General features: G+C 32.0%; 2 protein-coding genes across 3 annotated transcripts; one reads left to right on the forward strand and one right to left on the reverse strand.

Annotated features, from left to right (window-relative positions):
• The first annotated feature begins 349 nt into the window (after positions 1–349).
• On the forward strand, positions 350–25,218 carry LOC143064699 (uncharacterized). Its single transcript, XM_076237732.1, has 16 exons — positions 350–533; positions 940–1,116; positions 1,612–1,675; positions 6,031–6,104; positions 6,866–6,958; positions 8,504–8,705; positions 8,922–8,984; positions 10,644–10,781; positions 11,915–12,122; positions 13,370–13,503; positions 14,081–14,205; positions 15,845–15,950; positions 16,377–16,466; positions 18,352–18,504; positions 19,010–19,128; positions 19,571–25,218. The coding sequence occupies exons 1-16, from the start codon at positions 381–383 to the stop codon at positions 19,667–19,669; spliced, it is 1,998 nt and encodes a 665-aa protein (XP_076093847.1). The 5' UTR covers positions 350–380; the 3' UTR covers positions 19,670–25,218.
• A 26,734-nt stretch (positions 25,219–51,952) lies between these two features.
• Positions 51,953–66,602, reverse strand: LOC143064700 (protein CDV3 homolog). 2 transcript variants are annotated; one of them, XM_076237734.1, is made up of 5 exons: positions 66,302–66,602; positions 64,219–64,304; positions 57,751–57,872; positions 54,948–55,194; positions 51,953–52,319 (listed from the first exon to the last, which is right to left on the reverse strand). In XM_076237734.1, exons 1-5 carry the CDS (start codon positions 66,476–66,478, stop codon positions 52,205–52,207), a joined length of 747 nt encoding a protein of 248 aa, XP_076093849.1. In that variant the 5' UTR covers positions 66,479–66,602; the 3' UTR covers positions 51,953–52,204. The 2 variants fall into 2 exon arrangements, with proteins under 2 accessions (XP_076093849.1, XP_076093848.1); XM_076237733.1 differs by having other exon boundaries at positions 66,287–66,602.
• Positions 66,603–72,089: the final 5,487 nt, after the last annotated feature.

Below are 72,089 nucleotides of genomic sequence, written 5' to 3' on the forward strand. Positions count from 1 at the left end.
TACAAATTGTCAGCAAAATTTCAATATGGGATCAAAACTGTATCGTATGCCCTTAAGATTAAGATTTTAAGAAAAAAAAAATACCCCCACCTCCTTTCACGCCTCTTGAATCTAACTATACAAATCCTTGATAAACCCTATATTTAAATTATCACATACTTATATTTGTAAACTACAATTCAATCCATAGAATACAAATTTGAAATGGGCCAAATAAAAATAACTCTAAGAAGGAACATCGAAACTACTAGGCCTAAAGAAATTGAAACTGCAAATACCAGGATCTGGGGAAGAAAAGTGATACGAGTTTTGTCAATACCCTTTATCCATTCGGAATTTTGTCGCGTAATCATACGCATGCGTATTGTACCAAAACAAACATGGATCACTTTTCCAGCTTCACGATCTTCCTATTACTTTCACAATGTTTTGGAAGTATAGTAATGTTTTCAGGAATGTTAGATATAGAAGAAATAAACAACGTCAATTATGGAATCGATATTTTAAAAGAGCCAGTGTTGTTAAAGCCGGAGGTACAAATATGCAGGTTTTCTATACATCCCTCAACATTTTTTTTAGCAAATTCGGCCTGAGTATTGAGTAGGCTGAGAAGATCTGAAAACACAGTTACTTTGTAGTGCATTTCTTTAAACAATAAATCTTAATTAAGAAAAATCTCACCTGTGATTTCTCAATTATATTTTTAAACTTTGTTGTGCTACTTTTGGTATAAATTATTATTCTTCACACTAATTTGTATTCTGTATGTTGCCCCATTTTTGCCATATTAGGGATGTCATGCACAAACATCTTGTGATACCCATTGGATCCACAACTGGTTAGATATAAGCTAAATGCCAACATCTAATTAAAAATGAAATTCATTTAATTAAACACAAATGAATTGCTGTTTCTTTATGATGGAATGTATATTTCTAGGTAGAATTGCCGGTGAATCACATTCATTTAACATCCAAATATGGACAGAGATATCAATGTCATTTTCCAGACCAAGTGGAAACAGAAAGAAAAATTGAAGAAAAGGAAAAAGAAGCTTTAGAAACTGGAATTCCTGAATTACTTAAACCATTAGAATCTGTACCTTGTTTGCTGAAGGTATATAATTTTTGATGTACTGTTTTAAAGGGACAGATTTTTTTTTTTTTAATATATTCAATGCTTTCTGACATAAAATCATTTCAACATATTGATCAGAATGAGACAAAAAAGTTTTTACCAATTGTTTTCTAATTCCTAAACTTGTAAATGCTATTTAAATGGAGCAGAGAGAGAGAGGGGGGAATACACAAGATGCTCAATTATTTTAGGAGTTTGGAATTATATAAGCTTCATCAACTAAGTATTTATCAGAAAATATACCCTGTAAAAAGTGTATGGTCACTGTCAAAACAGAGACTAAATGTACATGTCAAAAGATTCTAGTTGAAACTAACACTGTAGATAAGGCTTAGAATATTTAATCAAAAATGAAAATTCATATCTGCCTAAGGCCACATATCTTCAAATGTTATAATATTCATTTAGTTCCTTTTTATGTTTGTTGTATCTTAAATTATTACCTTCATACATGTATATATATTTTTTTTTCAGGCAAAAGATTGGTGGAGTTATGAGTTCTGCTATGGAAAATATATCCGACAATTTCATGTTGAAGGTATAAAAGTAGAAATTAAACTCTAACTGATGTCTGACAGACCTTAAATTTGAAATACTCAAATATTGTGCTTTAATAGATGAAGTATTTTAGGTATCCTAGACTTTTAAAATTGGTTTTGCTGAGTTTTTTTTACTTCATGTCAAAAAGCAAGACATCCATAAAACTTGAAAAAAGTTTAAAAAAAATACATTATAGATATGCTGTTTTTGGTAGAAATTTGTTAAAGTTTGTGATTTGGTCAGTTTAACATTTTTAAGGGGAACCACAAGTTGAAAGTAAATGATATTTTGGTCAGCAGTTGAATCAGTATCAGCACATTTTCATTTCCAAGAACATGACGAAGATTATTTGGCCCTGCTCTTTCTGACCTGGTTAGGGGATACCCCACCCCTTTCATTTAATTAATTGCTTAATATCCTGATCAGAGGTATGCATAAGGAAGGTTAAATACTAAACTTCAAATGATTTCCAAAATGTCATTAACATACTATCCCTGCTATAATGTTATAAATATCAAAAACTTATTAAGACATCCATATCTTAAATATATCTTTGCTATAATTTTTCAAGTTTACCGAAAGAGTTTTTTTTTTCCTCAGAGGTCATGTAACTCCTCTCATATTGCAAGTTGCTAAAATGGGTCAATATCCAAAATGGGCCTCAAATTAAGGGACACAAAAGCTGTGAGGAGCTGCATCAGGAAAGGAGTTTCTGGATGTGCTAATTTATGAAAAAATGAATCATACTACATTTTTACCTTCACCCAAAATTGAACCAAATAAGTGAAACTGTAGCAGCTGCCAAACGAGCCATCATACATATCTAAGTATACGATATGGACTGATTTTTAAGAAGAAAATGTTATTACTAATACCTATGGGAAATCAATTATGCATACTGAGCCAAAAGACTCGTCATTACTTATTTCCCTTTACAGAACATAGGGCTAGAGTGTGTTTTTGAAGCCTTTCCTTTATTAAAGTGACTTTGTGAATAATTGTGAGATATTTGTTTTGAATCAGAAAAACAGTTCTTTAGTTATAGAAATTTGTTTATTTTTTCAAACAGTTTTTGTCAAGCCTGCGACTTTAGTTGCAGAAAGCTCGACATAGGGATAGTGATCCGGCATTGGCTACGGCGGCGGCGGTGTTAGCTAACTTCTTAAAAGCTTTATAATTTAGAAGGTAGAAGACCTGGATGCTTCATACTTTTATGGAGGCCTCATGTTACGAAGTTTCTGTCAGTCACATGTCCAATGTCCTTGACCTCATTTTCATGGTTCAGTGACTACTTGAAAAAAAAGTTAAAATTTTTTGTAATGTTAAGTTGTCTCTTATTATAAGTAGTAGGATAACTATATTCGGTATGTGTGTACCTAGCAAGGTCCTCATGCCCGTCAGACAGTTTTCACTTGACCTCGACCTCATTTCATGGATCAGTGAACGAGGTTAAGTTTTGGTGGTCAAGTCCATATCTCAGATACTATAAGCAATAGGTCTAGTATATTCGGTGTATGGAAGGACTGTAAGGTGTACATGTCCAACTGGCAGGTGTCATCTGACCTTGACCTCATTTTCATGGTTCAGTGGTTATAGTCAAGTTTTTATACGACCGCAAAATTTGAAAAATTTTTCGTCGTTTATTGCTATCACGTTGGCGTCGTCGTCTGCGTCGTCGTCGTCGTCCGAATACTTTTAGTTTTCGCACTCTAACTTTAGTAAAACTGAATAGAAATCTATGAAATTTTAACACAAGGTTTATGACCACAAAAGGAAGGTTGGGATTGATTTTGGGAGTTTTGGTCCCAACATTTTAGGAATTAGGGGCCAAAAAGGGCCCAAATAAGCATTTTCTTGGTTTTCGCACTATAACTTTAGTTTAAGTTAATAGAAATCTATGAAATTTTGACACAAAGTTTATGACCACAAAAGAAAGGTTGGGATTGATTTTGGGAGTTTTGGTTCCAACAGTTTAGGAATTAGGGGCCAAAAAAGGGCCCAAATAAGCATTATTCTTGGTTTTCGCACAATAACTTTAGTTTAAGTAAATAGAAATCAATGAAATTTAAACACAATGTTTATGACCACAAAAGGAAGGTTGGTATTGATTTTGGGAGTTGAGGTCCCAACAGTTTAGGAATTAGGGGCCAAAAAGGGACCCAAATAAGCATTTTTCTTGGTTTTCGCACCATAACTTTAGTATAAGTAAATAGAAATGTATGAAATTTAAACACAAGGTTTATGACCATAAAAGGAAGGTTGGTATTGATTTTGGGAGTTTTGGTCCCAACAGTTTAGGAAAAAAGGGCCCAAAGGGTCCAAAATTAAACTTTGTTTGATTTCATCAAAAATTGAATAATTGGGGTTCTTTGATATGCCGAATCTAACTGTGTATGTAGATTCTTAATTTTTGGTCCTGTTTTCAAATTGGTCTACATTAAGGTCCAAAGGGTCCAAAATTAAACTTAGTTTAATTTTAACAAAAATTGAATCCTTGGGGTTCTTTGATATGCTGAATCTAAAAATGTACTTAGATTTTTGATTATTGGGCCAGTTTTCAAGTTGGTCCAAATTGGGGTCCAAAATTAAACTTTGTTTGATTTCATCAAAAATTGAATAATTGGGGTTCTTTGATATGCCAAATCTAACTGTGTATGTAGATTCTTAATTGTTGGTCCCGTTTTAAAATTGGTCTACATTAAAGTCCAAAGGGTCCAAAATTAAACTAAGTTTGATTTTAACAAAAATTGAATTCTTGGGCCTCTTTGATATGCTGAATCTAAACATGTACTTAGAGTTTTGATTATGGGCCCAGTTTTCAAGTTGGTCCAAATCAGGATCCAAAATTATTATATTAAGTATTGTGCAATAGCAAGAAATTTTCAATTGCACAGTATTCAGCAATAGCAAGAAATCTTCAATTGCACAGTATTGTGCAATAGCAAGAAATCTTCAATTGCACAGTATTGTGCAATAGCAAATATTTTCAATTGCACAGTATTGCACAATAGCAAGAAATATCTAATTGCACAATATTGTGCAATAGCAAGAAATTCCAATTGGATTTCAATTGGAGTTATCTTTCTTTGTCCAGAATAGTAGTTGAATCAACTTAAATCATTGTTTTATACAATATACAATGTATATTCACTTTTACTACCAACTGATAGATTAAAACAATCTTTACCATTCAGTAATAACAAGCACTTTTTTTACATTTTAATATTTTATGATGTATTTAAATGAGTAGTTATTGTTGCAAACTTCATTAGAAATTTGAATTGAGATCAGTTTTGAAATAAGGGAAAGGGGGATGTGAAAAAAAAATTGGGGGGTCAATTTTTTTCATTTCAGATTTCATAAATAAAAAGAAAATTTCTTCAAACATTTTTTTGAGAGGATTAATATTCAACAGCATAGTGAATTGCTCAAAGGCAAAATTTTTTGTTTAAGTTCATTAGACCACATTCATTCTGTGTCAGAAACCTATGCTGTGTCAACTATTTAATCACAATCCAAATTTAGAGCTGAATCCAACTTGAATGTTGTGTCCATACTTGCCCCAACCGTTCAGGGTTCAACCTCTGCGGTCGTATAATGCTGTGCCCTGCGAAGCAACTGGTTGTGTTTTGGTCTGTTTTCTTCTTATACTGTATGCAATTGGTCTACTATATTTGGTGTATGGAATGATTGTAAGGTGTACATGTCTAGCTGGTAGGTTTCATCTGACCTTGACCTCATTTTCATGGTTCAGTGGTCAAAAAAAGTTAAGTTTTTGAGTTTTGGTCTATTTTTTTAATACAATAAGCAATAGGCCAACTATATTTGGTGTAAGTAGATATTTTATGATCTATATGTCAGTCGTGCAGATTTTATTTGACCTTGACCTCATTCTCACAGTTCATTGCTCAGTGTTAAGTTTTGTGTTTTGGTCGGTTTTTTTATAAGCTATAGGTCAACTTTATTTGTTGTATGGAAGAATTCTTAGCTGTACATGTCTGCCTGGCATGGTTTATCATGTTTATCTGACCTTGACATCATTTTCATGGTTCATTGATTAATGTTTGGTTTTCTTGGTTAATGTTTAGCTTATGTGACAGTTGTAATAAAGCTTTACATTTAAGACTATCAACAAAAAATCAATGATAAGTTAAGAAGGCGAGACATTTCAGTGTGTGCACTCTTGTTGCCCATTAAATTTTATGAAAATTCTACAACCTACAAATGTTATGCTATTATGTCGAAACCTAATCCAAATCTTTTCTAATTCTTTCATATTTCTATTCATATTTAGTTATGGTAAGAAGGTCAAGCTAATTATTTCCTCATGATTAATCAGATTTTCTTTTTCAGATGGAAAGATACTTGGAGATATTGTATATTTAGGTTACTATGATTCAGAGAAGGATTGGTCAGAAAGAGGAGAGGTAATTGACATACAGTGTAACACTGTTTCACAATCTGTCATCAATGGTAGTTAGATGTATTTTACAGCATCATTATGCATATCATGTGATATAATTTAGGCTAGTTTATAAAACAAAATGTCAGTAAATGTTAACAATTAGTCTCTATCACAATAGAGTACCTACATTTAATCAAGACTTAATGCAACCTAACCCAATAAAAAAAGAACTTGTAAGTGCTTGCACATAACAGATGAATGTTTTGTACACATGGAAAATTTACAACCAATTCATCAAAGTTAGAAATACCAGTAATTGAAACCTGGAATTCACTAATACATTCAATAACTTTTTCTTTTACTTTACTTTCAATTTTATCAGTAAATATATCCAGAACAATTATATTATTTGTAGAAATGACATCATACATTCCTAGGAGAAATTTTCATGTCAAACAGAATTTTGTGGGGTATATATATATATATATATATATATATATATATATATATATATATGTGCAAATTTTCTCTGGGTAAATTATGCAGATACCATTTTATTGTTCAATATTTCAGTACATTTATAGGTTCATCACATACCTAATATTGTACTGGTTTTTGAAATATCTAAGTTATAATTATTATGAATTGGGCTCTAAATTATATGCTTTTGTCTAATCTATTGTTGTGTTGTTGTCTCTTTGACACATTCCCCATTTCCATTCTCAATTTTAGACATTTTTATGATGACACACATTTAATAAGGTGTTTACTATTGAATTTCAGTCCTATAACAAGTTAAACAGATACCATTCTCAGTCATATGTCAATGGGTCAAAGTGTGATCTTACTGGTGATAAAAGGAAAACAGAAGTTAGGGTAAGTTATTGTGTTATCTGTGTAACAGAATCCTTTCAATATCTAGCCAATCCACACATCAGTGTCTAGTAGATTCTACACATCAGCATCTAGCAGAATCCACACATTAGTGTCTAGCAGTATCCACACATCAGTGTCTAGTAGAATCCACACATCAGTGTCTAGTAGAATCCACACATCAGTGTCTAGCAGTGTCCATACATCACCATTTAGCAGAATCCACACATCAGTGTCTAGCAGAATCTACACATCACCATCTAGCAAAATACACACATCACCATCTAGCAAAATAAACACTTCACCATCTAGCAAAATACACACATCAGCATCTAAAAAAATGCACACATCATTGTAGCAAAATACATTCATCACCATCTAGCAAAATACATACATCACCATCTAGCAAAATACACACATCAGTTTATAGCAAAATACACACATCAGCATCTAACAAAATACACACAACAGTGTCTTCCAAAATACACACATCAGCATCTAACAAAATCCACACATCACCATCTAGCAAAATCACATCAGTGTCTAGCAAAATCACATCAGTGTCTAGCAAAATACACACATCACCATCTAGCAAAATCCACACATCACCATCTAGCAGAATTCACACATCACCATGTAGCAAAATCCACACATCTCCATCTAGCAAAATGCACACATCACCATCTAGCAAAATCCACACATCAATGTCTAGCAGAATCCACACATCACCATCTAGCAAAATGCATCACCATCTAGCAAAATACACACATCAGTGTCTAGCAGAATCCACACATCACCATCTAGCAAAATACACACATCACCATCTAGCAAAATACACACATCAGTTTCTAGCAGAATCTAGACATCAGTTTTTAGATGATTCCACAAATCAGAATTTACACATCAGTATCTAGAATCAACAAATAGGTATCTAGCAGAATGGACATATAAAATTTTTTTCTCACATTTTGGATTTCATCTAAACATTGTTCATCTTTCAGTCTTTTGTAAATCTACAATAGTTCCTAAATCAATAAACTTCCATAATGAACTATATGAAGGTAAATATAAAAAAGAAAGTATTCAAATCCATTTTGGTGACCCTCCCACAAAAGATTATAGCTAGGGAGTGAGACATAGTGATCCTACATTATGTTGCTGAAATTGTATAACAATCAAAAACTTTGTCAAACTTTCAGTTTTTTAAAACAAGGACACACGTTTCCTAATGATAATGAGATGATAGTCATCATTATCTATTTACACTGAACTCAGCAATCACATGCTAAACTCATGGTTTTCATGAGCCGTTTATGAATTTTTCATTGGTATGAACAAATTTTTATTGCTAAATTATAATGCCTCTAAGGTATTTAGACTGCTGTATTATTAAGGCATCCTTGTCTGGTGTTATGGTAAACATTGGTATTTTTCAACTCTCTGTGGTTATATGTTTAGACTCTTAATATTGTAGGAATTGAGCTTTCTCATCAATGAAGTTTCTGATTTGAGTAGAACTGTATGCATAATTTGTATTTTTGATTGCAGTTTGTATGTGACGAGGGATCTGGAGATCACATAGGGAGAATAGATGAGCCAGAGACATGTAGTTATGTTATGACTATCCACACAAACAAGATATGTCACCATCCGTACCTTAAACCAATCAAACAAAGCCAGGCTGTGCCCATTACATGTAATCCTTTGTTGACCGAAGAACAGTATACTGAATATAATCAGATGGTTGAGGGTATTTATCATACAATTTAATGATTATATACAAAAAAATAGAAACTGTTCAATTTGTTTTTTTTAGTTCAGGATACATCTTGAACTGAAACTTTTTTCAAAGGCAATGGATTGTCCTTGGCTTGCCAATTTGTTTTTGTAAGATTTATTGTGTAAATTTGCAAGATCTCATCATTTGCTTTGTGTTGTTCTATAATTAATATTGGTGTGGTTGTAGAAGAAATAGAAAGGAAAAGGAAAGAGGAAGAGAAGAAAATGAAACAAGCAGAACAAAAATTACGTATGTATTTGTATTAGATGTGTAAATTTAGTACCGGTAGCAAGTATTTTTTTTTATTAAAAAAAGATTCCAAAGAAAACTTAACTATTGTTCTTTTTCTGACAGTGAAAAACAAAATAAACCAGTTGCTCTTTGTTTGTCCCCTACTGGCAAAGTTGACTTGATGTTTGCATTCTCGCTGACTGCCAGTTTGTCAATAAGTTTGAGTATCTATGATTGGAGTTATTTTTGTGAAGGTTGTGGTCCTTGGACACAGACAAAAGCTCCAAATATCAGTTTTCTGCTCTTTATTCTGTTACACCTAAATAAATTGATAAAAAAATGTAAAGGTAAATGTAAATCACTATAACTGCATTTAATTCCATGTATAAAGTATTTTATATTTCTAGAAGGTTGAAATATTTTATTGTCAATTATTATATTTTTAGCTCACTTTGAATTGACTTTTGGTAAAGATTTGATTGCAACTTAATTGTAAATCTGTTTTAATCTTAATTTGTTGTGACTATTTTTTTTTTTAATGAAAATTGACTTTACTTGTTGATTGCACAAATTTTATACTTTTGTGGTGTTGTCTAGTATATATTTTGCACTGAAATAGGTTGTTTTTAAGCAATCGTCTCTTCTCATCAATGACATAGTTTTCATTGTGGATCATCCAGCTTCAAAGACAAATATTATATGAAAAATCAAAATCAAAAGATGTACTTTTGGGTTTCCAGTGTTGAAATAAAACATAATGAAGAAATTAATCAATTGTTGTCCCATTGAAACAGTTTTTGAGAACATAAAATTAGACAAGTAGTTTCACCAAATAGAAAAGGGTATTTGTTTGAAAATTTGTTTCAGAATGGAAAATTTCCTTGAACTTAAAACCGTTTATAATTGCTGTTCTATTGAAATGATCAGTAAGAGCATTTAACTATGTTTTTTTTATCAAGACCAACTTTCTTTTTATTTCTTTTTATGCCTTTATGTTGCTCTTGGGCATCTGTTGACAACTGTTTTTCTTTGTGTTATTTTTATGGCCCCTGCAGACTTTTGTCGGGCAATATAGTTTTTTTTTTCTTAAGTGTGAGTTTAAGTGTATTTAGTTAATGTTAGTCTTGTTGTATATTCTTTAATGCTTTAAGCACCAGTAAATGTATATCTCTTTTTATGCCTATTATTTAGATAGTTATCATGATACAAAATGCTACAGTTAAACTAGTTTAGATTGGATGAATTTGATTGATACCTGTCAAGGATATGCTTAATTTGAAACTTTATTATGAATTATTACAAACGAAAGTGAACCAATGCCTGGTGAATCTGTATAATAAATTATTTTGGCTTGTACTGCTTTATTCATTGTATTTAAAACAAAAAATAGATTGTAAAGAAACAAAAGGAATTACACTGTATGGACAATCTCTGAAGAAAGATTCAGGCAAAATAAGTTTCAGAAACATTACACAGTTGATTTATTAGGTAACAGATTCATAGACTAAAATTGTTTTCTACCGTATACAGATAAAGGATAATTAAACTGAAACTGCTTATGATACAAAATTAGCCTCACTTAATATATTTGAGAATCAACATATTCTATAGCTCAAACAAAAATCTTGAGGGATAAGGTACGTTAAAGATGTAACATAATGTGTACACATATTGCAGATTATACAGAAACAGGTGGTGACGATGTAGACGAAGAATCATTTCAAGTTTTTGATGAGAATGGTGAATTAAAAAATATTAATGATGTTAACTGGAACACAGATACCAAAAGTGATTCACTTACTAATTCACTGAAAGGTAAATTTTATAATAGTATCAATGGAAATACAGACTACACGAAATACGTCGGACCGTCGGACAAATCCGGTGAATAATGGATCGGTCTGGTAAAATTTTGTTGAATTCCGGTCCGAATGTCCGGTGTTTTTTTTCATGGAACATTCTAGCAAAATTGCCAAACGATCTCAAATTCATTTTCATCTTTATTATTCATCACAGCGATGTTTTTTTTGTTCAACCGCTAGCTTTATGCCGAACATCGACAACCAGTAATGTGTAAATCCGGGTAAAAACATATCTGACTGTCAAAAACAACAATGGATGCCATCATTGGCACAACCGGAAATGTAATTAAAACCGGATCAGATTCTGGGAACGGATAAGGATAATTCCGGGTTTGCCGATTTAAATACAATAAATGAATAAAAATCCAAGCAGATCACAAAATTTAGCTATGAAATATAACCACAAGAATTGAAAACCAAAAGATATATGAAAAAGAAAGAAGAAACAGGAAATAATATTTTATACAGAAACTCTAAATTATGTTGAGTTCACAAACATTGTCAAACTCCAATAAAATGGGACATGACTCTTCACTGAAATGCATTCAAGCAATTGTGCACAACTTTCATAACAATATCCCCTCTTGTTACATCATTTTGTTTTAATTTGTGCATTTTGGGGAGGAGTAGGGCACAACAAAGTCATATGTTTGTTGTTTTTGTTGGATAATATACAATTAGATGTAAAAAAAAATTGGTCTGGTAAAATTTCATTCGGTCTGGTAAAGCTAGGATGCTTACCAGACCGAATGTCCTGTAAAAATAAAATTCATTCGCGTAGTCTGGAAATAGGTTGAACCACTTTTATAGTAATTCATTGGAAAGTGAAATGTTATGCAGTTGTTCCCAAACAGCTGTTTCATTTTCAGTCCTATAGTTTGTGTTTTACAAATAATAGAATAAAAAACATGCACAACTTGACATTGGCACATTGGCACATTTTATTATCAGACTTTTTTTAATAAAGTGATATAAACTAAAATACATGTACCAAATTGATTAACTAAAATATGCATTTGTTTGCTGTTTGACCTTTCTAGTTATAACTTCACTTGGCAAAACTTGACTAAATATTTGTATTTACAGATGCTGAATTAAAAGTAAAAGTACAGGTTATAAATAACTTGGATGACCTAGAAAAGGTGTTCAAAGATTTAAAGAAAACTGAAAATGCAGGTGGAAAATTGACATCAGATTCTATGGTGAATGTAAATGAAAAGAAATCAGAAACAGACGAAGACACAAATGAGAAAGATACAGAAAATACAGAGAAAACTACTCTTACTTTTGAAAAGTAGGTATTTGTTCTGTCATGAAACCCTCCATACTGATTTATACTTGATGCATGAAAATTAAAGCAACAATTAACAATGAAAGTCAGTGAATTGTTTTGGGGGGAATTTTTTACATGATTTGATGAATTATGCGTTATGGTATATTTAGGTGTCACTATTCACATGACATCAGTTATTAAATGTGAACCCATTAAGATAAAATGTTAAGAAACTAATAGGTTATTTTTAACCGGATTTTTGTGACAAAAATGTCGGTTATTGATTTGGGGATGTACGGCGGCCGGGCAGTCGGGCGGCCGGGCGGGCGGCAATCAAATGTTGTCCGTGCATTAATTCATGAACCGTTCAGCCAAAGCTTTTAAAATTTTAATATGTTGTTACTGACAACTAAATGAAGGTCAAGTTCAATAATGGCGATTTTGACTTTTACCGTTCAGGAGTTATGGTTCTTGAAAGATTGAAAAATGGAGTTTTCAGTCGTGTCTGTGCATTTACGCATGAGCTGTTCTACCAAAGCTTCCCAAATTTTAATATGTTGTTACTGATGACAAAATGGAGGTCAAGTTCAATAATGACGATTTTGATCTTTACCGTTCAGGAGTTATGGTTCTTGAAAGATTGAAAAATGGAGTTTCCAGCTGTGTCCGTGCATTTACGCATGAACTGTTCTACTAAAGCTTCCCAAATTTTAAAATGTTGTAACTGATGACAAAATAGAGGTCAAGTTAAATAATGACGATTTTGACATTTACCGTTCAGGAGTAATGGTTCTTGAAAGATTGAAAAATGGTGTTTCCAGTCGTGTCCGTACATTTTCTCATGAACCATTCAACCAAAGCTTTTGAAATTTTTATATGTTGTTACTGATGACAAAATAGAGGTTAAGTTCAATAATGACGATTTTGACTTTTACCGTTCAGGCGTTATGGTTCTTGAAAGATTGTTAAATGGCGTTTCCCTTCACGTTGTTGCATTTACTCATGAACCATTCAATTTAAGCATTTCAAATTTTAATATGTTGATACTGATGACAAAATGGAGGTCAAATTTGATATTGACGATTTTCACTTTCACCATTCATCAGTAATGGTTCTTGTGATATTGCCAGGACACAAATAAATATTAATAAATCCGGTTTGCTGTCGTTGTGATAGCCTCTTGTTTTCATTTTAAATTGGGAGTTTTTAAGAATTTTGTTGAATTGATAATTTATGTCTTCCTTTTTTCTTTAAAAATTGTAATTCAGAAGTAAACCAAAAGATAAGTCAAAATCCTTTGTGTCAGAAGTTGTTGAAGAGATGGACCAAACCGATAAAACAGAAGATATGGATGATATCCTTGATGAAGATGACACTTCCTTAATTGAAGAATTTGATAAAGGTATGTTCTGTGTGATTTTATTGCCTAAATATTCTATACATAAGTGTTTAAATTTTTGAGCCTGCCAAATGCTCCACAGAACCTATTTCCAAATTGATAACATCATAGGCTTTGGGGGTATTAGTTGTTTCCCTGACCATCAATCTCTGTCTGTCCATCTTTCCATATTTTTTAATCTGTCCTTGTTTATTTGCAATAAAAACTGGGCTGTTAAGTAATTGTGAAAGTACCTACTAAAGGGGTATTGTTAATCAGATTTGAATTATTTTAAATATATTATGGAAATTTAAGAATACATTTTTACATTTCCAGTTAAGAGCTAATTTACTCCCAATTTCTACCTTTAAACTATTCAAACTCGTTTTTAATAAGTCCCCATGGCAGGTCGGATCATCAAAACTATGTAGGAAATATCAAAACTAAAGCTTTTTTAAATCGGGCACTACAAATTTCAAGATAATTGAGAAGATAAGAGGGGTGCATAAATTTACCTTATATAAAAGTATATATAAAAGTTTGTTTATTTTCACAAAATAAATGATTGCGAAATATGTTTATGTTGAACATACATTTATAGGATTAAAGGACACAAAATTTACAGATTTGAAGACAAGACTTGAGAAAAACAAAGCATCTTTATCAGATTTACAAAGTCAAGTTAAAGACGCTATGGAGCAGGAATTGGATGGTATAATTGAGGAGGTATGGAATACAGCACTTTTTTGTCAACTCTGTCATTTATTTAAGAATATATTTAGCCATTGTAATGTTTATGGGACTGCAAAAAATTTTTAAAATTTTGGTCGTATATTGGTATCACGTTGTTGTCTACAGTGTCGTCCGAAGACAGATGGTTTCCCGATAATAACTTTAGTATAAGTAAGCAGAAATCAATAAAATTTTAACACAATGTTTATAACCACAAAAGGAAGCTTTGGATTGATTTTGTCCCAAATGTTAAGGAATTACTGTAGGGGCCCAAAGAGGCCCAAAACAAGCATGTGTATAGTTTCAGGACAATAAATTGTGTATATGTATTTCAATTGCTCTGAAATTGTACCGCAATGTTTAATACCATAAGTAGAAGGTTGGGATTTATTTTAAGGGTTATGGGGCAAACCGTCTAGGAATTAAAGGCCAAAATGGGACCAAAAACGCATTTTTCTAGTTTCAGGACAATAACTTGTGTGTAACTGTATGGATCTCTCTGACATTGTACCACAAGGTTCCATATAACAGAAAAGGCTAGGAATAAGCGTCCAAAAATAGGCCAAAAAGAAGTATTTTTCTAGTTTACAGACAATAACTTGTGTTTAAGTGTATATATCTCTCTGAAATTATACTACAAGGTTTCTTAAGACAAAGGAAAGGCTGGAATTGAGTTTTGGGGTTCTTGCTCCAAGGGGGGTTTCAATAAGTTAGGGCGAAAAAAGGGGCCCAAATAAGCATTTTTATAGTGTCCAGTCAATAACTTGTGTTAAAAGCAGTGTAAGGGAGGTAATCCAATAGCAATTCCATTTAAAGAATACTGTTATATATGTAAATGTTTGATTACCTCCCTTACACTTGCTTAACAATTATGTATTAAAAAGATGATTGTCTTGAGATGATTAGCTGTAAATTTATCTTTAGAAGTTGCTATTAATTAATATTAATTTTAACCATGACTGTATGTCATTTGATAATTTAATAGTTAAAAAGAAAATTTCTTCAAATATTTTTTTTGAGGGAATTAATATTCAAGAGCATAGTGTATTGCTCAAAAGCAAAAAAAATGTTAAGTTCATTAGACCACATTCATTCTGTGTCAGAAACCTATGCTGTGTCGAATATTTAATCACAATCCAAATTCAGAGCTGTATCAAGCTTGAATATTTGCCCCAACTGTTCAGGATTCGACCTCTACGGTCATATAAGACTTGCTGAATGTTAGAAAGAATACCTGTGCACTGCCTCTGAAAATAGGTTATAAGTGTTCTGCAGTTAATTGATTACTATTAGGACATGCATAACTTGTATATTTTACCTCTGTCACTGTGGAACTGCAAAAGCATGTTTAGTAACAGCTCTACTTGATTCATCAGTCGGTCTGGAATGACCGTTGGTAAAACCTTTCCTTGAAGTCTGTTTTGATTGTATGAATGGGAATGATTTTATATTTGGTCTGCAGCTTGATAATATTGAGTTGTTATTATTAAGCTATTTTTATTCCACCATACAGCCACTATCTGTTTGCCAATAGTTTGAAATTTTACATCACTAATAGTTCCAGAGAAATTTTCTGAAAACCTGGTTCTTTACTTTTATGGAAGGAAAGGATTTTATATTGTTTGTTTTTAAGGCTGAGGAAGAAGTGGGTGTAAATTTGGAAGAAAAGAAGAAGTCTTACAAGCATCTGACAGAATCACTGGAAAACCTTATAAAAAGATTAGATAATACACAGGAAGGTATATATAGTCAGATTAGGTTTCATAAAAAGTGAGATCATAAAAATTTTGCTTTATATCTACTCGAGTTATTTAATTTCAATATATAAACCTGGAAAAAAGTATTGCAAAACTTCCATTGAAAACAATGTAAAATGACATGATTGTAGAATGTGTATAATTTGGATTTTACTAAATACTTATAATCCGTTTATGGTTTAAAATTCTACCTTTCTTTGACTTATGCCCCTGTATAACATTACATGCAAAAGGGGAGGGTCATTATCTATGTTCCATGGACACCTTCTCCATTTCTTTGCTATACATTTCATATAAAACTATGTGTGGTTTTTTTTATTATTATTAAGTCATTCAGGGTTGTATTTTAATCAACATGGTTCCAATAGATCCTGAATTTGAAAATCTTTATACTGACATTTTTTTCAGAAATAGACAAGGTTGATAAACATATAGAAGAAGCCACGGATGATTTGACTGCCTTAAAAGAAGAAACAGATATAAAAGACAAAATTCAAGGTAATGCTTGACCAATCAGGGTAAAGCTTGACCAATCAAGGTGACATGGTCATTCATATTTCTACCTTTTTTATGATATTATGATGTTAGTAAAATTATGGCTTTTCTAATCAAATAAAAAGAATTATTGTTAATTTTTACAGGATACAAGTTTTAAAGAAAATTATTGGCACATCATGAAATTTTTAACTATCACCCTTCTATTTAGGCCTTTAAGAGTGAGCAAAGGAAGAAACAATGCCAAGAGATTTGGATGAAGCTCTCCTTATCCTAAAAGAACTTCATCTCTCTGCAAGAGATAGATCATTTAAAACAATTGAAGAAAAAAAAAATACATACCTGGAAGTTATTTTTTATATATATATATATTAAAATTATTTCTGGTGCCCTACCGGCCTAGACATTTTCGTTGCCCATCCCCCTATTTACCTGAGAAAGTATTCTTCAGAACTCTAGTTCAAACCTATAAACATTTATCTTTTACCTAAGATAACATCAGTTTGGCCAGGAACTGGAACTGATAGCCATCGAATGACATCTTCCACTGTCCACTTCGCAACGTTCATGCTGGAGAAAGTGAAAATTTACCAAGTTCAAGGGAGATAACTCTATAGGACAATTGCACTTCCGGTAAACAAAAAATCGCTGAAATGATGAGTCTGGAACGCAAATATCACGACAATAGTTTCTATTTTTGTCGAGCCTGCAACTTTTGTTGCAGAAAGCTCGACATAGGGATAGTGATCCGGCGGCGGCGGCGGCGGCGGCGGCGGCGGTGTTAGCTAACTTCTTAAAAGCTTTATATTTTAGAAGATGGAAGACCTGGATGCTTCATACTTTGTATATAGATGCCTCATGTTACGAAGTTTCCGTCAGTCACATGTCCAATGTCCTTGACCTCATTTTCATGGTTCAGTGACCACTTGAAAAAAAAGTTCAGATTTTTTGTAATGTTGAATTCTCTCTTATTATAAGTAATAGGATAACTATATTTGATATGTGCGTACCTTGCAAGGTCCTCATGTCTGTCAGACAGTTTTCACTTGACCTCGACCTCATTTCATGGATCAGTGAACAAGGTTAAGTTTTGGTGGTCAAGTCTGTATCTCAGATACTATAAGCAATAGGGCTTGTATATTCGGTGTATGGAAGGACTGTAAGGTGTACATGTCCAACTGGCAGGTGTCATCTGACCTTGACCTCATTTTCATGGTTCAGTGGTTATAGTTAAATTTTTGTGTTTTGGTCTGTTTTTTTCATACTATATGCAATAGGTCTACTGTATTTGTTGTATGGAATGATTGTAAGGTGTACATGTCTAGCGGGCAGATGTCATGTGACCTTGACCTCATTTTCATGGTTCAGTGGTTATAGTTAAATTTTTGTGTTTTGGTCTGTTTTTTTCATACTATATGCAATAGGTCTACTATATTTGTTGTAAGGAATGATTGTAAGGTGTACATGTCTAGCGGGCAGATGTCATGTGACCTTGACCTCATTTTCATGGTTCAGTGGTCAAAGTTAAGTTTTTGAGTTTTGGTCTATTTATCTAATACTATAAGTAATAGGTCAACTATATATGTTGTATAGAAGCATTGTTAGCTGTACATGTCTGCCTGGCATGGTTCATCTGACCTTGACCTCATTTTCAAGGTTCATTGATCTTTGTTTAGTTATCTTGGTTAATGTTAAGTTTATGAGACAGTTGTAATAAAGCTTTATACTTAGGACTATCAACATAATATCAATGATTAGTATAGAAGGCGAGACATTTCAGCGTGTGCACTCTTGTTTTTATTTATTTGTAACACCATCATAAATCATTATTTAAAAATGTAGACTATTATGAATTTTATGCATCTTTACTTAGCCTATTTTTTTTAAGGACCTGACAGTGATGAGAGAGTAAAAGTTCGAGTCACACGAGTTAACAAGAAAGAATTACAGAAAACAGATGATAAAAAACAAACGTCAGAAATAGAAAATGTAGAAATTCAGATAAAAGATGAACTGGAAAAAGCAGGTTTAGATTTAGCAGGTAGAAAAATTTGAAGGTTTTGTATAAGTGTTAGTTCATTGACCAACAAATTTGATGGGTAATATATTGGAGTGCCTTTGGTAACCACATCTATATATGCACTCCAGCCAGTAAAATAAACTGATTTGCTTGTACCCTCATGATGTGGAGATGCATCATTTAAAGTCTCCTTCTCTGTTTAAAGCTCATGTTTCAAATATGAGAATTTCACTGTTTAAGATTTTAGGTTTAATTTCAGTTCTCAGATGCGTAAAACATAGTCATATGACTTACTGACTATTACATATTTTTCCTAAAAGTAATTCACTTTATTCTTGAAATTAGGCTTCATTAATTTATATTAAGTTATGATCCAAGTTCAGCTATTAAAAACTTAAGAAAAACTGTAAAATCTCAGTAAATACTCCTTATTTAAAAAAAAATTAATACATAATTATCATTTCTCAAAACCATCACAATTTGTCATCCATTGATAGCTGTTTTCATTATTTCTTTTTTTTAACAGGTGGTAAAGTACAAGTTAAAATAATAACAGCTGGTTATTATGACAAAAAAGGAGAACCAATTAAAACATTATCAGCAGATGATTCAGATGCATTTAAAAATATGATTGTCTCTATACTGGTAAGTAGTAGTATAGACTATTTCAGTTGTACGTTGAATAAGGACATTAGATTTCAGACTTATAACAGCAGAGGGATTCCTAAATAGTTAGGCTTAAAAGGGAAAACCAAGAATCATATAAACGAAAGCAGACAATTGAAAATACAAAGAACTGGTTGAGAGATGCTATTCTATCTGTTAAATGAACAATACAATTATGTGTATCAGTAACATACAATTTGACACAAAACTTTTTGCAATGAAAAAGATACTCATTAGACTGCAGCACACGCTTTAAAAAACTTCAACTTTTCCAGCAAATATTTTCATAAAAGCAAAAAACTCTTGAGATCCCTTCAAAAATAACTGGATAAACCCTTGGGATAAGATGGTAAAAGTAATAATACTTACCTTGATTTACCCTGAGAGGGCTGGTAATATAATTGACAAATATTTATTTTAGGGAGGAGATCAGGAAGCAGCTCAGGAAGCAAATAAATACCAAGAGCAGGAAGACAATTACAGCTTTGTATGGCAAAATAAAGACAAGAAAACATCATAATCTTACAATCAAATTCTCGTGTTATTGATGGATATTATGTAAAGTTTTTAGTGCTCTTTTCTGTTAATTTTGTTACACAGTTTAAAGATGGGTTGTCTGTATTTGGCAGAAATATGCTTTAATTTGTCATTTATTGTTATTTTCAGTAAAAAAAATATTTTATTATGGGAATATTTTTTTTATTTTGAATGATTCACCTTCAATTCTCTGGTTTAACTTTTATTGTATATCCGGAATTAGTTTCAGAAATGTTGTGGTTTAATGATGGAAACACTTTTTAGTTTCTTACTGTCAAATATATCTGGACAATTGCAAAGAATCAATCTTTATGGAAATACTTTAATAGTACCTATTTCTAATTTAAAATAATGAATAAACTTTAAAAATCAATGATATTATGCTTTGCAAATCTACAGCATTTATGTATTTGATTAGTGTAGAAATATACATCTATTTAACGGGTACATTTGATGGTGCTGATAGTCTTTGTTTACATAAGTCTAACTAAATTTTGTCATAATCACAAACCAGTGATGTTTTAAAAAATTTGCCTTAAAGTTATTATTTGTTCAGAATATGAAGAATCTATTGATTTTAATATTGATATAGCTAATATGCTTGATAAGTGAGGTAGTGAATTTGTTAAATAGATTCAAGATCACATATATCAGGCCTCTACAATAACTTTTTTTCCAACTTGTCCTGTAGGACAAGCACATACCAAAATTTACTTGTCCGAATGAAATTGTTACTTGTCCAAAAATTTTCTATTAAAAATAACCTTTTTTTACATTTTTAGTTGATTAAAGGAACAAAACGAATTTAAACAATATAACAGAATTTGATGCATTTTTTTAAAATACTTTTCAAAAATATGAGTCAAGTACAACTGCGAAACTAGTCATATCACAGGAATTAGGTTCTAGTTTCCATCAATGCTAGTCTCATCAGACTCTAATCATGAGGCACCATCTGATAGGCCTGTACACTCATTGGATTTGTATTCTGTTTTCTTTTTTTTTTTAAGTTAAAAAAAAAAAGTTTATTCAAATGCAATCAATAAAAAGAAGATAAGCCATCATAAGGTCTGATTGCCAATGAGACAACTCTCTGCAAAAGACCAAATGACACAGAAATTAACAACTATAGGTCACCATATTGCAAGTAATGTTTTTTTCTACTGATGATCAAATATGATTTTGTGAATTATATGGTAAATAAAAAAAAAAATTTTGTGAAAATACTGGTATGGTATTTATTATAAGGAACAGAATAAGGTAGCAAAATGAGGTACTGATTTGTCTTGGTCCCGAAATGTCTCCTGCCTTGTGAAACTGTCTATCAATCATGTCTACTAAATATGTCTCCTACGGTGCCAAACTGTCTCTTAAACAAATGGAGCTGAATCTTTCGAGGTGACGTACTGTCCTGTAAAGTTACCTTATCTACAAAGCGCATCATTGATTCCGATCAGTAAGACTGTTTTCTGAGAATAGTATACCTTTTACCTGTTAAAAAGTACCTGACAAAGAACCAGTTAAAAATTATCGATTGCAAGTAAACATGTTGAAGAAAAAGGTTTTGCATTTGAATAAGCAGAATACAGAAACATGTCAAATTAATATTTGTTTTCTTGTTTTTGTTTATAATAAATTACTTTGTTCATCAAAGTTGGATTAAATTTATTTTCTGCAGAATAATTGTACTTGTCCCTACGGACAAGCTTGATCCAGCTTTTACTTGTCCGACCTTTTTTCCCTCTGGTACTGGACAATCGGACAAGCATTATTGTCGAGGCCTGTATATGTCTTTGATATGGGATTGGTTCTTTGATTGCTGTAAAAAGGAAACTGAAATTTAACTGCTAAAATTGTATATTGTACTGCTGTTTTATTTGCCTTTTTTTGCCATTATCTTGAAAAAAAACTATACTAGCTAGATAAAAAAGGATGATTGCAGTAATGATCTCACAGCAGAAGCCTGAAAAAAAATCAGAAAAAGATTTAAAATATAGCCCCTGAAATGTCATATATCATAGTAGGTCACTGTTTTGGGTTTTGTCTTGAAGTAGGTAGATTGAAATTTTGAATTGCAAAATGTTCAGCAAAAACCTATCTAAATTTCTTAAAAATCACATATCCCATTGACCATTTCAGTGAAATAACCTCTTATTTAAATAGATAGATAGTAGATAACCCTTAGTTAAATAGGACTTACTGTTATAAGCTCAATAATTAATCCACCTAATAATATTCTGTGATATTTTAGAATGATGGCTATAGATATTTATGCTTCAAATACAATCTAGTCATTTTAACTTTCGGATGTTTGTTATTTGTAGTAGTTGTGTCAGTGTATTTAGTAATAGAATAGATTGTTTATAAATGATTGTAGTAAATTTATCTGTATAATGTTAATTAAGACAATTCTGTGTACATTCCTGATATATGTTTAATATATCATAAAAATAAAATGTTCTATCATTGGACAATTATAAACACAGTTAAAGACTTTACACATGCCAACACTGAACATTTTTAGCCTTATAAAGAATATATTGCATTTAAAAAATTTTTGTGCCAGTAGCAAAGAATGCAGAAAACAAATTTACAGTTGAAATAAGTTACAAATTATGTACACATATATATGCCATAAAAATCAGATGAACAGATTTTCTTAAATGTACACAACTTGTATCCATTAAACAAGAAGTGCAATATATGTTTATAGATGTTATGAAACTTTATATGATTTGTATTTTTTTTTATGGATAATGAGTCTATTGGCTATTTGTTGTTTTTTGGAATAAATTTTGTTATGTTATTTTCAGCTTTAACTATTTTGTGTTGAAAAACTTCTAAATCAATGATTATTATTCATAAAAAGCTGCAAAGGACTCTGTTTCAAAGGGAGGCAAAATCGCGGGCATTTAGAGCTTAGTTGAAAGTATGAAAACTGTTATAAGATGAATTGTTTTAAAAGATTTTGTCTGGAGAATTTCAGAAAAGGTATCAAAATTCATAAGTACTTGGAGACAGGATATATTTTTAAGCTCTCTCCCTTTTTTTCAAAGTCGGTTATTTTTTTGTTTTCTGATAAATTTCATTACTGTCTTGTATGACTTAAAAGTTGGGTCTGATGATAGAAAAAATATACAGACGCCTTTATTTTCGTTTTTCTCTCAAAATAACCCAAACAGAATAATCATAAGAATAGATGACAAATGCAACTATGCATGATACCTATAGAACACAGAGGCATGATGATTAATTTATTGAGGAAGGAATAGAAGCAACACATGAAATTTGGTCTTCTCGTTTAATAGTATAGATGTGTTTCTTTTTGCAACACAAAATGTAATTTGTTTTTATCAACATTATAGCATTTTGAAAAGTGGCATGCATATGTGAGATGAGGAATTTACATAAATTTGTCATGTAAAACATTGCAACTACCGGTACACCAACTTTGTTTATTGATTGTTTGACAATATTTCAAGTTTTGTAATGATCTAGGTAAAGCTTTTCATTGTTAAATGCTGCTGATCTTGCCACTCTCTCATTGCAGTGTTTGTTAATAGATTAAAACACTTTATGATATTTTTTGTAAATATTTGGCCAATAATAATTAATTAGAGTGAAAATCAATTGGTAAATTCCATGTCCCTTCATTTAATGACATTATTTTTGCATTTACTTCAATGGAGTTTGGTGATTAGGCACTTCTGTCTTTTTGCCAGAGTCTGTTGAGACATGATGTCTTGAAATTTTTCAGAAAGAAACCCATGGCACCAAAGGAGTAGGTCCAGTAAGACCCCTTTATGGCCCCAAAATATAGCAGTTTTACAAAATTGTTAAAATGTAAACTTTTAGTTATTTATTGGAAAGTAGAATGATTCTGCTACATAAATATGGGTTGTTTTTGACAAAACATTGCACATATATCTGGTACTAGCAGCATTAAGTCATACTAAGTTACTGAAATCTTAACAATTTTAACATTTTAGTTAAACTTTAGACGGTTTCCGTCTTGAATGAAAATGGCAGCATTTGTGTTCATTCTTAATATTGAAATGCAATTTGTATTTGATGATAATACACAACATATATAAAGGTTGAGGATGAACACGAATGCAGCCACTTTAATTTTTGACAAAAACCATCTGAAAAGTGACATATTTTGCCATATTTGATATATTTTTCATAATTAAGCTGGAATCAGGGTGTTTTTAATGGGTAAATCAGTGAAAATCTTTTACATAAACTAATTGAATCAACTGAAATAGACACTTAAGAGTTTAAAAAGTGTCCAAAATCTTTTGTCAGATTAACTTGAAATTTGAAGCCAAAATCGGCCCTTACCGAACCTACGCCTTTAGAAAAAAAATTGAGAAAATTTTTTTCATTGAATAGATTTATGATAAATTTTTTACTCTACTTCTTTTATATGGGTCTTGTGAGCTTTTCTCAAATGGTGTCTTTTGTGTTGTTGCCATAAAAAAAACATCCCTCTGGAACCACTGAAAAGATTTCAGCCAAATTAAGCCTGAATGATCCTCAAGATATCTAGTAAAATATCTCAAAGTAAAATGTTTGTTCACCCAAAAAAGATACAAGCTCTAAACTGTGAAAATTATTAGCTAACATCAATCTGCAAATAGTTCATCATGACTGAAATTTTCAATTTATTTCTAATAAGAATTAATGCCCTTGAAACACAAGTTTTATCAATATTTAGCATTTTTGCTTTTCTTTTTAAAACTATGATAGATAGAGGGAAACTGTAAACAACAAATATAAATAACAAAATAAGATCTACAAATCACTTAATAATAATCTTGATTTTCAATTGAATCCTTGTAGGAGTTATTGCTTTAAATGACCATGTGTGAATTATATTGAAGTAAATGAGGTTCATGAAGGAAAATTCTAATTGATTATATAGTTCCACAAACATGTTTTACTTTTTGGAAATGTAGTTTTAAATGAAATAAGCCATATATCCGATTGTTTTAAATGTTGTTCTTTAGCCAGTTATCTTCTTGTCCAATTGAATTTGTATACCTCTGGTGAATTAAGACTGGAAACTTCATTAAAGGTTGAGGAAAGAATTAATTATAATATGAAAATTCTGAGACTCAGTTTTGGAGGTCAAACTGAAGCATAAGAATTTATAAATGATTTTGGGATCTTCTGAAAAGCAAAGAAAATAATTTCATTCAAATGGGAAAATCTGTATGGTACTGCCTAATTACTTTTCATGAGAAAAACCTACATATATAAGTGGAACGAAAATAAAGCAAGAAATGCATGCACATTGTACATGTAAGCAAGAAAGGAAAACAGTTTTTTGTCCATCTCAAATGATTCATCTTATAAACATTTACGTTTGTGAGGGAAAACTATTGTGTGGCTGTTATTTGTTAAAATTAAATCTTTCTCTATTGAAGATAGCTATGTTTTACATGTGTTGCAGTTATTTATACGCTTTCTGTCTGATTATTCTTTCTTTATAGAAAATATTGTTGAATAAATGTTATGTTTTTTTAATATTTTTTGTGTTTTCTCATCCTTAAACCAACTTATATGCAGCATCTGCAAATAGATCCTTGTTTTCCTCTTTGAATTTAAGCTAAAGTACACATTTTGAAAACTAGATAACTTCTGTAAAAATGAGGAGATTAGTTATGCCAATAGGATAACTATCCACCAAAGTTCAAATAAAGTGGATGTAAGCAATACTAGGTAACCATACAGCCTTCAACAATGAGGAAAAATCATACTGTATAGTTGACTATAAAAGCCCCTGGCATGAAAAATATGAAACAATTCAATTGGGAAAACTCATAAAGACAACCACTGACCTACAGGCTTCTAACTTGGGTCGCACATAAAGAACGTGGATGGGGTGAAACAGGTTTTTGATCGCTCAACCCACCTCTGACTTACACCATTTCTTATGTTGTGCTGTTACACCAAACTGAAACTCATCAGATTCATACAAAGCATACAAAGCAGAAAAACATCCAACATAAACACAGACCAGATGTGACTAGGTAATAATCCATCCCAGCTCATTCCCAACAACAAAAAGGACACAAAGTACATATCTGAGAGTACTGGCAGTTAACGACAACCAGTTCAAAGCCAATAACAACAACAAAAATTGTTTATCTAAGACTAACATTTCAGTCGTTGCACATCCAATAGATTAGTGTAGACCTCAGTGACTGTCAAGAGAAAAACATGACCTTGTGCAATGCAAAAAATAAAGGTATTGACAGATTGAAGTTAGGTTAAAGCAATATGGGTAGAACAAAACTATTGAGTAAAATTTAAATTTACTGATAACAATATTAAAGGATTAATAATAAGTTTATTTGGATTGTATATAAATATATATGTAACACTCCCAAACGTGTCCATCCCTTCAAAACATTCCAATACACCAATTTTGTCTATTTTGCCCAAGCGTGTCCTAAAAACCCCAACACACCCAAACGTGTCCGATAATTGTTATTCGCCAAAATGTGTCTACTAAAAAAGGCCAGAACATCTAACAACGTCTAGTGCTAATATGATCTCAGAGACGTCAATAACCATTACGGTAGATCAATGATTTTGTTCCGTCATTACCGTTCTCTCATTTTCTGTTTCATTACACAAGCTAGCAATGATGATGTTTTTATTACTAGTCACATCGGAAACTATTCATCATTATCCAGGTCCTTCCGGGGATCTATCTGTATGTTACTTAAATACACGTAGTTTATATTCTGTGATATAGATACAATGGATAAGCGTTGATTCTTGAAAAAGAAACCATTCGCCCGCAGGGCGAATGGTTTGTTTTTCATGAATCAACGCTTATCCATTGTATCTATAACTTAAACTATTGTGATAATATCTATTCAAAATTAAATCCTATTCTTAATTAGAAGGTATTGTAAGTGAGTTTAAATAACCATGTTATCGTGACAAACGATGCATAACAATAAATTATATATTACAAATAAATGGTTAAAACAATACAAATACATGTTGAAAACACCACGTCTGCCCTTAAAGATTTTATCAGGCATCTGATCATTTTTGACTAAATGAGACATATTCTATCTTATTTCTAATAAGATTGAGAATGAAAATAGGGAATATGTCAAAGCTGGGGACAACAACTTGACAAAAAACATACATATAGCATATATTTAAAGCATGTGTCAGAAATTTTTAACAAGAAGTCTTATTCTAGGCATATCACGATTTTCTAGCATAGGAATTTGCAAATAAACAGTTGAAATCATACTATATTGATTTATAAAACAAAAATGAACACCTAGAATGTAAACATTTTCATTTCAAACATGTGGAATAGCTAACAATGATCCGATTATAAACTCGCTTTTATTAAACTAAATATCCACAATAACTTAAAAAACAAGAAACAAAACAGGAAAACTAGAGAATAGAGGCAAAAAGAAAAAAAAATAATACAAGGATACGAACCTAAACCGCCGAGTTCTAACTCAATAAGCATAACCATGAAACCTCGCGGCTACCAACTGATTCACTATGATTGCCTATTATTGTATATTTAAATGTACAATCCATGTGTGTCCGTTGTACCGATGTTTATCAAATATTCATTTATATATATAAGTTAGACAATTAAATCGTAACCAATTGGTAGCCGAAAGGTTTCGTCGATATGACCATGTTAGTGGCACTTAGGAGAATTCATGGACTGGTTCGATTCCCAGTGCAGGCATATAAAAATTACAAAAAATAAAGGCAAGTTTTTAAAATAATTCCATTAGTGAACATAAATCAGTAAATTGACCAATTCAAACTTAATGAAATTAGACACACAAAGAACACAATTGAATATAATTTGGTGAGTCTATTTCAGCGACGGATTTAGGAAGCGTTGATTCTAGAAAAAGAATCCACGGTATATGAATAGGTTGACGTCACCACAATGGTTTAATTTGATAGAATATTGAAGTTCAACTGAACTAAGCTAGACGAAATTGAGTTCGTCCTGTGTAACGAATTCCAAGTTGATGTGATCTGTATAAGTGAAACTTCGTTAAAACCAGATATGTTTTATTCTTTGTTATTTGATTAATGTCAAAATATTTAGTTGTAGGCTATATATATTCTGTTGTTATCTAAGTTTAAGTAGACTGATATTAAACGTCTCTTAAAGACAGGGTTTGATAACACACAACAGGATTAAGCTCCTGTTTTCCAAATCACTTATATGACAAAACATACATGAGTTAAATAAAGGCAACAGTAATACATTGCTGTTCGAATTTAATAAATTGATAGAGAAAAAACAAATCCGAGTTACAAACTAAAACTGAGGGAAACGCATCAAATATAAGAGAACTACGACACAACAGAAACACAACATTTAAATGTAACACACACAGAAACAATAGGATTATTGTCTTCCTACTAACAGTTACGTAATCACTATTGATTTTGATGCTTCAATTAAGATATTTAGTTGCAAATAACTTTTTCATCAAAAATAAAATCATGACATATACATGTATATATATATATATATATATAGCTTTAAAAGACTGAAATGAGCAATAATCCCTTTACAATTTTTTTTATAATTTTATGCATGATATATGTTATGACAAAAATGTCTTCCTGTATATGTATTTTCTGAGTTGAACGACACAGAGAAAGAACATATGCACTACTTGGTAGAATTCATAAGGCTGTGTGGCATATTTACAGCATTTATAAGGGTTCAATCTTCCTAGAGTTTAAACTTGTACTAAAATTCTGTACTACTCATCCTTTCACAGATGAAGAATTCAATTTGGCCACTATCCATAAGTGTGTATACTAAGTCTGGTAAAATTCCCATGTTGTGTCTCTATAAGATGAGACATAGAGAACATACATGGAAACCAGTAGGTTAACAAAACAAAATATCTAAGAATATTATATAAAAGAGCCTGAGGCGTGGTTAAAAACTTTCTGAATTCTAATAGTTTTTCATTGAATCTTGGTATCTAGGCGTGGTTTGTGAACCAGCCGTAGGCCGTACGGTGACCTATAATTGTTAATTTCTGTGTCAGTTTGGTCTCTTGTGGACAGTTGTCTCATTGGCAATCATACCACATCTTCTTTTTTGTATTTACAAAATGCAACATATAATCAAGTATCAATAATTTGAAGTCGGTTTAAGTTATTTAAGTAGTTTCTTCAGAATTTTTTTTAACCAAAGAAACCTGGAATATTGAGTCAACTGTGGCATAATGTATGTACTGTACATGTAAATAGGTGGTATGGTGTTTTCGTAGTTATCGTAAGAACAGATCTATGAAAAGATTTAAAACAGTCGATCAATGAGCTAAATATGTATCACAATTAAAATTATGACTTTAAAATACTGGTATTTATTTTTAAATAAATGCACTCCAGACCATCATTGAACAAGCTTTATCTTATTCTATAATTTACAGATAATATTTTGGCCGAATATCATGGAACACACTCTATTTTACAACTTTATGCTGATTTTATTTGTATCTTGCAATTTCTTTTTACATGCAAAGGAGAGTGCACCATGTGTATACACAGTTATGAAAAAGGAGAGATCCATGTTGATTTCCCATACAAGAGATTAGATTATATTCCACAATTACCATTAAACACGTTTTCTCGGAACTCGCAACACAACCATATTGCTTTTATAAAAAATAATCAGTTTAAAAATATGAGGAATCTTACAGAACTGAATTTATCCTTCAATTTTCTTTCTTGGATACATGATGGAGCGTTTAATGAACTTGAGAAACAGCATCAACTACGACTCAATGATAACCACTTGGATTATGATGACAGAGCAATTCCAATCAGGAGTGTTCAGCCACTGAAATCACTGTAGTAAGAGTATTCGAAACATAAAAGTAACAACATTGGTAATCACTCTAACAGTATTCTTAGTAGACGAAACGCGAGCCTGGCGTATATACTAAATTTAGTCCTGGTATCTATGATGAGTTTACTTAAACTTTCTCTCTCTCTTTGAATTTTTTGGAGGTCTAGTTTTGTGATTTTACTTTTTTTACACACAAATAGATCAATATTTTCACCACTCATTACAAGCAGAACTATTTTCAATTGAAAGTAATAAAGCTAGGTCTTACATGGCTTCTTATCCAGCTAAAACAATTGCATGTTAATTTTGAAGATGGATTTAACAAAATATATATATATTGATCACTGGTTACAAGTTTCTGGAGAAGAATATCGTTTACTTCGTCACATATATTCACTCTATTTATATAATCAAGATGGATTCCTAAATTTAACCATGACCATCTTTCAATATACACCTTACTTAACATATTTATATTTTATAAACATCTATCATGTTCAATCTGTTCATAATTTAAATCTTTCATACCTCAATAAGTTAGAATTGTCACAACTTGATAATAGTCCCACATTAGGTATTGGGTTTTTTCCTTACACATTTAGTATTAATTTGATTTCAGAACTATCACATTTACCAACAGAAATTCTTAAAATACAAAATTGTGTTCCTAATGATAACAATGATGGCAGCTGTATAAGGACATCATTTAATGATTTTTTTTAACATATCTATTCGTCAATAACTTTTAATATATTATAATTTTTGGTTTAAACCAACATTGAACTACTACCCAATCAGTCTTTAATGCACCACCAAGTCTTCGAATTCTTAATTTGACAAGGAAAACCTTAACTTGGATAGCTTTAAATCTATCTTCTGTTGTATCACTAGATTTAAATCAAAACAGACTCAGAACTTACTTGGTTAACAATAGTTATTTGAAAACACAATCAAGTACACTTGAAAACACATCTTTGTCACATAATCTAATATACAAGCTCAATACAGAAATATTCATAGAATAACCTTACCTCAGTTTTAACAATATTTTCATATTCACTTGAGTCTTCATCCTCATTCTCTATATATAGAAGTATATTTCATGTTAGCCGTATAGTACAGATAGCGAAGTTTCCATCGATGTATATAGATAACTACTGCATGTTTGAGTTAAACATAGCTAAAAGGGAAAGGAATGAAAAAAAAAACATTTTTCTGGTCTTCTGTGAGAAACTGTCAACAAAAGATTTACGACAAGTTTTATGTGAACATATTAAGAAAAAAAACATATATTCAATACCCGAACAACGAAATTGGCAACGTTATTTTCTGGTGAAAAATCAGTAATGCTATATATACGTAATTCAAAACAAAAATGGGCTCATATCACATGAGAAGAAGAGGAAGATCAAAGAATATGCTCAACATTGCAATGGGGTCTCTATATTTTACTTAAAATTTACTATAAGCACTGCTTCTATGGATTTATAAAAACTGTTCAAAGATACCAGTGTTACATCAAAGTATGCCAAACATGCATCTTTTCTTCAAAAGACTCATTACTGGAAATCATTTTTAAATTTCAGCTTGAATGGTTAGAATTGTGTAAGAATGTCAGATGTCTAAATCAATTAATAATAAAAAGTTAAAAATTAAGGAACAGAAGTGTGCTTGTCTTTGAGATGAGAGTAAAGAAATTAGCATGTTTGCTAGAAATATGTTATTGAAAAACAAAAATGTTATACTGTGAAAATCCTTAAACAGATATTAAAGAAATACTATTTCTTTGTATAACATCTCTAAAATGTGTGTCTCACAATCTGCAATAACAATGTGCTCTTTTACAATATAAAGCTATGGAAGTGTATCAGATTTTCAACTATAACCTTGTATTAGACCAGTGAAAACTAATTCATATTAACTTTTCGAAGAATTAGAGAAATTGTGATGAGACTCTTAAATAAATCTGAAAGAATCTAGTGAAATTGGTCAGCGACTCAAACGTCTAAAGGAAGTGGGTCAGAGGTTTGTACAAATAAAGAAAATTGAATTTTATTGTCTTGTTTATCGATGTAACGTTTTATATAAAGGAAACGCACAATTCTTTAAGAAATTAGATTCTTACATCTAATAAGCCATTGAATTTGATCAGAGACTTTACCAATTGTGCAGGGCCAGTAATGCGGGTTAAAGACTTACACATCTGAAGGGCAAATGAAGTTGGTCGAAGACGAGTACATTTGATGAACGAGTGAAGTAGGTCAAGGACTTTTACAAATTGCAAGCCCAGGTCAAAGACAAGAACATCTGAAGGGTCAATAAAGGTTGTCAGCCACTAGTACATCTGGTGACCAGTGCAATTGGTCAATGACTAGTACAGTATATCTGATGATTAGTGAAGTTGGGCAGTGATTAGTACAGTACATCTGATGACCAGTGAAGCTGATAAGAGACTAATTCTGGTACATCTGAAGGGCCAGTGAAGTATATATGACGGAATAACGAAGATGGTTAAATTAAGACTAGTGCATCTGAAGGACCAGTGAAGCTGACCAGAGATTAATAATTATAAAGAACTAGTACCTTTGGTCAGGAATATAAAAATCTGTGGATTTTATAGGAATAAGAACATTTTCCAACTACAAAAAATGAAAATACTAATGTACAAGCTAGATAAAACAAAATATTCATAGTGGAAAAAGACGAATGATTTAAAAACGGTACAAAAAAGAAATGAAAAAATGAATTTTGTCTGAAATAGCATAGCAAAAAGCACTTGACCTCAAATAAATATAAAGAGTGTGAAAAGGAAATTATTGAGAATTTTCCTGATTCACGGTTCTACATTATGATGTTATTTGTTGGTGTTTAATTAGAATTGCCAACATTGTTGAAACTTCCCTTCCAACTGTTTTTTTTTATTTGGGGGGGGGGGGAGCTTGACTTCCATGACTGATCTTTTACCTTTTGATATCTTTTATCTGATAATTTTTGTTTATCATTATTATATTATATTACAATCTTTTCATACAATATTATTCTGTTTTATTATTATGATTTTATTATTACATGTCATTTTTCATATCAGACCCCTTAAGACAGAAAAACAAGCAGAATATTGAAATTATATATCGCTTTTTTCTGTCAGTCTGGTTAAAACTCGTCAAAATAGGCTAAAACAACATTGCAAATATATTATTGACTAGTAATGCAATAATTCAACTTCATTTGAACCCGTTTTCATACAACCTTTTATATGACCCGTCTTACGTATCCGCTAAATGTGATTAGGTATTAAAAAACAAAAGAATGTCAACATAGAAAAGCGAAACAAGGGAGCCACCTAATAATAAACAATTTAGCTGACTGAATGTTCAACATATTATCATTTATATACATATATACGATGGTTTACATTTTGTAATCTAAAACATGAAATCAGACCTAGAAATATGAGAGAAATTGTTGAAAGAAAAAGAAAGACAGAAAAAATGTATCAGTATTTTCAGTGTATCAATGCAGACTGAGTTTGAGTTGATACTTCAAAACAAGTGTGTTTGTGTAGTTACAAATGAGGCTTTTTAACATAAACTTTTTAACTGAGAATTTTTACTTCTTATGTTATATGACAGGCCGCTTGGTCAGAATTTAGATGCCGTTTAGGGCGTAAGAATCTTTAAATCTATAATGAGTTTATAATAGTCAGTTTCATCAATGCTTTTTAAGCTTTCCTATGATACACTCTTACAAAATTTAAATAAATTGTGTCACTCTGAAACATTTAACTCCTACTTCAAAATGACGTATTTAATGTAATGTACAACCCAAAACAATGTATGTGCTCCTTACAAAGTGATAAGGACATGACGGCACAAAAAAGAGGCTGTCAAAATGGCAACAAATTGAGATTTCATTACATTTATAAGTGTCTATACGCTATTGGTATAGCAATGATTGGTCATTACTGACCTAAATGAAACAGTAAACATTGTCAATATCGAGTATCAAATCAATTTGCCATAAGAACAACATATAAAAATTTGAAAAGCATTAGTCGAACAGTTATTACACTTAATAAGAACAATAAGTAATGAAAGACAAAAGTCAAAATTATCAAAATCAATATTCACCTCATTTTTTCATCAATAACAATCATTTAATGCATAGTTCATTTTAAATTATTGATGGAAATGACATAGGACTGTTCTTTTAAATCATATTTAGTATCCATGGAAAGCACTTTAGAAGTAGGGTCTATAAAGACATTTCGACGGTCATAAATTTTCTGTTACATGTTCACTGTACAAAATAATTTCAACACCCATTCTTATTTGCGATTTTCAAATTCCTTCCCTGGGTCCCATATATATTTTCATAGAACAACCCTAGAGTGCCTTTTTTCAATCAATCAAGAAGCAAATAAATTCCTAAACAGCATAAGTAAATGATAAAATGCTTCGTTGATAGCAGCCTCATATGACCGCAGAGGTCAAACCCTGAACAGTTTGGGCAAGTTTGGACACAATATTCAAGTTGATACCGTCTGAATTTAGATTGTAATCAAACTTTTGACATAACAGTCTTACATCCATGCCCAAGAAGGTGAAAATTGCATATCTGCTCTCAATCATAAAATAAGGGCTATAATAGTTATCAAAAGTACCAGGCTAATAATTTAATACGCCAGACGCGCGTTTCGTCTACACGAAACTCATCAGTGATGCTCAGAACAAAATGGTTATAAAGCCAAACATGCACATAGTTAATGAGCATTCCAAAAAGTTGTGACAAATACGGCTAAGTTAATCTATGTCTGGGATAATAAAATCATTAGTATTTCGAAAAAAAATCATTCTTTTGTAAACAGGAAATTTAAGACTATTGGGCTGATGATACCTTCTGGGACGAAACGTCCACCAGCAGTGGCATCGATCAAGTGGTGTAAACAGTTATCAAAGGTATCAGGCTTATAATTTAATATGCCAGACGCACGTTTCGTCTACATAAGACTCATCAGTAACGCTCAGATCAAAACAGTTATAAAGCCAAACAAGTACATAGTTGAAGAGCAGTGAGGACCCAAAATTTCAAAAAGTTGTGCCAAATACGGCTAAGGTAATCTATGCCTGGGATAACAAAATCCTTCGTATTTCGAAATGTTCATATACATCTGTCATTCCATACTGAAAAAGCGACCGATGATATTCCTTTAAACTAAAGTTATTGTCCGGAAAACAAATGTTCTCGGACGACGCCGACGCTGCCGACGGCATCATAGCATTATACGACGCAAAGTTGAAATGTTTTTTTCGGTCGTACAAAATCATCTAAATTGAATGTTATCTCATTTATTTCATCAGTAACACAATATATTAAAATTTAAATAGCATAGTTTGAATTGTTCATTGGGTATTGCAATGAAGCAATTGAATATGAAACAGTATTCACGCAACCTTTAATTTGATCATCGGTTAAGCATGTGCTAACCACGTTTAGATATTAAAAACAAAAGAATGTTAACATAGAAAAGTGAAACAAGGGAGTCACCAGATAATAAAACAATGTCTTTGACTGAATGTCTAACATTAAAAGGCTTTTGTTTAAAATATGCACAGAATGCTGTTACATTACAATGCCTTCATGTACTACTAATATTATTATTATTGTTAATCATTATATTTTATCTAGGTCTTCTACCTTCTGAAGTATAAACCTTTACACAAATAAACAAAACTGTTTTACTCACATAATTCTGTCATCTATACGACTGCCATATAAGTGAAAAGTTTAGCTAGCTATAAAACCAGGTTTAATCCATCATTTTCTACATAAGAAATGCTTGTATCAAGTCAGGAATATAACAGTTGTTTTCCATTCGTTTGGTGTATTTGAGCTTTTGATTTTTTTCATTTGATAAAGGACTTTTCGTTTTGAATTTTCCTTGGAGTCGGTATTTTTGTTATTTTACTTTTTATATAAGTTTTCTTTGTCAATGATATAGTTTGAAATATTTTGTAAAAACAGCGTATTCTTGTTAAAAGCCATATGTTTATATATGTTAGCGGCAATAAGTGAAATAAGGCATTAAGCTTAAACCCTAGGCAATAAGCTAACGCATAGGCAGTAACTCTACAGCCTAAATAATGTAACATGAACCCCACCAAAAACTGGGGTGATCTCAGGTGCTCCGGCAGGGAAAGCAGGTCCTGCTCCACACTTGAATTCTAGGATTTAAACTTAAATCCTGAATATTATGTCCAGGCATTAATGTTAATGCCTAAAATAAAAACGATAGTGAATAAAAAGTTTTAAAAAGTTAAAATACATTTTATACATAATAAAATAATAAGAACTGAAATTTGAATTTGGATTAAAATCAGAAGTTTAGTATTGATGTTAAAAATCATCGAATAAGCCTCTTACATGTACACTATAAGTACACTTGTTGGAAAGTTGTCTCATTAGCCGTCATACTACATCTCCTAAGTTTTATATTGTTACAATTTTTGTATTGAAATCTATTTGTTTCTAATTGGTGTGAAGCTATGGCACAGACTATTTCACAGTTTTATTTTTTTAAGCATTTGTACCCGGTGATCGTCTAATACCTTTGTGTAGAGAAGAATTCTTTTACATATGGATGAATTTGATTCTAATTGATAACTGTTGATTCGTTGTCCCTCATCCATACAGTAAGCATGTTATCCGTTTAACCACTCAATACTACCCTGTGATTGGAGATGTATTGAATTGGCTCCCTGTTTTGGCCACGTTAGTATTAATTCTAATATAGTATTTAACTTCTCTCGTTTTTTGGTTTTTTTTTGTCGTTGATTCATGTCTGTCATATTTGTTTTGATATAAATTAGGCTGTTTTTTTCTCAATTGATTTGATTTATATATTTATATGTCGGGGCCTTTTATAGCCGATCATATTGTATTTTTTTCTCATTGTTGAAGGCCGTACGGTTGCCAATAATTGCTTACATCCACTTCTGTTGAACTTAAATGAGTAATTGTCTCATTGTCAATTATATCGCATCTTCTTATTTTTACACAAGCTGTACATTCACGACCTTTGTCATTTGTTGTTAAGGTGGCATAAATTTAAACGAAATGTAAAAATAAAATTTACATATAAATGACCGCAGTATAGATGATTTATAAATGAACTTTCTTTGTAAAACTGTTGAAATATCTTTCAAGTTTATAATTGAATTTTCAATACAAAAGTTCCACCCGGTTTCATGAACTTTCCAATGTGAAATTCTCAGTGAAACATAATCTAGGAATGACATATTTTCAATAGATTTTCAAGCGAGATTAATTCATTGGTTTTTAATGCCACTTTCAGCACAATTGATCAGCTGTTTCTTGGTGGTCAGTTGTTTAGGTGGAGGAAGCCAGAAATCCAAGAGAAAACCACCAACCTTTGTTTTTCAAACAAGAGGGTGCCTTATGAAAGGACAAGAGCCTGGAGTTTGAAAGACTAATAATGATAATCTTTTTCGGTGTTTTCTTACAAACGTCAATGACATATATAGGCTCATGACATCATACATTCTCTTTTTCTCTACTTAGAAAAAATAATCACTTGTGCAGAGTGACATGAAAAATGATCACAAAAAACATCAAAGCAAAATTGTTGAAAATGGGCGATACTTTGATATATGGTTTTTAGTGATAACACTTTATCATTAGTTGCATTTATTACGAAATTAGTTTAAAGTCATTTGATTAATGTCAAAATATTTAGTTGTAAAGTTATATATGCTGCAATTATCTAATCATAAGTAGACTGGTATCAAATGTCTTTTTAAGGTCAGGGTTTTGGGTCACACAATAGAAAATATTTGTAATGTTTTCCTGTTTCCTAAATCTTTTGTATGCTATAAACTCGTTGATTTGAAAAATACTTGAAAATATGTAACCACTTTTGATGTTGATGCTTCATTTAACAGTAAGGTTGTATATTTACTTTCAAATAATGTTTACACAAAAACAAAATCATGATAGAGCTTCAATCGAGTGAGATGAGAATAAGCTCTTTTCAACTGATTTTTTTAGTTTGTTCTCATGTTGTGCTGTAACATCACTGTTCCAGGTTTGGAGAGGGTTGAGCGCCCTCAAACTTAATTGACCCCGACAAATTCTATATGTGTCGGTCCCAAGTCAGGGGCCTTTAGTTCAGTGGTTTTCGTTGGTTCATGTCTGTCATATTTGTTTTTCGTAAATTGTTTAGTTATAAATTTGGCTGTTAGTTTTCTCAATTGAATTGTTACATATTTTCATGTCCGGGTATTTATAGCCGACTATACGGTATGGGTTTTTTTTTACATCGGTAAAGGCCATACAAGAGCCTATAATTGCTTCCATCAACTTCATCTGAACTTTGGTGGATAGCTGTCTCATAAATTGGGAATGATACCAATTCTCCTTATTTTCATTATCATCTCTTTGTAAAATGTATTTATTTTTGAGTTCACTGATCCTGGAATTTCTCTTCTAATTTGATGTCTCAAGTCATGACTAAAAGGTCTTCCTATCTATGTATATTTTCTGAGTTGAACAACACAGAGAAGAGGTTCACACACTCATTTGAGACATGAAGCCACAAGAATAATTGGTCAATCCATCACCCAATCAAGAATGAGCACGTTGAAATGTCTTGCTGCTCTACTGATCATTGATTTCATATTCCTTTATCTTGAGTAGGTACATTTCAATTCTTAATTCCAGGAAAAAATAAAAGAGATTTATCTTTCTTTATTTGGGTGTGCTCCTTCTTCGGAGGATTATATGTGAGCTTAATTTTGTTCCTGCGAAAAAAGGTTCCAGTGGGATTACTCTCACAAGAAATATGTTCTGGAAGTTCTTTTTTTCACAGAAAATATCTATATAATTTGTTCCTTCTCTATAAAATAAGTTCCACACTTTACCTGCTGAAATAAGTTTTGAGTTAGTGAAATTTGTTCCTTATCTAGTGAAATAAGTTCCAGGTCTGTGAGACTTGTTCCTTACATGGTGAAATAAGTTCTGAGGTTGTGAGATTCCTTTTTTATCTGGTGAAATAAGTTCATTGTCTGTGAAATATGTTCCACTGGTTAAACAAGTTGTCTTAAATACCGAGCATTTGTCATCAGTCAGTTTAAAGTTACGATTCTAATACATTATAAAAACATTTTTTATGTTGATAAGGTAATAAACAAAAAGTTTAAACATCCTAGTTTGACCCTGAGGAGTATAGCAAATGTTTTTAAAACTACCATAAAAAATACCAAAAATGACACTTATGAGCCAGAAAAGATTAAATCAATATAAATATTCACAAAAAAGGGTATAGTTAAAGATGAACGTTTGTACTAATTTGAAAAGAACAAAGTGATTGAAAAATTATTTTAAAAGACACGTAGAAACAAAAGACACACCCTATTGAAACTGTGTCATGACCTAATCATATGTATGACTAGAACACCAATGACAGTTAACAGAAAACTACGTGGCATAAATCATAAATAAAAATTATGATACATTACCATCGCGTTTATTTCTTATCTTCAACCTATAGTTACAGTCATTCCGTCAATTGCAAATGTACACCACAGTACAGCATCCAGCTTGCATTATAATTTAAGTGAAATAAGAAAATGTTTCGCTGTGCAATATGTTCATTGATTTCTATGAAATATATGCTCGTTCAAAACTAATATCACAGGAACTAAGTTAACTTTTTCCAAACTTTTAATATTGGAAAAATATTCGTGTGGCTGTGATTTTTGTTCTAGAACTTATTTCACTGTGAAATTACGTCTGAATTAACCATTTTTACGCAATACTATGTTCTTAACAAGATATGATTTTCGTCTTTCCGTCAATTACGTTTTCATCATAAAACTACAGTAAACGTAGAAAAATGTGTGACAAATGACGACTGACCGATTCTATTTGAATGAATTAATATTGATAATCATTAATGACCCATCAGAGAAGTGGATTACCTGTAACAACTGATAATGTCACCTGCTGGATTTAAATTGGTACTACGATATGTTATTGGGGTACAATAAAAGCCACACAATTATAGGACTTTCAGATTGTCTATAAAATTGACATGACCTTTAAGAAAATCTGCAGGAAGATGATTCTGTACAGCACCAATTCTACTAATATGTATTTTCATCAACAAAATCGATGATCGTGGCAGTAAACATGGTAAATGTGTTAACAATTTCATAGCTGTTGATTATAGTTGTAGGGGACATGATCCTTATGTCGTACTTACAATACCCTTCTCTTTTCACGAATGTGACCTACCGAATTAGACTATTTACCAGATTTGTAATAACATAAGCAACACGATGGGTGCAAATGTGGAGCAGGACCTGCTTTCCCTGCCGGAGCACCTGAGATCACCCCAGTTTTTGGTGGGGTTCATGTTGCTTTAGTCTTTAGTTTTCTATGTTGTGTCTTCCGTATTATTATTTGTCTGTTTGTCTGTTTATCTTTTTATTTTTAGCCATGGCATTGTCAGATTATTTTTCAATCTATGAATTTGACTGTCCCTCTGGTATCTTTCGTCCCTCTTTTGTGAAACAGCTGTATTTACAAAGTACAACCTATAATATACCATCAAGCATGTGAAGATGATTTAAGTTATTTAAGTAGTTTCTTTATAACAGATATGTGAACAGATTTACAATGGTGGATGCATGAGCTAGATATGTATCATATTCATGATTATATTTGCTTGTATCTTTTATAATCGATGCACTCTGAACCATCATGAAACAAAAAATATTTTATCTTTTACAGATAAGAGTTTAGCAGAACAACATGGAAAACCCTCTATATTACAACAATGTACTGATGTTGTTTGTATTTACCACTTACGTATTACATGTTAACAGGGCGACATTCTCATGTACACTCAGTTCCGAAAAAGAGAGCTACTTGTCGATTGTTCATACATGGGATTACAATATATGCCACAATTTATATCAGTAAACACTGATAACATGGTTTATCTCAATTTGCAACACAACAAAATTTTTAGCATAGAGAATAATTGGTTCAAAAATATGAGGAATCTTACGGTACTGGATTTATCCTTCAACAGGCTATCTTTTATATCTAAAAAAAGATCTTTAAAAGACTTAAGAAGTTTCATGCAGAAACCAAGACTCAATGATAACAAACTGAAATATGAAATCAGAGCATTCCCAATCAGGAGCTTTCAGCCACTCAAATCACTAAAACTACTTTCAATTGAAAACAATGGAGCTACATCTTCATCTATATTTCCAGATAAAACAATAGCACATTTAACAAAACTTGAGACTTTGAAGATGGATATACTCGAACCAAACAAATAATCTACAAAAGTTTTTGGAAAAGAATATTTTAAACTTCCTCATCTTTATTCACTTCATTTAATGATAAAGAGTACAGATTTGGGACATATACAACTAAACAATACCTTCTTTCAATATACACCTAACTTAATACAATTACACTTCCTTCTGTTTACATCAATTTTCTTTGATATCATACTTTTACATTGTCAACAATTGACAAGTTAAAAATGTTACAAATTGATTATGGTAATGTAAGAATTCCTGAAATATTTACGAATGGTTTAAATAGAGAAGTGCATTATTTATTGATGCTACATAAGTCTATTTTAGAATTGATTTCAAAAGTATCAAATTCATCAACTGAAATTCTTATAATACAAAATTTGTTGCCTGATTATTTGATAGGTGTAATTTTGCCCTACTGTGTACGGAACTTATATAAATGTTTGGACACATCTGTTCGTCAACTACATTTTACAAATATCTTTGGTTTAGAACAAGGTCATTGTACTCCTACACAATCAGTCTTTAATGCAACAAGAAGTCTTCAACTCCTAAATTTGACCAGGAATGATTTCACAGGGATAGCTTTAAATCTACCTGATGTTGTAACACTAGATTTGAAACATAACAGACTCGGAAAATACTTAGTTAATAATAATTACATGATAACACAATCAAGTAAGCTTGAAGATACATCTCTGTCACATAATCTAATATACCAGCTAAACACAGACATATTCAAAGGCCAACCCTACCTGAAACACATTGATTTAAGTTTCAATAAAATTTCAAACATCAATTTTGATTTTTCACACTTAGAAAAACTACAAATTTTAAACCTAGCAAACAATGAAACAAAATGTTTAACAAAAAAAATCAATGCAAGAAATTGATAGACTGCTTCAAAAAAAAACCAATGATACAAAAATTGATCTTAGTTACAACCAATTTCAATGCACATGCAACACATTTTCAATTTTAAAGTGGATTAGACAAATTCGTCATAACTTTATCCGATTTTCTAAATATCAATGCATTTCTGGAAATGTCCCTATATCAAAGGCCAATTATTTTGATAAAGCAATACTTTATCTTGAACAAGACTGTTTTAAACTCAAATCAAAGACAAAGAATACTACTACTTTGACTCTTGTCGTGTCATTGGCTATTTTTGGAGTGATAACAGCTATGGTACTTTTCTCAACAGTTATTATCTATAAACAACGATGGAAACTTCGCTACATCTACTTTACAGTTAGGATGAAAATTATTTCTAAAGCGAATAAGGTTGAGGACTCTTGTGAATATCATTACGATGCATTCATATCGTTTTCTGATGAAGATCGAATGTTCATTATAGAACACTGCATCAAAAACCTGGAACAAGACAGCAACACGAAGTTGTGTATTCATAAAAAGGATTTCATTCCAGGTCATGACATAACTAACAACATGGTCACAGCCATCCGAACCAGTCGGAAAACAATCTGCATCATTACCAGATCTTTTCTTGATTCTGACATTTCCATGTTTGAGTTAAACATGGCAAGAATGGAAAGTACTCATTCAAGGAATGGAAAAAGCATTCTTTTTCTGGTCTTCTATGAGAAACTGTCATCAAAAGATTTGCCGCTAGTAGTGTGTGAACATATTCAGAAACAATCATATATTCAATATCAAAACAACGAAATCGGCAATGCAATTTTCTGGGAAAAAAATCAATGACGCTATTTATGCATAACTCATGAACAAAAATGTACTAATCAATAATGAGAAGCAGTTGTGGAACCAAGACTATTCCTAAAAGTCATCTAGAGAAGATTGCCTAGAAGTTCATTTGGTAGTTGACATTATCTTTAAAACATGTGATATTTGAGACAAACCATTTCACGAGTACGGAAATTTTTATAACAAAATATAAAAATTTCAATTTATGACAAGTGGAACTTAAGAATCTCACAAATAAGGAATTGAACTATAAATCATATTAAAAAAAGAAATAACAATGGTATTATAATGTATACCGAGATACAAATGGGATTTCCCTGACTAAATCTATATTTGATAATGAAACAATAGTTGTACAATATATTAGAGGTCAAGTGTATGTAAAAATGTGTTTATCAATGAGTTGTCAGCGTAAACTTTTCTAACTTAGAGTTTTCACTTCCTATATTTTCTGACAACTTATTGAAGGTTTAAATTGTGTTGATGATAAGAGGGTAGACATCTGTATGTAACATGTGTTTTGTGTTGTTATAATCAGCTTCTTCAAAGCATATTTCTATGATACACTCTTACAGAATTTAAACTGTATTACGCTGAAACATAGACTTCCAACTTCAAAGTGAAGTATTTAATGTTAAGTACAAAACTAAACAATGTGTATGCTCCTGACAAACCTACACAAGGACATGAAGGCACAAACAAGAGGCTGTCAAAATGAGTTTTCGTTACATTTATGATATATAAATAAAGGCAACAGTAGTATACCGCTGTTCAAAACTCGTAAATCGATGGAAAAAAAAAAACAAAATCGGGATAACAAACTAAAACTGAGGGAAACGCATTAAATATAAGAGGAGAACAACGACACAACATTAAAATGTAACACACACAGAAACGACCTAAGCATTAGACAAAATCCATTGAGAATAACAAATATAACATCAAAACTAAATACATGAATTAGGGATATAAAAGTACCGTGACACGTCTTATAGTAATGTGAACTCACACTCAAATATAAGAGAAAACAAACGACACAACAGAAACACAACGTTAAAATGTAACAAACACAGAAACGAACTATAATATAACAATGGCCATACTCCTGACTTGGTACAGGACATTTTTTTGTAAAGAAAAAAATGGTGGGTTGAACCTGGTTTTGTGGCATGCCAAACCTCCCGCTTTAATGGCAATGTTAAATATAACATTAAAATGACAACATGACATTACAGGACTACAATACAAATAAATAGGAGAACATTTTAGACAAAGAAACACACGGATAATAGCTAACAAAAGGCACCAGGTTTAAAATTTAATACGCCAGAAGTGCGTTTCGTCCACATAAGACTTACTAGTGACGCCCAGATGCAAAAGTTCGACAGTCAAAACAAGTACAAAGTTGTACAGCACTGAGGATCAAAAGTTCAAAACGTTGTGCAAAATACGACTAGGGTTTTCTGCTTGGGACAAGAACATCCTTATTATTTAGAACAATTTATACTTTTGCAAACAGTAAATTTTATAAAATGACTATATAAAAGATAAACATGATAAAACTGAAGTATTATCTAATTACAGAAAAAAAACCCAGATACATTACATAAACCAACACAAAAAAAAAGACACACCCGAGTTAGTGAAGTCCTCAACGCAAAAAGTGAAAAAAGTGACGTCACATATGAAATGGTAAAAAGGCACAAAAAATGACGTCACATTTGAAATTCTAACACAGCACACAAAAAATGACGTCACATTTGAATGAGTAAAACTATTTCTCAAAAATAAGATAGAATTAGCAAGATCAGCTACTTGTATAGAAATGGTGGGCCATTGCTGACCTGAATGAAACAGTTAAAATTGTCAATATAGAATTTCAAATCCATTTGCCATAAGTAACAACATATAAAAGTTTGAAAAGCATTCACATTATTACACTTAATAATAAGAACCGTAATGAATGAAAGACAAAAGTCAAAATTTTCCAAATCAATATTCACCTCATTTCGTAATCAGTAACAAACATTTGTTGTACATATTGAGTGGTTCATATTAAGTCAATGCATGGAAACAACATATACGGTAGAAGCTGTTCCATTAAATCATACATGGTACAAAGGGAAGTCAATTTCGAAATAGTGTAACATCTGTGGACTACATACCTGTCAACCTATGAAAATGAAAATGCAGGTCATTAAGTGTACACACCCTTTTTTGCTGAATTCAAGCATTTGGGGATCATGTCTTTAAATTTAAATCAAATAGCTTCCAAAATACGTTCATATAGGGATGTACTAACTGAAAATAATTTATAGTTTAATTTTGTTTTTTTTTTGCATAATAGAAAATATTGTATCATTTCAATACAAGTCATGCCCATTCTCCCTTCTTTCGTTCATAGAAATTTATTTAGTTCAAGCTACCAGACCTCAGTATCTATTTATATAACCTATATGTATCATAAGGTGCATTTTTTGTGACCTTGATATAAGGTAATTAGTGTCAATCAACAGTGTGTTTGACACCAGAGCTGTCAAATGAAGCTATGCACTTAATGGGTCGCTTAAGTTGACAGTTTTCACAGCTATTTAAACTTCCTGTCTAATTTGCCGGTATGTCAAAGGAAATTCACTTATGAACTCAGTCTAATAGCTCAAGAATATAGGTAAAAAAAGGTCATTTACTGGTTTCACGGGTTATTTAACGACCTGGTGGGTATTACAAACTTCCGGGTATGGGGTGAAATTTTCGGGGGTGACCTGCAGGATACAGATCAGTTGACAGGTAATAGATGGCGGGTTGTCTGATTCGTCTGAAAATATCAGAGCAGATAGATCTTAACCTGATGAACATTTTCGCCCATGTCAGATTTGCTCTAAATACTTTAGTGTAAGAGATATAAGCCAGACACGTTTTTTTAATCTAGATACACCAATGATGGTCGTGGCCAAGTTCGGTTGAATTTGGCTTGGAAGAAGGTTTTTGTAAACGTAAAAGGAAGACGACGACGACGAACGCCAAGTGATGAGAAAAGCTCAAGTGAGCTAAAAAGACACTGGCTCCTTTTTTCAAATCCACATGTTTTGCAGTTTTGACTTCAAAACTTGCAAACCAAATCTTTGTATCTATAGTAGAGTTTAGTAAGATTTGAAGTAATTTGTGGTAATGAAATCCCTGACTTAATAATTCACAAGTAATGAATGAATTAAGTCCATTGAAATTCAAAACCTCGCTTCAAACACTGGCATAAGGAATGAGATGGGATATATAAACATCGTAAGATGGTGCCAGATGAACATCACCGTCCTAAAAAGGAAAATTAACGATAGAGAATGAAGAATCAACCCTTTTGTCGTAAATTTTTATGTAGTTTCTGACTGATGTAAGACTGAAATACCTAAATATAGTCAAGGACAATTATTGCTGTTGATATTTGATGTAGTTCAAGTTGCTCAGGGTAAATTTCGGTTTATTTATTAAAAATTATTTTTTGATAATTTAAAAAGAGTATCATCAATATATCTTAATATAAATAAATTGCTTCGCCGAGCACAGCTGAATACGAGCACAGAGGCTCAACCCTAAACTGTTGGGGCAAAAATGGACATAAAATTCACGCTTGATATAGGTCTGAATTTGAAATATAATTAAATATTTGACACAAAATAGGTTTCTGACAGTGAATAACTGTAGTCAAAGAACTTAGAATAGGTTATATGATTTGAATTTATACTCAATTTTTTGCTTTTGTGCAATACACTATGCTTTTTCGAATTGCCCCCTCCCCTTTTTCATATTGACCCAAACCCGGAAAAATATGTACCCCCCCCTGTTTTTCCAAAAACAAGATATGGTCATAATCTCAATTCAAATTTCCATTGGTGATGCAACTATAATTTCCCATTTAAATACATCATAAAGGTCTTGAAATAGAAAATTAGTATTCCTTAATCAGCATAACTTCTTAAAGTAAATTGACAGCTAATCACCTCAAGCCAAGATATTTCTTTATACATAATTTTAAAGCAGTGTAAGAAGGGTAATCCAAACATTTGTTTGGATACCTCACTTACACTGCTTTAAAATTATCTGAATTGTCCATTAACCAAGAAACCCTTGTTTTCTCCTTAATTCCTAAAACGGTTGGAGTCATAACCCCCCAAAGCCAATCCTTACCAACACAAGTTATTGTCTGGAAACTAGAACAATGTCTTTTTTGCCCCTTATTCCTATACTGTTAGGACCATAACCCCCAAAATCAATCCCAACCTTCCTTTTTGATTATAAACCTTGTGTTAAAATTTCATAGATTTATATTTACTTGGACTAAAGTTGTCTGGAAACCAACTGTCTTCAGACAACTACAACGATATGATACCAATATAAAACCAATTTTTGCCGTCGTATAAAATAAAGATGTGGTATACTATACTTGGCATGTGGCTAGCATGAAAGGTCATCATTCCATCAGACAGTTTCACTTGACCTCATATCATGGATCAGTGAACGAGTTTTTTTGTGGTCATGCCTATATCTCAGATACTATAAGCAATAGGTTTACTATATTTGGTGTACGTAATAATTGTAAGGTGTACAGGTGTCATCTGATCATCAACCTCATTTTCAGGGTTCATTGTACAATGTTGATTTTTTGTTGTTTGATCTGTTTCTGGGGTACTATTAGCGATAGGACCACTACAATTTGTGCATGGAATTATTGTAAGGTGCATACATCTGTCTAGCATTATTCATCAGAATATGACCTCATTTTCATAGAACATTGTGATAATTGTAATAAAACCCAACATATTATAGACTTTCTACATGAAATCAATGATAAGTAAAATAAGAGACATTTTAGCACATTCTCTTTTTTCAAATATTTATAGTGGTTTTCAAGATAATGGACAACTGGCATTAACCACCATGGTCTTTTTTTTTTTTAGCCATGTCTGCCATGTTGGTTGGCAGATGGGGTCATCGGACACATTGTTTAAACTAGATATGATTGTTTGCCAATTTTGGTTAAATTTGGTCCAATTGTTTCAGAGAAGATTTTTATTAAAGTTGACATATAACAATGACCACCACCAAGTCAAGTGAAAAGCTCACTTGGCCTTTGGGTTCAACAGATTCAAAAGTGTCAATATTGTTTGGAAAGGTACTTGAAATACATGCATTTTAATTTTTGTATTGTCTATAAACCTTTAATTAATATTCAAGATGTTATCATCAACATAAAGAGGAATGTGTCCACAGGACGCAGATGATGCCCAGCTTGAAAATAACGTTAGGAAGGAACATTACTCAAGAATGGTATAAAAGAATAGAGTTCCAATGTCCCCAGCATTGCTCATTTTTTATCTGTATTTTATCTGTTCCAAGGGAAAAGGGCAATAACTCGACCAAGCCATTGCTAATATAAACCTATGATTTAAGTTTCATAAAAATCTAGACAGAATTCAGCACATAAGGGCAATAACAATACAGTACCTTGACCTGTAGTGGCTTACTTTGGATGGAGAGTTGTCTCATTGGCACTCATACCACATCTGCCTATATCTATTTTCCATAAAATAAATGTTTTGAAGTGGCATAACTCATAAAACGTAATTGATCACCACTGATTCTCAAACTCATTTAAGCCATTGCTCATATAAAACTAAGATATAGGTTTTTCAAAAAAATCTAGCAAGAATTGTACAAATGACAGTGCTAAAGATGCAATTTTCAATAAAATTTATTTTCTAAGGGGCAAATCTCTTAAAAATAATTGATGGACACTGATTTTTGAACTCGGCCAAGACATTGTTGATATGAACCCAAGATATATAAGTTTCATAAAAATCTGGCAAGAATTGTACACGCGAGAGCGCTACAAGATGTGTGTGTTATGTGGGAGACAAAAATCAAATCTAAAAGTCTGATAACTCAAATTCTATTCTTGTAAATAATTCTATGTCATAATGAAAGCAATTCATATACTGTATATCTTTTTAATCCTGTGTCATAAAAATTTCCATCATAATCATAAAGAACATTTTCAAAAAACTTTAAATAGCACTTTTTGATGCCACATTTAACAAATTGTTTTTCCTTTCTTCTAATTTCCTCTACTGCTCACAAGTATTTTATTACAGACAAGTTTGCATACAATATTTTATTTCCTGTAATAGTCATAAGTATAATAGTCATAAGTTTAATTGATGAGACACTTTTCAGTCATACAACTATTTTGTCTGATTTTAACCTACATCCTATTCAAAGCAATTTATGAAAATAAAACATAAAGCAACAACCTCAGTCTATATAAACATACATTTTTTCTTACACTCATTTAATAATCTTACAATCAACAAATCCCAATGTTTACATTTAACAAATTTTCTAGCTTTCATGCAATACACATTTATAGATATACACAAAACAAATTAAAAATCAAAATAAGAGTTGACACTTTAAAATGTCTTGCCTAATAACATATTTGGGTTACTGTGAATCAAATTTTTGCGAAACATGTAACAATGTCAATATTACAAATACATTATTTCCCATTATAAATTTCATTTGCATATTTTGTGTGCAGAATTATAAGAAATCAAATATCTGACTTTATATCAACAATCATTTTAATAATGTATGCAATATTTACTAATCTAACAGGGCTGGGTTCAATATCGTAGCGGCTACGTAGTATTACATAGATTTTGACTATTGAACGTGAAGCTGTAGACTAGTTACATAGAAATTGATAGCAGCTAAGTAGAGGCTACGTAGCTGCTAGGATATTGAACTCAACCCAGTACTTTTATGGTCAATAAGATCTGAAATGAGGTCATGATCACATAATACCTGTCAAATACACAAATATTTCTATCAAAGAATTTTCACAAATGTTGGTCAATAAAGTATAATTTGTTAGATTGTGATAAAAATAAACACAACTTACATTTAGATTATGTAAACAAGATCATGGCCATGTGATTTGGATAGATTTCTGACGCAAAAACACATACTAAAATTTGTCAACCTATGATGTATAATTACCCAGAAAAGGGCATTATCCTCAAAATTATACCTGACAATTGGATGAAAAAGAGCACAAGGCCAAATATAACACTAACAAAACTGATAAATATTTTTTTCGTGTACAAAATTTTACTGACTTATTTATCATGTATCATTACTGATAAATTTGACTTCCCACACTTCTGGTCATCAGTGTCCTGGATTCCTGACACATTTGGAATCTTATTGTTATCTCATGTTAAATATCATATGGACATCTATTCATTACAACAATATTGGTGAACATTTATTCTGTAGTAAAACAGCCATATGACACGCAAGACATATACTGGTTTGAACCCCCTTACTATCAAAAATATTTGACCTATAATGAATTAATATTTGATTGATTGTATAGAATAAGTAAAATCAACCAATACATCAAATAAGTAGGTCAACTGGGATGGAGGACATAAAATTAGGTCTTAACCAACTATTTTTGACCTATAATGCAGAGCTATTGAAGGACAGACCATTGTCTTGAACCTGACAACTGTAGGTAAAAGATATAAAATCAAGTCCAATGAATACTCCAATATATTCCTCAGCACATGGTTACACCAAATATTGATGACCTGACCACAGCATCATGAAAATGAGGTCAAAATCATATGACTTAAAAGACAGTATGACAATTTGAAAGATGGAAGATGGTTAATCTTTATTTAACAGGGAGTGTACCTATCCCTGAAGAGTTAATCTACATACCCAGGCATAAATTTAGAGACAATTGGTTAAAAAAAGTCTCAAGATAAAAAACAACCATACAAATATTAGTTTACTTAAATGAAGATGACGACAATATATAAGGATATTTGTAAATGCATAATGCCATAATTCAAGAAAAGTATAACCTGTATCACTATTTCACCAATTTATGTTAACATATCATACTGTGGACTCATTATTATTCGTGGAATACCATTTTTGGTGAGTTCCATGGGTAGTGGTGGACCACAAATTTAAATGTTCAACAAAATGCTTTCTAGGCTTGTATGCAGACACGAGTAAAACCACACATTCAAGCGTCCATGAAAACACAAGTTTTCCTTAATCCACAAAAATTGGTACCCAGGAAAATAAATGAATCAACAGTAGTCTATATAGCTACTGCACTACTTATGGAAACTATCATATTGTTTATTAAAAACAAGTCTGGTTAAATATGGCTTGTCAAATATAACCCAGATAAATATTATATATATTGATTTCTGTTCACACACAAAGCTATGCCCTCTTTGTCTATTGAAAAATATTGATGTTTATTTTGGCTTTCAACTATCAAATGTACATCCTAACTGAGCAACTAACATTTTATAATAGGTACCTACAGTCTAAACAAAAAAACATTTCATCTACAAAATGTCACCAATATGAGAGGTAAGATAAATACATATATGAAGTAAAAGCATTAACACTGATCTGATGACTTTGTAATGTTGAACAAAGACTAGAACCGTTTTATATGTTAAGAAAGCTGTATTGATACAATCAGATAACAAAAAAAAAACATATAACAATGAATACGGAGTAAGCCTTAGATAAATATCACATTGCATAAAGTTTTTTAATTTAAATGGAATTCATATTTCTATAAAAATTGAAAAAATAAACAAAGAATGAGTAGAAAGCTGCATTGAAAATTTGAAATATATAAGTCATTTTCTTAAATTATGAAGAAAATTTCATGTTTTTCTATGATAATCACAACAAACAATAGCTAAAACTAAACAATTACTGAACTTGTCCAAATTACCAATGCATTTAGTTTATCATATTTCATTTATCACATTCACAAGAACACCACACTCAAGCATAAAATTTAATGTCAACATTTTTTTTTTGGTTATTCTAAAGTGACAAGCTATCTAAAACATCTTCATTACTGTCAATAGAGAGATTGACAGGAAAATCTAATAACAACTTTCACATACAAAACAATGCCCCCTTTCTTTTGAAATAAAGCAACAAATTATAATCCCATTGGCTCGTGAGAACTAACTCATGGAGATTAGTGCATGGAAATTATAAACAAGTTTATTGCAAAAATGGTGAAAGTAAAAGTGGTTCTATAGTACCATGGATATGACTTGTCAAAAATATGAAGTAAATTAGGCATTCTTTTTTACCTTCTGTGAATGCTTCTTTATGAAACTGTTTTTAATTTTATGTTCAAATTAAATGTACCTACACAACATGTAGAAAAAATATTTCTAAGTAAAAGAACTATAGCACTTTATTATTTAACATAAACAAACCAAATCAATAAATGAATTAAATATATCAGAAACGGTAACATGTGTATCAATAAATTATGAAAATTGTAACAAGTTAAACTTTATAGACGTTTCACAAGTCTTTATCATTTTAACTAGAAAATGAGTAAAAAGAAATATCAACAGTGACACCAGTGTAGATCTACATCACAGCTGATCTTCCAGTAACGAAATAATCCTAAAAGGAGCATATATCAATCCTGAAGAGAAGAATATCTGTTACCAAGTGATAACTGTTGGTTAACTTTATTAGAATCGTCTATATTTCTACCTCCGGACTGTACTTTTTCAAAATCTCCTCTAGATCCACTAAAAAATAATAAAACATAGTAATAAGTTGAAACAGACTTGTCATAGATAGGATTTTTGGTTTACTTCATATTTTGAGGGGCCATACATAATTGAATTCTTAAAAGTGGTTTTGTCTACATTATTTATTTACTTCTAACTTTCAATTTTTAACACCAACACACAATTGTCTCCCCTTATTCATGAAAACAAGCATTATTATGTATAAGTTTTATACCTGTAACCATTTGAGTTAGCTAAAGTAACAATACATAAATTGAAAGTGACACCACAAAATATAAACTTGATCTGTGTTTGGTGGTAGGTGTAATACCATCATTGATTTTCCCCTATTAGTCTTTGTTAAATTTGCACTTTCCAGAAAATTGTGCAGAATTTCTCTTTGATTCAAATAAAAAAAAACTTGGCATGAGAAAAGTTTCATCCTGTCCAGTTCTATTGACGAAATTTCACATAACTTTTCATTGCATATAAGAAAATGACCATCACTGGAAGTAAACCAATCAAATGTTCACCTCTTTTTTCATAACCCTAAAATTCAATCCAATCTTCCTTTTGAGGTACAGAACCTTGTCATGCTTGTGGTACAATTTCAAAGAGACCCATACACTTGTACTTAGACAATATACGTAGTATAGTGTCTTGAAATATGAAATTTATTTGTATGAGGCTTAGAAACGGGGAAAATGCGAGGTTCTACCGAGCATTTTCCCGTTTCGTGCCGAATACAAATAAATTTCATATTTCAAGACACTATACGTATATTGTTTTTATACTGAAATCGATAAAAAAAAAAAAAAAAAAAAAAAAAATTAAATATGTAACAAATATTGTTGCAAAAAAAGTGTTTTGGAATTTCCCTCTTGGGGTACCATTTTAGGGTATTTCCCTATGAGCGTAGTCAAGGCGGTAAGCCATTGAAATTTTAAGGAATTAGAAAGGGAAAATGAACTTAATTAATAAAATTTGATACACATGGTATATAAATTACCAATTTGAAGACATAACAAGTTTAAATACATGTCATACATAAAAGTTTGACCATTGTTACTACACGTTGTCATGGTTGTGACGTGATGTTGTTGATGAAATACAGTAGTTCCGGTAAGTAGGCAGGGATCTCCATGGATGAAAATTGAACCATGGAGGAACTTTCACCCTTACAAACCGTGTCTACGCTGTACAGTGTAGCGCGATCGGAAGTATTTTATCCCTCCATACAAGGAATGGTGAACATGCTAATTCATTGCTTATTTAAATTATATTTATTTTAATTTCCATTATGGAATTAGAAGTATCAATATTTTCATTTATTGCCGTTTTTAACCATTCAAATGCCAAGTCTTCATGGTCCCCCATTAGTCGAGAATGACCAAAAGCTGTCATGAAGGTCCCCATGTAGATTTCTTGTATTTTTGGTAATTGTTATGGGGGTTAAAAATCATATGATGTGGAGCTTATTTTTCATGGACACTGTCAAATTTAGAACCAATTACCGGTATGGCTGATTTGCAGCAACAACAAAACGATTCGTACGGATTGTGTTAAAGGTTAAAGAGATTTGTAAAGCAAACGTTGACAAATGAAAAGGTTTTTAATGACTTTATCTGGCAAATTGATGCTGTGCAACATGCATCTTTCGAGTCTGAATAGAAACCGGAAACGCGGATGTATCAATTTGATTGTAATATACGAAATGAATTCGGAATTACGATACGATATTTCTTTACAGGAAATATTTAAGTTTTTACTTTTAAACTTTTAAAGTAATTCCAAATTATCGTTACAGCAGTACTCGAGTTATTTGCGATGAAATAATATTTACTGTTTTGCGTCTTGTACTTCTTAAGAAAAGGGGGGTGCTGATTGCGTAAGTCAAAAATAAAGCACGTGTTCGACTTGTTAAACTGTTTTCTTTGTATTAACTGGATTATTAATTTATTTATTTAATCTAAATTATCATAATCATTTGCTGAAACTTAGTTGATTAATTCGACAAATGGATCGTCTATCCTCAGATAGTATTCTCCTGTCTGGTTTGTTGATCTACCTGTATACAAGCTCAGGTACAAGTGATTAGCGATATTAGTCCGGATATCCCTCAGGCGTTAGAACTGTATTGATTATAACATAAAAAGCCCAAGGGTTATGCAATTACATGCATTTGATTATAATTGATAAAAAAAAATGGTGTCGGGCTACAAAAAACGATGAAGTTTTGAACGATGGCGGAAGACAATTTAACGATGGCGCAAGACAATTTAACGATGGCGCAAGTCATTTGACGATGGCGCAAGACATTTGAACGATGGCGGGGCGCCATCGTTAAACAGGCCAAGGATGTTCCCTGGTAGGCGGGGCTTATAGGTTAGTTGAGGCCATTGACGTATAAAGCTAACGTTTATACGTATAGCTTTATCTGTATAGTAAAATAGGTGATTGCAGTATAATCAAAGTTATTGTCTGGAAACCAAATGTCTTCAGACAATGACGATATCAAAGTTAAACCATTATATAGTTGCAAAAAATTTGCTTTCAGATAACATTATCTCAGAATATCACATGCATTATTTTCTTATTAAACTGAAGTTTATATAAGATACATGTATACTTTTAATATCTACACACCCTGAGCTTCCCCAACTGTTAATCTCTGGAGCGTTGCCCCCTCCTAATGTAGGGAAATCGTCTTCACTGTGTAAATTTGGAGCAGTTTTTTTCCTTCTTGGTGTAGGTCTTGTTGGTGTTCCTGTTGCTGACTGGCCTCCTGATCTTGCACCAGGAGGAACATACTTTCCTAGTTTTGGTTTGTCATCTTTGGAAGGTTCAGGTTCAGGTGGTGGAGGTTCTGGCATTGCTGTTGATGCTACTTGTACTAAAAACAACAAATTATCTATTAAAAATTTGTAAAGGTTCTGCAGAACCTAGTGTCTCGCCTACTTTTGCTGAGTGTTGCATATGGGGAAAAATTATGAAATATTTTCCTCTAAATACTATCTTTTGATTGTGAGAAGCTTCTGTTCAAGTTTGGTAAAATTCTAGACTGGTTTATGAATCTTATAAATGAAAAACGAAAACTAGAGGCTCTTAAGAGCCTGTGTCGCTCACCTTGGTCTATGTGCATATTAAACAGAGGACACAGATGGATTCATGACAAAATTGTGTTTTGGTGATGGTAATGTGTTTGTAGATCTTACTTTACTGAACATTCTTGCTTCTTACAATTATTTCAATTTATAATGAACATGGCCCATTAGTTACAGAGGAAAATATTTTGTTAAAATTTACAAAATTAATAAAAATTGACTATAAAGGGCAATAACTTCTTAAGGGGTCAACTGACCTTTTTGGTCATGTTAACTTATTTGTGGATCTTACTTTGCTGAACATTATTGCTGTTAACAGTTTATCCCTATCTATAATAATATTCAAGATAATAACCAAAAACAGCAAAATTTCCAATTCAGGGGCAGCAACCCAACAACCAGTTGTCGGATTCATCTGAAAATTTCAGGGCAGATAGTTCTTGACTTGCAAAACAATTTAACCCGATGTCTGAATTGCTCTTAATGCTTTGGTTTCAGAGTTATAAGCCGAAATCTACATTTTACCCCTATGTTCTATTTTTAGCCATGGCGGCCACCTTGGTTGGTTGACAGGGTCACCGCACAAATTTTTTAAACTAGATACCTCAATGATGATTATGGCCAAGTATGGTTAAATTTGGACCAGTAAGTTTAGAGGAGAAGATTATTGTAAAAGATTAGAAAAAATTACGAAAAAATTGGTAAAAAAATGACTATAAAGGGCAATAACTCCTTAAGGGGTCAACTGACCATTTTAGTCATATTAACTTATTTGTAGATCTTACTTTGCTGAACATTATTGCTGTTTACAGTCTATCTCTATCTATAATAATATTCACTATAATAGTCAAAAAACGGTATTATTTCCTTAAAATTTCACGGCAGATAGATCTTTACCTGATAAACAATTTTACCCCAAATCAGATTTGCTCTAAATGCTTTGGTTTCAGAGTTATAAGCCAAAATCTACATTTTACCCCCTATGTTCTATTTTTAGCCATGGTGGCCATTTTGGTTGGTTGGCCGGGTCACGCCACACATTTTTTAAACTAGATACCCCAATGATGATTGTGGCCAAGTTTGGTTAAATTTGGCCCATTAGTTTCAGAGGAGAAGATTTTGTTAAAAGCTAACGATGGACGACGATGCCGGGCGCAAAGTGATGAGAAAAGCTCACTTGGCCCTTTGGGCCAGGTGAGCTAAAAAGTCGCAGGCTCGACAAAAATGTGGAGAAAATATGTGATATGCATAAACTTCAATTGATGTTTAAATTATTTCTAAGGGTACCAATTTTCATGGATAGGGGAACAAGAGTGCTCACGCTGGATTTTTCGCCTTCTTTACTAACCATAGATAGTATATTGACAGTCCTAAATATAAAGCTTTACTACAATTATCACATAAACTTAACATGATCTAAGAAAATGAGGTCAAGGTCATATAAACCAAACAAGAAATACATGTAGTACACCTTACAATCATTCAATATACTTAATATAGTTGAACTATTGCTTACAGCAGAGGCGGATTTAGGAGGTGGCCCGGGCCCCCCCTTTTTCAGAAAAATTTGGGTTGGTTAAATAGGGAATCACTGAAGTGTGACGGAATCCCCCCCCTTAGGCAGTCAGTGGGCCCCCTCTTATGAAAATTTCTAGATCCGCCACTGTACAGTAAGAAACAGACTTTACCAATAAAACTAAATATTCACCAATGAACCATAACATGAGGTAAAGGTCATATGAACCATGCCAGGCAGACAGGAGCTTTCAATCATTCCGCAGTTCAATCATTCCACAGCAGTCTTACATGTATCTCCTAAATCATACGCTTTTTTATGCTATTTGTATTGTATTGAATTAAACAAATCAAAATGTCTCTCCTGCTTCACTGATTAAGATTTATTTAATGTTGAAAGTGTTCTGATAAACTTTTAGGAGAATAACACAAACTTAATATTATCAATGATCCATGTAGATGAGATCAATATCAAATGAAACCTGTCAAATGAACAGGTACAACTAAGCTAGTATTTTGAGGGCTTAGGTAGTCATTGTATTAGGTCATATCTGTCAAATGACCTGTATTTGGCAGGTTTGACCTTAGATTCAGATGTGCTCTAACTTCTTCGAAGGATAATAAACAGTAGAAGTGAATATAGTGAATGGCTGTGCATTTTGTTTATACATGTAGTTCTGCACCTTGTTGAGATGACTGAAAAGGGAAACATTTAATGGGGTTATGTATGGAAATATCATCATACAATATTAGTTAATGTACCGGTAGTCAAAATCACCTTCCCTTAACTGTTATTAGGAAATAATCAAAATCAGTAAAAACAAACAAACCAGGGTGAGAAGACTGTTGGGAACCATGCCAAGGGCCTGAGGCAGCTTCTCTCTTTTCTTTAGTCTCTCCATCTTCTTCATTTTCATTTTCATTTTCTTCAACTTCTCCTTCCTCTTCTTTGCTGTGAAAAGAAAGTATTTCTTTCATTTACCAATATGCACTCATACAACATTTAACAAGATGCTTTTAAGAGCCTCACATAAATTCAAAATTGTCATATGATCTTTAAGAATTTAGGATTTGTTTAGTACATGTATTCCTCATCATACAGGTTTCAAAAGGGCATTTACTAATAATTTAGGATTTATTTAGTGTTCTTCAACATACAGGTTTCAAAAGGGCATTAAGTAATGATGTAGGATTTGTTTAGTGTTCAACATACAGGTTTCAAAAGGCCAGCTGTCATTTTTAAGCATTTAGTAATGATTTAAAATTTGTTTACGAGTTCATGCAGCTTTCAAAAGGGCAGGGTAATTTTTAACTCAAGACACTATGTCTATGGGCACAGTTGGGGAATGTTTAGAGTTCATGTAGATTACAAAAGGGCAGGGTAATTTTTAACTCAGACACTATGGGCACGATTGGAGAATGTTGAGTTCATGTAGCTTTCAGAAGGGCAGGGTAATTTTTAACTCAGACACTATGGGCTTCATTTCGGAATCTTTGCTTGGAGGACTACATCTTCAGGCCACATTTAATAAAGGCTGTTTTGATTGGGATCCCATTCAAACAAAATATTACTATATCATTGTGACATATTTCATGTAGAAAGATAGATATACATTGTATACATTTATTACCATTTTCATGAAAATACAACACTGTCAAGGGTTTGACACTAACATTAGAGGTGATGTAGTCCACAGGACTACCAAGAAAAAATTTTGGGTAGTTCTGGTAGTCCACCTCTATCACCGTTGAGGGCCACAACGCTGCCCCAACTAGCTAGGGGGGTTTGGGGGCATGCCCCCCCCACGAAAATTTTTTGAAATAAGATGCAATTTCCTGCCATCTGAGCACCTTAAAAGCACACAAATGTTCATTTGAGTTTTGAAAATATTTTGGTTTTTTTTCAGATAAATTAAAGTTGACATTCAGTGAATAAATTTTATTACTCCTGAACAACCGTCAGAAAATTTTGAAAAATGAAATGCAAAATCTGCAATCTGAGACAATTTCTAAGGCCTTGTTAGGTGGAGTTATTTGACCTTTTATTCCAGGATTATTTAGAAAACAAGAGGCTCTCAAGAGCCTGAATCGCTCACCTTAATTCTTTTGGTTAAATCTCTCATCAATGATTATTTTGGCTTTTCATTTTATTTAAATGTTTTTTGGATCGTCCTATTTTCTTCAAAAGCCAAAAAAAATAATCATTTTCTCCTATGTTCTATTTTAGCCATAGGAGCTATGTTTCTTGACATACAAGGAAATAAAATATAAAATTTATACTAGATACTCTGAAACTCATTTAGCCTAAGTTTGGCTGAAATTGATACAGCAGTTGCAAAGGAGAAGATTTTTTAAAGTAAGTCAACATGATGAACAAATTGTGAAAAAAGTCTTTAAAGGGCAATAACTCCTTAAGGGGTCAATTGACAATTTTGGTCAAATTGACTTAATTGAAGATCTTACTTTGCTGAACATTATTGCTGTTTACAGTTTATTTCTATCTATAATTATATTCAAGATAATAAACAAAAACAGCAAAATTTCCTTAAAATTATCAATTCAGGGGCAGCAACCCAACAACAGGTTGTCTGATTCATCTCAAAATTTCAGGGCAGATAGATCTTGACCTGATAAACAATATTACCCACGTCAGATTTGCTCTAAATGCTTTGGTTTTTGAGTTATAAGCCAAAAACTGCATTTGACCCCTATGTTCTATTTTTAGCAATGGCGACCATGTTTGTTGATAGATCACAACTTCGGATACAATTTACAAACTAGATACCCTAAGGAACATTCAGTTAAAGTTTGGAAGTATTTGGCCCATTAGTTTCAGAGGAGAAGATTTTTGTAAAAGATTACTAAGATTTACGAAAAATGGTTAAAAATTGACTATAAAGGGCAATAACTCCTTAAGGGGTCAACTGACCATTTCCGTCATGTTGACTTATTTGTAAATCTTACTTTGCTGAACATTATTCCTGTTTACAGTTTATCTCTATCTATAATAATATTCAAGATAATAACCAAAAACAGCAAAATTTCCTTAAAATTACCAATTCAGGGGCAGCAACCCAACAACAGGTTGTCTGATTCATCTGAAAATTTCAGGGCAGATAGATCTTGACCTGATAAACAATATTACCCCATGTCAGATTTGCTCTAAATGCTTTGGTTTTTGAGTTATAAGCCAAAAACTGCATTTGACCCCTATGTTCTATTTTTAGCAATGGCGACCATGTTTGTTGATAGATCATAACTTCGGATACAATTTACAAACTAGATACCCTAAGGAACATTCAATTAAAGTTTGGAAGTATTTGGCCCAGTAGTTTCAGAGGAGAAGATTTTTGTAAAAGATTACTAAGATTTACGAAAAATGGTTAAAAATTGACTATAAAGGGCAATAACTCCTAAAGGGGTCAACTGACCATTTCCGTCATGTTGACTTATTTGTAAATCTTACTTTGCTGAACATTATTCCTGTTTACAGTTTATCTCTATCTATAATAATATTCAAGATAATAACCAAAAACAGCAAAATTTCCTTAAAATTACCAATTCAGGGGCAGCAACCCAACAACGGGTTGTCTGATTCATCTGAAAATTTCAGGGCAGATAGATCTTGACCTGATAAACAATATTACCCCATGTCAGATTTGCTCTAAATGCTTTGGTTTTTGAGTTATAAGCCAAAAACTGCATTTGACCCCTATGTTCTATTTTTAGCAATGGCGACCATGTTTGTTGATAGATCAAAACTTCGGATACAATTTATAAATTAGATACCCTAAGGAACATTCAGTTAAAGTTTGAAAGTATTTGGCCCAGTAGTTTCAGAGGAGAAGATTCTTGAAATAGTTTACGACGACAGACGACAGACGACGACGGACGCCAAGTGATGGCATAAGCTCACTTGTCCCTTCGGGACAGGTGAGCTAAAAAGGATAAAAATAAGTCAAAGTTTTCATTAATTCTTCAAACAGTTTATAAGATTTTTCTTGTAGTGATATAATGTCTTTGTTTGTGGACTAGAGGTCAACTTCATCATCACTGTTGGAAGCAATTCAGTGGATATGTTAACGTTTCTAAAACAAAATGCCTTTAATACAATTTTGAATGACATGCATACATGTATATGGTTTTTTTTAACACTTTCACTACTGAATTTATTTTTTTCGTAGGATTACCTGGCCGAAATTTATTTGCATGAGCCGTTTGCCTGACCGGGATTAATTTGACATGTGCTTCAGCAAAAACGACCTCGTAGTTTTGGTCATTGAAAACTCGGGAACTGTAGCGAGTTGTGCAGTCAAATTTTGATAAAATGTAGATAAATATCATAGGTTGAGCGTCCGTAACCTCTTCGTAGAGTGAGAAGCAGTTTACCTTAAAAACGCGTGTTGAAAACGTAGATTGATTGAGTCGGAAGATAATTTTTATCATTGCCTACCGTATATCACTTTCACTTCCATTCGGCAACATTTCTTAAGCACACGTGTGTTTCAAAATTCTATTTCTATGAGCTACTGAATTATTTTCTTTCAAAACCCGTTTACGTTTTTGTTTTCTTGGCAAAAATACTTGTAAATCAAGACTGTCTTTCACGTAGATTTTGGCCGCCATTTGTTAACGGTTTCGAAAGAAGAAAGATAACTCGGGCTCGATAACGGACAATAACTCTTCCAGACGAGTTGTATAATACCCCCAGCGTTGATATGCGATTACTGAACTAATTAAAAATAATTTTTAACTGCAATAATAATCGATGGAACTTCTTTACTTTATGACTTAACCGCAGTAATGTCTTAATTCTTCCACATGTGAATGAGATAAAGCTTTCCAATAAATAAAAGTAAATGAACCCAAAAAGTGATTTTTTTTTAAAGTTCTAAATCCATGAAATTTCCAATAAATTTGATTTGGGTCATGGGGGTTGTATAATATAAATGTACTACAAATAAGCAAATATTCAGCTGTATCTCAAGATAAAGAGCCTATTGAATTATAATTTTTTTTTAAATTGTTGAAATTAAAATCTGAACTATGTAGTCAAAATTTAGGATGTATAAGATAACATAAAATTGACAAATACATCAACTGTTGTTTGTTAAAGCAGCACATATAAATACCAAAAGCTGACAATTAATATTTTATAAACTTATTTTCATCATAGCTAAATATTTTAATCACATGCAGTAGAGGTAAAGAAGATAATATATGCAGACAACTACTGGGTACTGTTTTATTTAAACTCATATGTACACACAGATTCAAGTCGTTGAAAACTAGTGCCAAAAAGGGATTAAAATACATCATGTACATGTTTTACTGCAAAATGCAGTTTTAAAATTCATTGATGGAAAGCTACATCAGGGAGCTGATATAGTTTGTAATAACATTTGGAAGCTATGAAATTTGTTTTAGTTTATAATGCTGCGTACTCGTTGAATAGGAGGATTCATATCATAAATTTTGATTTTGAAATTGAGCGAGGACAATGGAAACTATTTTTTTTAATTTTCTGTTTATATTGTTGGGTTATTTAATGGAATGGTTTGTCAAAAAGTGAATAAAAATTACTTGAGTGAGGTTGTTATACTATAACCATTGTTACCAGTCTATTAATTAATCTATTACATACATCAGCAAGTGTTACTTACATATAAGCCTATATATTAATGTGGTATGAATTTAAGATACCTGCTTATGTGTACTAGTCCCATAAACAGTGTAAATTTAAGAAGCTAACTTACAAGGTAACAGCTACAAGACCCTAATGTGGTCCCATTATCCCATTTCCAATTTTATCAGTTTTTTCTCTTACTCCTTACTACTACATGTATATGACTTGGCATATGAGAGAAGAAGCAATTTATATACCATTTGAAGTCCCTTTTTGAACACAAAAAAGATGTTTCCTAGTGTTAAAAATGGTTGCTTATATTGGCATTAGAAATTGTAATAAACTTTAGGTAGCGCACTGGTCATTCATCTTTTGTGCTTGTGTGCAACATGAGGGGGGAGTTCTTCCTCATAATTTCCAAAACAAAAAATTTAACCCCTATTAATTGTTTTCAGAAACATACAGGAACAGTATTATTTTATAATAATAAATGATGCCATCTCAAAATTAATCAGAAGCAGCAGACAACACCTTATATTATTTCACTTTTGGGAAAAAATCACTTCCCTTCAGGCCAAAATAAATAGTGTGTTTCCTATTTCACCCCCAAAAAAATTAGGTAGGGTAGGTAGGTAAAACATTTTATTTTATGAAAACTTTTTATTTTTTCTATCGATGAGAGACAATCAAAGTCTCGATTTCAGGTTGTTTTACAAATATCCTTCTCACAACTCCAAAATATATGTACAATCACTACTTTTATACAAGTTAAAAACGACTTTCATGTCCGCAAGTTAAGTTTTCTAAATGTTTCAACTCGAAATGAAACTCCTGACCACGATTGTTTACGATTCCGCCATTTTGTTTTTCACAAGGTTTTTTTCTCTCTTTGAAAAAACATATTTTAAGTATTTTTACGCCTGATACTAAAATATCGAATACATTGGGTGTTTATCATAACATCCATGGAGTAACGGGGCCAAGAAACATGTTTAAACGTTATTTTTACTGTTTGTACTGTGACCGTCTAAAAATAGAAATCTATGTATCCTTAAGGATACATTCGGCATCTACGCTGGTGTGCCAAAAGGATACATTCGGCATGCGCGCGGGTGTGCCAAAAGGATACATTCGGCATGAAAGGGTTAATAAGAAAGCCACCAAAAAATATTGTTGGCTTTTTTTTCAAACTACCTCTTCCTGTTTCTTTTTTTGGGGGTAATAATTTTTTTATCCAAATTTGGGAAGTATTTTTGTTTAACTCTGACACCTACGTTTTTATTGTTGACCTTTGCTGTCTATTCTGCAGTTTCTTCACATTTTGGTTATCAGACATTTTCATTTTACATTGAAAATTCCATGTGTTACAAACACTGTGAAGATTCTGATCAGAAATCTGGATCTCAAAAGTACTTTCATAATAACAATATAAAATTTACGTTCTTCCAAATGCCATCACTGTCTTTGAAAAATGTAAACATAATTGGGAGGACTTTTATGCCAATTTTTAGCATTGAAATAGCCAGACCATATACAAATTTCCAGGTGGTCCACAGGACTACTGATTAACCATGTTTTGGAGTCCTCCTAGATTTTAGGGGGGCACCGGACTACTGAACTACCGTTAGTGTCGAACCCTTCTGTCACATTGCCAGAAAAAAAATGGCCTTACTTAGATATTTGTAAATTCTGTATCCTCAACCCACTGTAGTCTGTTTCTGTTTCTGCTTCAAAGTCTACCCATTCTTCATCATCCTTCTTCATAAAGAAAAGAATTAAAATGCAAAATTAATTATTGTAAAATATGTTGTTATAAAATGAATCAGGGATTGCCATTACCCATTTCTTGCTGGTGCAGATCGATTCTGACCAGTTGTGGAATTTATGCTTTTTGTATTTTTTTTACTTTTCTTTTTGTTTTTACACTCAACAACAAGGCTCTCTAGTTTATTATTTATGTTATCAAAATATTGTAGTTCTTAAAGCACACATGTGACACAAATTAACTGCCACCTTTTTTTATCTTCAAAATGGTTAACATGTAATAAATAATTCAAGGACAGGTTCAAGTGTATTTTAACTGGCCAAGCAGACTTTTTAAAATTAATTTGCACTTCCAGATTTTAACTGGCCCTGTAAAATTGAAAAGATATTTCATCTTGGATCTGAAGTTATGTTTACATTATAAAAATATACAATATCTATATTTATGGATGGCCCCTTATTTTTATTTGCTGCCAAGTGATTACTGTTTAGGAATATATTTTTTATCTTTCACAAGTTCCCTTAGTCTGAAATTACTCTGATGTCTAATGGCTGTTTTGTCAGACAAGCTGGGTTCTGTTGGTTAAACCCCAACTGATTTAAAGTAACCACTCATTGAAGTAATTTTGAAAACTATTACAAATTTGATGACTTCTTCTAAGTGTGTTAACTCGTTAAGCTAGTCAAAAATTTATTAATACTCTGATGTCCAACGGCTGTTTTGCCAGACAAGCTGGGGCTGTGGGACGTTAGGGCTTGTCCCATATCAAGAAGTAGATATTTTCCCATTCAAACTGGATGCGCTGCTTAGTTGCTTCTGGGACCGACTGAAGACCTTAGATCAATATAAATTGGGCCTCAATTTGTTCATTTTTCATTTATCTCTTCATTAAGGGAAGTTTCATCTACCTGCCACCCTTTATTTTCTCATATTTAGACAGTTTTCACAGTGACCCCTCGATTCCAGCATTTTAACTTACATTTTGAAAGATTGTCATGTGATCAACGAGAAAAAGTAAGGCAGAGCCAGTGATATTGTTGTTTTTTTTCAAAACTACCTCTACCCTTTCTAATTGGGAAAATATGCGTCATTTTCATCAAATTGGGAAATTTAGATTGAACCATGAATTTGACTGAAACTTCAATATACAGACCCCCTTTCAAGAGTCAAACCCTGCTTTGAAATAAGACCCCTTTTTGTCAGTGATGATACATAAATAGACCCTCAAATCTGCACATATAGTAATTTTAGGCATGAAAAATGTATACACAAGTGTTTTTCAGTTTGAATTCATGCACAATTACTACTAAAACTGTACTGTTTGAGAAAAAGTTGTCTTTTTGGGAATAATTTTAAGCCATTTTTTTTCAAATTGGGATTCTTCTCCAGGGGAAAAAGCCTTTATTCTCCATTAATTGAAGTCAAACAATATCACTGAGAGCTGATATATGCAAATGACCCTAGGTAAATATGAATACATAATCTAACACCTCCTTCATTTACGATGCAAGTAAGGTAAATGTCAAAGTGCATCCGACTGTTTATCATGGTTGGCCTTCTAAATATTCAATAACGATCTCCTATAAGGAGCTCGAGGTGAAGAAATATACAGTAAACAGAAATTAGCATATTAAATATTTGCATAATTTCAGTCTCCTGGTTGTGAAGAGATAAATGATAAATGAACAAATTGAGGCCGGATTGATATTGATCCAAAGTAGTCAGTCGGTCCCAGAAGCAACGAAACAGCGCATCCATTTTGAAACGGGTAAATATCCTCTTTTTGATATGGAACAAGCTCTGACGTCCCATGGCCCCGGCTTGTCTGGCAAAACAGCTGTTGGATGTCAGAGTAATCTTGGACTATATGGTTAAGCATGCATCTTGTGGTACCGACTGCAACATATGCCAGGCTACAAAGATTGTAACAAGCAAAAAGTTGTGTCAAAAGGTTACCATATTAGTAACTAATGACCTGATCTAAGATTACATTGGTAGTTTTTCTTTCTTCTGATTGTGCTTCGTTTTCTTTATCTTGTTTCTTCTTTGACTTCTTGATACCGGCTTCCTGTTGGGCTAGGAAGTCACTGGGGGTTAATTTTGATTTGCTCTTCTTTTTTGTTTTGTCTTTCTTGGCAAAAAAATCATCCAGACTATTGTCCTCCATGTTGTAAATGTTTCTTTCTTATCGACAAATAAAAATCCTCACAGAAATGCACAAATACGCAGTTTAACGGATCAAACGTGCAAGTTTTACCCTCCATGCGCAAGAAACACAGTACCGCAGTTAACCAGGTTAACAGGACCGTGCAGTATATATAGGTATGGATCTGTAAAATAAAAAAAAATAAAAAATGTGTGTGTAATAAAATTCGAATTATAGGTGTTTTTTTGTTTTTGTTTTTTTTTTTTATCATGATTAAAATGAAAACATTTAAAGAAAATTATCGCAAGATATGTTATTTATCATACAGGGGTCATATCAAAATATATTTCTTCCATTCATGATAATCTCAAAGCAGAAAAGTGACTCCTTGAAATTTCAGCCAATACGTGACCAACTCGGACTATAACAAAATCGGCCTCATGATTATTTCAGTTTTAACGGCTTTTTGTGTGTGTACAAATGTCTTCAATCTTCAATCTTTGTCGTGATGACAGAGTAATCCCTCTTGTAAATTATCCTCTCTTGTAAAATAATTATCACAAATGTAGTTTCTCCTTTGTACTTATATATTGTAGGTGGCGCTTTAAAAATATTATAGAATTATTGTATGAAGTGAAATAAATTTAAAAAATGGTTTATTAGGTTATTGAAATGGCATGAAAAATTAAAAATATAAAAAATTTAAAGAAATTTGTATCAAATTATCCACTAAAACGGTTTGTTTCCTCTATGTACTCCGCTAATAGTTGATTGATATTTTCTGCATTTGGCAAATTGATTGTTAATAAATTGTCTAGATCTGTTGGAATTTGTCCTGTTATGAAGTATATTTGATGAAATAATTTGTCTCTGGCATCTGAATACAGGTCACATTCAAAAAGGTAGTGTTGTACATTTTCTTTTTGTTTGCAGTGATGACAGGTTTCCGAGTTGATGTGCTGGTTTATTATAAATTGGTATGCATTTAATTTAGAATAACCTGTTCGTAAACTGTTGATTATGTTGTACATTTTTTTTGACGGGAAGTCTTTTTTAACTTTATCTTTAACTTCAGGATGAAATCTGAAATAGTGACGTCCAGTATCACTATTTTCCCATCTGCGTTGCCATTTTTTTGTAACAGAATTTCTAGCTGCTTTTTTTACATCTTGTTTTGTAAACACTATGTCATCAACGGCTAGGGTTTCTGCTTCTTTAGCAGCTTCTTTTGCCAAGGAGTCTGCCTCGTCATTTCCTTTTATGTTGGCATGTCCTGGTGTCCAGTTTAAGTTTATTAAAAATCCCTGTTCGTTTAAATTTTTTATTTTCCCTTTGATTTCGTTAATGGTTTGATGATAGCTGTCACTTTTCCAATTGAGAGTTAAGATACCTAATGCTGTCTGACTGTCCGAAAATAAAGTTAAAGTATTAATTTGCTCTTTTGAAAAAGATTCTATGTAATCCAGAACCATTTTTATTGCTATAAGTTCAGCTAGCAAGATTGATCCTTTGTTAGAGACAGGTCTTTTTAATTTTTCTTCTTTATCATTAATGTAAATTATAGCTCCTGCACCGCAGGGGCCTGGATTTCCTAAACATGACCCATCTGTAAAAGCAACTGCTGTGTTTGGTGTTTGAGATTGGAGTTGTTCCGAGATGATTTGTTTTCCTTCCTCTATTTGGGCTGTTGTTCTGGATTTTGAGCTGCCTATGTTACGCCAGTAGTCAGGGGCTCTAATGACTGATACTAGACCTTGGTATTCATACTGCTGTTCTATCTTGTCTATATCAACCAATTCTGTATCTTTCATATCTTCAGTTTGTTGGTACATTTTTCCTAGTGGTGATATAAATTTTTCTGGATTTTTCTCCTCTTTCCAAATTTCAAATTTTCTTTTAATTGGGACATTATTACTATAAGAATTAATTTTTCCTAACTCTCTGATGGCCATTTCCTCTCTTCTTAAATCTATTGGTAATGTTCCACTAAGTACTTCTAATGCTTCAAGGGATGATTGAGATGGTAGATCTAAACACAATGCTAACCCTTTTCTTTGTATTTCATTTAATTTGTCCAGATGACTTGAAGTGCTGGATTGCCAAATACTACTAGCATAATTAAAAATTGAACATACTAAGCTGTCATATATTTGAATGAGTGTCTTTGTTGGTATTAATGCTATTCCCTTGATTTCTCTTATAATTCCTAAAGATCTTTTGGCTTTCTTTACTGTAGATTCTATGTGACTATTGAAATTTAGTTGTTCATCTAATTTTAATCCAAGTATAACTGGATTAGGGTTGTATTTTAGAATTGTGTTTCCAAGCTTTAGTTTGATATTTTGGACTTTATTTTTTTCTTTACTGAAAATACTGTACTCTGTTTTTTGAATGCTAAGTTTCATTCTCCAATCATTGCTCCATTTTTGTATTTGATTGAGATCTTTTTGCAATTTTTCTTGTATAACTTTTGGATCTGAATGTGAGTGCCAAATAGTTGCATCATCTGCAAATTTACAGCAGTCTGCAGACACGGATTTAAAAATATCTTTTATAAAAATATTAAACAGGATTGGGGAGATAACAGATCCTTGTGGCAGACCAATACTGGTTTGAAACCAAGGACTTTTGTAATTGTTCACCATGCATCTAGCTTCTCGGTGACTGAGGAAGGCATTAATCCACATCCACATTTTCCCTTTGATGCCGTCATTGTACAACTTTACCATTAAACCCTCTCTCCAAACGCTATCATAAGCTTTTTCAAAATCGATAAAAATGACAATAGTGGTTTTGTCTTTGTTAAATCCATTAAAAATAGCTTGTGTTAAAGATAATAAGGCATTTGTTGTACCTCTAAAATGTCGAAAACCTTCTTGTTCTTGGTCCATGATGTTGTTCATTTCTACAAATCCTTCTAACCTGTATGTTATAATTCTTTCCATTAATTTTGCCACTACACTAGTTAAGCTGATAGGTCTGTAAGATGATGGTAAATTGTAGTTTGGTTTATATAATTTTTTTATAAATTTGACATTTGCTCTTCTCCAATTTAATGGTATAATTCCTTCTTCCCATGACTGGTTAATGATGTCCAAAAGTTTGGACTTTAATTCGCTTCCACCATTGATGAAAAGTTCAGTAAAAAAGAAGTCTGGACCTGGTGCTGATTCTTTTTTTAATTTAAAAATGGATCCTTCTAACTCTTCCATTGTAATATAATCATTGTACTTGATGTTATCTGTATTTTCTTCTTGATTAGAAGTACTAATGCTGATGTATTGCTGTGTGATGTCATCATAGAATTGTTGATTAAAATTATTTGCTTTTAAATGGTAACCTTCAAAGAAGGTATTTTTCAGGATGTTAGATTTTTCTGATTCAGTGAAAAGAATATTTCCATTATTTCCTTGCAATGGATGTACTAAATTTTCAGATTTCTTTTTAGTTAATTTTTTGAAATTTGACCATTTTTCCCTTAAAGATTTTGCTTCTCCAATTTTTTCACACAAGTCTTCAGACCATTTATTTTGGGCATCTTTTTTTGTCATTTCAAAATCATTTTCTGCTTTTGCAACATTTTCAAAATTTTCTGGTGTACTTCTTAATTTAAATTTCTTTTGAGCTTTGTTTAGTTTTCCTTTCATTTCTCTGATATCATCATTCCACCATGGGGGGTGTTGTATTATCATCTTTTTCTTTGGTTTGACTAAGGGAATGCATTTTGTCATACAGTTTGTTAAAGTTTCTTCAAATCGGTTGTAGTTATTTTCTATATTTTCATTTTGTGGAAAGGATAATTTTGAGAATGAGTCTTTTGCTGTTTCTTTCCATGCATTCCAATCACATTTTTTGATATTCCAATATTCATCTTCTGATGTATTTTCTTCGTGAGGGTTACCTGCATTAAAATCTAACAATACTGCAATATGGTCTGATTGTACCTTTTCATGAGTTAGGGTTACACAATTTTTAACATCATTAAATAGTTGCCTTGAAATTAGAAATAAGTCTATTACAGAACTACTTGCTCTTCTTGTAGCCTGATCATCATTAACACAAATCAGCTTAGATGTCGTCATACATTGTTCTAGTAATTCTCCATGTTTATTTTCAACTGCATTGTTCCATTCGAAGGATTTAGCATTTAGATCACCTACCAATATTAAATTGTTTAAATTTTGTTGTTCAATATGTGTACAAAGCTTTTTCATTAACTCTGGTTTTTCTGGTGGGATGTACGGAACCCAAAGATGAAATGTTTTGTTTTTGCTGTCTTTTACCTCGATACTGACCATTTCAATGTCTTTTAGTTCCAAATGTTCCTGTCTTTGTCCTATGAAATGATTGCTTGGCTTTAAAAATATTGCAGATCCTCCCCTTGCTTTATTTGGTCTAGGTGATGTTATTGGTTTCCAATCACCAAATGAGAGTGGATTTTTTTCAGATTCAAAGGATTCATTAATACATAAGATGTCAACATTATATTTTTCACAAATTTCTTTGAGTCCAGTTGCTGTTTTGAAAGATTGAGTATTAAGGAAAAGGATTTTCATGTTGAATATATATATATGGTTAGATACAGTTTTTAAATTTATGTTGGTTGATAAAGCGAATGAAGGCTGGACAGTGAGACGATGACGATTTATGATTTTGTTGACAGTTTCTACAGGTAGCTGGCTTTGTACAGAAAGTTTCTGAGCAGGAATTTGATCCACAGTTGTGACAATGTTTTTTGTCCTGGCACTGGTTAGCAGGATGGCCAAGACACTGACAATTAAGGGGGGAGGGGCCGCTCCAGTCATGCTTTAGTGATTTCCTATATAATCAACCATTTTTTCCCCACAAAAGGTTCCCCCCCCCCCCCTGGATCCGCCTATGATTCCCCGTCGTCAGATAAGAATAGAATAGCTATGAACACCGAGTTCATACATATAAAATATTTACAAATGGAGACCTACATTTGAACCTTTGTTTTGTAATAAGTATGAATTGGGGTATAGGTTATCAATAAAGACAAATAAATCCTGATTAGAGTAGTAAGATAATTATCGTCCTAGATATCATATTGGATAAGCTTAGACTGCATATTAAAAAGCGTCTTTATCCTAGCCGGAAAACCTAACGGTGAATCAGTTGAAAACAAACTTGGTAGTGATTGCTATGCGCTTTATTTAGCATCACTCGGAGAATATACGGAAGATTTAAGATTAACACTTAATACTCGTTCGCATACGCAAAGTGCCCGAAAAATGTCTACAGTAGATGAAAATAACCAAACACATTCCAGCGAATTTTCTCAGAACTTGTGTCTGAAAGAGACTCTCGTGCGCATAGAAAGAGAAATTAATACATTGAAAGGCGACTACACTCAGGAAATCGAATATCTTAATAAAACCGTCTCTGTATTAGTACGAGAAAACAAGCAACTGGTAAACGCTAACCAGAAAAACAATGACCGGTTACGGAACTTTCAAAATCAAATTTCATCCTTACGAGAAAACAACGAAAACTTAGCTAAAACAGTAAACAACATGAGTGTCGATACACATGTAGCGGAAATGACATGCAAATCAAATAAATTAGCAATTGAAAAAAGTTCAGGAACTTTCCGAAACAAACTTGATGAATA

The sequence above is a fragment of the Mytilus galloprovincialis genome, chromosome 2 (assembly GCF_965363235.1).
Source record: "Mytilus galloprovincialis chromosome 2, xbMytGall1.hap1.1, whole genome shotgun sequence".
In the NCBI taxonomy this organism is placed as follows: domain Eukaryota; kingdom Metazoa; phylum Mollusca; class Bivalvia; order Mytilida; family Mytilidae; genus Mytilus; species Mytilus galloprovincialis.

Coding starts and splice junctions, on each gene's coding strand:
- LOC143064700 (XM_076237733.1), bottom strand. CDS start 66,478: ATGGAGGACAATAGTCTGGATGATTTTTTTGCCAAGAAAGACAAAACA. Junction 64,305..66,286: donor CCAATGTAATCTTAGATCAG/GTCATTAGTTAC, acceptor TTCTTTATGAAG/AAGGATGATGAAGAATGGGT. Junction 52,320..54,947: donor AACAGTTGGGGAAGCTCAGG/GTGTGTAGATAT, acceptor ATTATTTTTTAG/TGGATCTAGAGGAGATTTTG.
- LOC143064699 (XM_076237732.1), top strand. CDS start 381: ATGGATCACTTTTCCAGCTTCACGATCTTCCTATTACTTTCACAATGT. Junction 10,782..11,914: donor ACTTACTAATTCACTGAAAG/GTAAATTTTATA, acceptor TTGTATTTACAG/ATGCTGAATTAAAAGTAAAA. Junction 19,129..19,570: donor ATATGATTGTCTCTATACTG/GTAAGTAGTAGT, acceptor TATTTATTTTAG/GGAGGAGATCAGGAAGCAGC.